Source organism: Nothoprocta perdicaria, unplaced genomic scaffold, assembly GCF_003342845.1.
Source record: "Nothoprocta perdicaria isolate Ctin4 unplaced genomic scaffold, notPer1 scaffold_560, whole genome shotgun sequence".
NCBI classification, from domain to species: Eukaryota; Metazoa; Chordata; class Aves; order Tinamiformes; family Tinamidae; genus Nothoprocta; species Nothoprocta perdicaria.
In genome coordinates this window covers 4,768-66,931 of record NW_020455822.1, presented here as the reverse complement: position 1 = coordinate 66,931, position 62,164 = coordinate 4,768, and the positions used below count along the sequence as shown (strand labels likewise).

At 39.2% G+C, this 62,164-nt stretch overlaps 1 protein-coding gene across 2 annotated transcripts; it reads left to right on the top strand.

Annotated features, from left to right (window-relative positions):
• The first annotated feature begins 2,221 nt into the window (after positions 1–2,221).
• SS18 (SS18, nBAF chromatin remodeling complex subunit) lies at positions 2,222–36,152 on the top strand. 2 transcript variants are annotated; one of them, XM_026048716.1, is made up of 10 exons: positions 2,222–2,298; positions 3,375–3,459; positions 15,098–15,251; positions 19,707–19,928; positions 25,941–26,108; positions 26,837–26,941; positions 29,023–29,115; positions 29,851–29,973; positions 32,715–32,848; positions 34,743–36,152. In XM_026048716.1, exons 1-10 carry the CDS (start codon positions 2,222–2,224, stop codon positions 34,767–34,769), a joined length of 1,188 nt encoding a protein of 395 aa, XP_025904501.1. In that variant the 3' UTR covers positions 34,770–36,152. The 2 variants fall into 2 exon arrangements, with proteins under 2 accessions (XP_025904501.1, XP_025904502.1); XM_026048717.1 differs by lacking the exon at positions 29,023–29,115.
• Positions 36,153–62,164: the final 26,012 nt, after the last annotated feature.

Sequence of the window (62,164 nt, the reverse complement as noted above, 5' to 3'; positions counted from 1 at the left end):
GCGGCGCGCTCACGCCGCGCGGGGCCGGGCCCGCAGCGCGGCGCCAACTCGCAGCCTCTGCGAACTGCAGCCTGGCGCCGCCCGGGCTGGGCTGAGATCCCGCGCGCTCGCGGCCCTGCGGGGCCTTTGGGGTGGCCGTGGCCCCCGGTGGCTGATGAGAGCTCCAGGGTGTCCCCGTCGGGGCAGGGGGGCCGGGGCCAGAGACCCGGCCGCGTTAAACAGCGCGGGCGCGTTGGGTTCCCGTGGCTTGACGCTAATGTGGTGCTGCAGACGTCCCGACAAGTTTCTGTAGTGTCCCTGAGGTGCTGGAAGCCTTGGGGTGACCTCGCCTGGCTGGAAACCCAGCTTCTGTCTTGCTTGCAGGTGCCTGCTGGTCTTTCGGGAAACCATTTTTTAATTTTCTTTTGTCAGCAACAGCTTGATGAAAATTGTGCAAAACAGTGTGAGCGGCCCGGATGAGGTTGTAGTTGTATTCAGCCTTGTTTTCTTCCTTAGCCTGGATTTTGGAGGGAAGGCGGAAGAGCTCTGGCTTGTCCGGTGCAGGGCGGGAGGAGGAGGACAAAGTCTCCGGACCTGCCTCTCCCTGTGTACAGCTGTCTTCTGCTAAAAGATGGGAAGCGTTCCGATGAGAGCCTTGATCCGAGGCTTGCACTTGTATTTGTCAGTATTTGCCTGCTCCTTTTTAYCTAACTTTTCAAGTGAAAATAGCCACTGTATTTCCCACAAAASAGGATATAAGCAAACATAAGGTGTCCGTGTGTGAACGTGTCTGCAGCCCCTTGGGTGTGTGGAGGTTCCACTCTGCCTGGTTCTGGAGCTGTCACGGTTGTTAAAAACGCTGCTCTTCCGTGTGTGTCCGTTGCTTATGGACATATTCCCAGCTCTAGCAGTTCTAGGCAAGGATAATTGCTCAGTGACCATTCTGGTCAATTCTGGTGCRTTAGTGTTTTCAAGTTAGGAACTCCTGTTCAGTTTGTTGGCTTGTTTGTTCATATGTATAGATGTGACACCTGAGGGGACCATAGGAGGCATTTGACCCTGTACCTTTTTCATAGTAAAGGTAGGTTATTTAGAAAAAACAAGCAAACAACCCTCCAAAGAAATACATTTTTTTCTTTCATGTTGGTTTTCTCTGGATTGGGGTTGATGTAACCGCAGTGTCTGTGCTTCCCTTTCAGAACCAAGAGCCTGCTGGTTAGTTTCAACCATGTCTGGAAGAAGGGAGATAAAATTAAGGGCCTACAAGTTTTGTGAAATTTGACAGCTGCGTTTTGCCCWGCTGAGGGCCAAGTGTGGGGGAAAAGTTGATGCAGAATTTTCCATTTGGCAATGAAGTTTTTTTTGTTTAGTTCAGTTAACTGGGGTAGTTTAACTGGTAGCTCAGATTAACCCTAGTTCTGCTGGGTCTTGTCTGCCCAGACTGCAGGAGGGTGATTAGGAGATATATATATATGTGTGTGTGTGTGTATGTGTATATGTGTATGTATATATGTGTGTGTGGGTGGGTTATGCAACTCTGAGAGACCAGAGTGTGTAACTTCTCCTGTATGGAGGATTTGGCAGGACTCTGAATGCATGATTTGTTGTTGTTGTTAAAAAGCAATGAGATTTGCAACTTCCATGGTTAAGATTTTCCTTTCCTTTCCCAGCCCTGAATGTTAATTCTCATRTTTTTCTATTTCTGAGCGGTTCTGAAGCAAAATACAATTGCACCAATTGTAGAGTATGTCAAATACATTTAGCTAGCAACACGTAGTTCAAATAACAGCCTAACTTTTCTGTGCATTCTGTACCTTTTTTTTCTGTGCAAGGGCAGTGTAGTTATTTCAGCTGTTATCTGTAGCCTTTCGGTACCTCTTACTAGTAAATATTTGAACACSTACAGGCTTTAGCAGGACAGAGAAAATTCAGGACATAAATTTTAAATAGGATTCTGAGCAGAAATCAAACAGGGAAACTGAAGATTTTGAAAACTTCATCGGAACTTGGTGTAGAACAGGTGTAGATATTTAAATAGAAAATCTTTAGATATGTAGCTACAGGAGTGACTTGAAACTCTTCAACTGAAAACTGAAGGGGAGGTTCAGTTTTATAAATAATTGGTTAAAATAGAGCTTTTTAAACACTTGTCTAAACAACTCTAAGAGGAGTCAAACTCATTTTCTGTTTCTTTCCGTAAAGGTCATGAAACTTATTCTAAACTTCTTCTTTGTTGTTTCAGATGTTGGATGAAAATAACCATCTTATTCAGTGTATAATGGACTATCAGAACAAAGGAAAGACATCCGAATGCTCTCAGTAAGACAATACTCCAAATCTACTGTGACTTGGGTGAATTTCTGTCTAGGCTGCAATTCTTTGTTTYCTCCATAGGAGAACGATGCTAGCATGAATACAAAAATGTTGCTGCAGATACGTCATTTATGACTTATTTTGTTTGCAGTGTGACTATCACTGCAAAGCTGCTATTAACTTGCAGAAGTCAAATTGCATGATGTTGCTTATGGGGACTGCATAACCAAAATGTGAAGAAATTTTGCATGTAGATTACAATTACTCTTTGGGAAGAGGTAGTTTATTTTACAAAACTTTGAAGATAGCGTGGTATAATACCAGCATAGCATAATATTTGGACAGATACTCAAATACTATACTGTGATAATATGCCAGATAAATCATCACAGTATAGTTATGGAGTCCCTTCCTAAGATGACTGGTGGTCGGGAGGGGAGTGTGTGGGGGGAAAAGGTAGGTATTTTTGTTGATGTTTTTATTGATATGAGTAGTGTGAAATGAGTTTGCATATAAGCTGATGTAGTAGATACACATCCATAATCTGCTCCTGCTTTGAAAGTTATTCTTGTAAATGYGGACTAGATATTCTAGGATGTGGTGCTAGAGCAGAAAAAGAAAAAGATCCTCCTGCAAATCCTCGGTGCTGTGACTTCTGCGAGAATTTTTGTGATGCTCTTGGTCACGACTCCTAAGAGTGTGGTGTCTTGCATCTAGGATCATACGAGGGAGGTGGCTTGTAGTGCTTGTGATAGAAACTGCACCAAACAGCCCCTCACGCTTAGGCAAGCGACGTGCCTCCTGGCGACAGGTAGCAAAATAGCTGAGAACAGTGTCACTCTGCTTCAGGTTTTCATACAGAGTTAGCTGTGAAAATTGTGGCTCTGTCTTCCCAACAGAGAAATTACCAGAAGTTGGCAAATAAGGAAGTGTTGGCAAAGACACAGGATTCCTAAACTTTTTCCTGTGTCTTTAGAACATGGCTTTACATAGGTAACTTTATTTACATGTGTAGAATTAAGTAAATTCTAATATCACTGTATTCATGGCTTTTTAATGTCTGTCTTTGTTCCCTTTGGTAGGTACCAACAGATGCTGCATACGAACTTGGTTTACTTGGCCACTATAGCTGACTCCAACCAGAACATGCAGTCGCTATTACCAGCAGTAAGTACAAAGCACTGTAAAACTAAGGAGTTGTTTTCTGTCAGAAAAGGTGTTAGAGGTACTGACACCAAACATTTAGCCTAAAATTTACTGTATGAGTACAAAGTAAAGTCATTTTTCATGCAGTGTTTGGAGTTTAGTAATCTCACTGCTTGTGTCCTCCTTGATCACAATCTGATTGGCTCAACTGCAAACTGATATTTTGGATTAAAAGTGCACAGTGCACAGGTTGTCTAGTCTGCCCCATAGGTAGTTCTTATCAGAAATCTCTATCTGCTTTTCTTACTCTATAACTGAGCCTCTTCAGAATCCTTTGCCCATTTGTATTATCAGAAAGCAGCCTCTTTAAGGTGGATAGCAAAGTGATAATACTTTAAAAGAAAACAAACAAAAAACCCCACAAGGTTGTCTGGTTACGCAGAGTCATCCTGAAGTACTGTGCAGCTTTACAAGTTAGTATTTGGGGGGATAGTGCTTGCTTTTTTTTTTTCTTTAATCTGCAGTTTCTCTGTCATCTTGAAGCCTTTTTTTTATAAAATATTGACCATTAATTTTTCCCTTTCCTTTGCTTATAGAGCAGTAAGGAAAGAGGCAACATGTTAAAATAGCTTGTTACCTGTTTGTATTATGTGTTAATTGGAAAGATTGGAGAATTATTATGGAAGGCTAAGAAGTTCTTTGATAAGACTTCTTGATGTAGCCTTGATTGATTTCTGTAAAATGAAACTAACAGAGTGTCTATAAAACAACCATTTCTGTATATTAGTTTTCACCAACTGAAATTGAATTTGTCTTTTGTCTCTGGAGGAATGTTCTGCARTCACTGCTACTAGTGAAGCCTCTTTTCAAGTTGGTACCTAGAGGGCTATAGAAACTGTGCTTCGTTATGTCCAGCCTCTGCCTCTCTGCGTAGAGGCTTCTCTTCTAACGCTGTCCTTGCAGCTTAGCTGAGGTGATGGTGGGGAACCTTTAAAAAGTTTGTGTGTATTTTCAACTAAAATATTTTTGAGGTTTAATTCATATCCTGGTTTTGTTGACCACTGGAAATGAATTTGACCTTATTCTAGTCACTGGTAGACAACTCTGTACGGTTGACTGTGATAGTATTCTCTCCTTAAGAGAAAACAAAGCTGGGGCCAAGAAGGGCTTCTGCAGATCAGGACTTAAGTGTATTTCRGATCTTGTATGTAAGGATGATTTTGCAGTAGTGAGTAAATGACACTTTTTTAAAAATAACTGTATCCCCTGATGGATTGGGGGAGGGGATGAGGAAAAAGTAATTTATTGGTTATTCTTCCTTCTAAAATGAAATATAAGAACAAATTTGGATGTTGAGTCATATTTAAGCATAGACACTCTGATCCACCAAGTCAAATCTTTGAAGATTTATCTGAAGTGTGCTAATTTAATCAGATAATCAAAATTAATTTGTTGTTTTCCAAGGAAATTGCTCAAGGGAATTTTTAGTTGTAGCCATAAACATGGGAAACTCTGAGCTATTGCCCTTSCAGTGTAAGATGGGATTGTTTCCAACTCTTTTTTTCCTTTGGTTTTCTGTTGGAGAACTGATGAGGCCTCAGCTCGTATTAGGTTTCACTGCACTGCTCTTGTGTGGCAGCTGTTGTACAGTCTTCCTAAGCGCAAGGCCACAGTTAAATATGGAACAAGATACTGTGTGTTTAAATGTCTACTGTAGTAAAATATACGCCAAGTTCATGATGTTGTTATTGCAATAGATTCCCACGTATATTAAGAGGGCTCTATATTGGCTAGCCTCTCTGACATTAAGAATATGTCTCATATAGTAATATCTAGAAGGTTATTCTGGTAAACTATACTACTTAAATCTATCTTGTGTACATCTGTCTTTTGCAAGTGTTTTATGGATGACAAGCTGAAGTAAAAATGAGGATTCTGGTCTTCAGGTAGCACTCATCTGAACAACAGAGCTAAGTGCTCAGGTGAAGGAATGTTTTTAATATCACCAAAAATGACTTGGATGTAACAGTACTTTGCTGTGTCCTTTCACAATAATCCTTAGGTTCAATAATTTGTATGTTGGGAGGATACTTGAGGTAGACTCTCTTACCCTGGCTAGGTACTGCCTCCTCCCTGCCTTTTGTATTGGATGTGKGTATTAAAAAGGAAATATTCAGCTTTGATGCCGCTGGTTGTGTCTTTCAGATTGGTCTATACTAGTAAAATGACAGTGCATCTTTTCTGAAATGAAATGCAACATTGCATGCAGGCAATAAGAAAAATTAGGCTAAACAGCTCGAATCAACTATATTGTGCACAGAAATGCTTCAGACAGGGGCCTGGACCCGAGCAGAAGGGGAGCAGGAAAAGTAAGCATTGCAGACTAGGTATAAAGAAAGACCTAGTTCAAAGCATCACTGTTGCAACAAGGCTTGTGTTTGTGTACGTTATAAATGTTCAGTATTAGGTTTTGACTCCTGTTAGAAGAGGCCTTCCATCACATCAGAAGACCAAAGAAGTGGGGAGAGAACTTGTAGCTCAGCTGGTCTCTTCTCAACCATCTTTTGTTCAGTATTGCTGAGAGTGGTACTGTGCTGGAGAATTTGGGATTTTTTTTTTTAGCTACATAAGGATGGTTTAAGTTGGTATGTGAAATTGATACAACTTACTGTGGCCTCTTACTGAATTTTGGCAGGATTCTCCTTCTTGAACAGCAGAGGAAATTAAGAGTCTATTTACCACCACTGGAGGGATTAAGCTGCCCAAAAAGGCCTTACGTAGCGAGGAGTCCAACACTTGAATTCTTTAGATTTCCATCTGTTCTGTTTCTGACACTGCAATCTGGGAAGCACTGGCAGTAAGCTCTTCTGCTTGAATTGTAGAGAGCAGAGATTCAGTCAAAGGTGGGTTCAGAGACTTGCTGGAGAACCCCTAAAATAATTGGTGGTTGTGTGTGAATTTCCAAATAAATGAAATCTAAAACAACAGAACAGGCCTCCTCTCTTCCTCTGAACATTATTTAGTTTTTATGTCATCCTAAGAAATTGGTGGCATTAAAAAGCCACCACACAACTTTGAGTGACAGTAGATTCTTTTTTTTTTCCCCCCCGCCTCTTTCCTCTGTGTTGTTACTATTTTGCTAAATGGCAATGATGGTTCTGTGGCTTTTTTTTTAAGTAATTTCTGAAAAACCACCTTTTCTTTCTCTTACTGATATAAGTTTCATTGTTTCTGTGGAGCACTTGATTTCAGTGTCTGTTTAAAGCAGCTGATGAAAATAGAAGTGCACAGTTGATACTCACTTTTACAACGTGCCAGTTTTCTACTGTTCTGTTAGAAAAACCAGTCTCTTCCAGTAGCAAGGCAAACTATGTCAAGTGACTTAAAACTCGTTTATCTCAGAGCTGTAGAAAAATTTGCACACTTTGTTAAATTGTTTTTGTTTCACAATATTGAAAAAATTAATAAAATACCAAAAAGTGAGGTGCTTTTTTCTTTGAGAGATTTCCTTCAAAACTAATGTGCTTTGCAGAAACTGTGGTGTCTTTCATGTATATCATCGCCAAACTAGTCACAAAATTGCCAGAAGGACTATAGCAGCATCCTTACCATTTATTTATAAATTTATTTTTATAACCTTATTTATAAAACACTTTGAATATAAAATTACGATGATTTTTAATATATAAATACCTAGTATTAACTATATTGAAATCTTAGTTGCTTCCATAGTATCTGCTAACTATGCTATCTGCACAGTAATGAAGTGGAATCATTGAACATGAGAACCAGAGCTTGGCTAATAAAGGAACTGCTTTTTAACTGCTTTTGTTAAGTGCTTCATAAAATCTTCAAAGATTGTAATTATTTACGAGTTAATATTTTGCACTAAGGGAGTTGGAGTTTGCTTGCACTGTGGGGTGGATATGAATCACAGAAGGAACTCCAGAACACATCAGCATTGAGACTTGCCTTTAAAAACACATTGTTTAAGGAAACAAACTTGTCTTTAAAAATCTGTTGTTTTTTTTCTGTGGTTTGTTTGTTTGTTTGCCTCTGGGGAAGGGTCACATTAGAATAGCTTGAAGAAAAGAATTATTTTTATGCTGCTTTTTGAATGAGGCAAGTGAAGCAACCCTACTTGATGTAGCTAAACTTTGTGTTCTTGTTCTTTAACTCTTTTTTTTTTTTTTAATACTACCTTTTTCATTTGCTGTGTTTGGTGTTTGTTTCGTAAGCAAGAGACACAAGGGGTAAGCCTCCTTGGATAATGCCTCTCACACGCCGTGTAACCAGTTTCCTTGCTAATGAGTAAGGAACCACGTGTCTRGGCTGCTGCTGCCATGCCACATTATTATTCTAAAATTCAACGTTATCCCTGTGTCACAGCAATCTTGGAGACTAAGCACTAACACAGTGGAAGATTTRCTGTATTAGGTTTGTTAGAGATGAGATGTAATACTTTATTGCTGTCAGCAGCCTGGTTCTTAGGTATGGCTGTAATAACTAAATATAAGAGCAAAGCACCATAGTTCACCTGTATAAGCTCTTACGGAGCAGTCTAGAGCTTCTGTATCAAGTAGTTGTCTTTTCTCCAAAGCTACAGGTGAGCTTTTCTGTGTTTATTTGTTGAGGCTTTGGAGACCATGTGACTTCTGGCCACTCAGTGAAAATCATTTTTTTTGTATCTTCATGATAAACTTACAACCAGCCACTGGTTTGGGTTTTTTTTTGGTTTGCTTTTTTAAATAATGGAATAAAATTAGTCATAAACCCATGAACCTGCAAAATTTCTCTTTGCAAGATGGATACTGTGTAAAATTGTCACCAATATGGGGTTTTTAGAAGATCTGAAGGCRTAACAACCAAGTTTCTTACAAGGTTAATAGGTTTCTCACCTATCACATTTCTTGAATCCCTGTATGTTGATGTGCCCATCTGGGGCCAATAGTCTTCCTGCTCTAGCAAGAGAATTGGATACGCTGCCTTTTTTAAAGAATTCTCAGACCAGGGACCCTCCTTTTACACTGGTGTGCCATGGTCTTAGACTAAAAGCTGCTTTTCAGAGTTTTTACTTTGCTCTGAAGAGTTTTCTAGTGCAGCTGAGCCAGTGCAAGCCTCATGGTGAGTGCTGGGGAAGGGGGTTTGTTCCAGGTCGGTTCTGTTTTGCTGCAGGGCTGTCAAAACAGCTGGATTGGGACAACTGAAAGGAGGGAGCTAGGAAGGGGAGAGGGGCTGGAGAGACCTGCTTGAATCAGTGCTTCCACTGAAAGACGTTCTCATCAAAACATATCGTGTTAAGATGTTAGCCTGTGTGGGGTGATTTGCACACACTATTAGCCTACTCAGCTTGGATTAAGAGACTCCSTAAGCCACTCTCCATGCACTGCTGATCTAGCATGTCCACATGGGGAGCTASTGCACTGTGCACAAAAACAACATTTCAGTGGCCCACTCACCCATTTCTGTGGCTCTTTCATAATTAGTCAAAGTAGCAGGCAATTTGGTTAAGGAGAATGCTCTAAAATGTAATCCTTTCATACCTGAAGGTGTGATTTGGCTCCAATCATGTGCAGTATCTGTAGAATAAATTTTGTCTTGTGTTGCTCTCGACAGCTTTTTTTCTGAGAGTGCCGCACCAGGCGGTCTTGCAGCACAGATGCAGTTTAAATGGATGCAAGTCCTTTTTCGAGCATGGTTCTGCTCTTCCCCCAGAAGAAGGTGTCTTAAAAGCTACAGAAGCAGGAGATGAGCAGCTGTGCAACAGAAGGCTCCTGCTTTGGGTTATCCTGACAGTAGCATCCTTAAAAAATGTCACCAAATTTGGAGATTGTCCAAGAGAGTTCCCCATAGAAAATATCCAAGGGCAGGAGCAAGTAATTTTAAAAACAAAACGAGCTGCTTTGTGGGGCAGGTATGGAGCATCTCTGAATTTGWCTGGTTTCTAGAGCTGTGTGTTCCCCAAATTAATGCCCACAGTCACTTTTTCTCATCTTTCACAATAAAAATTTTCTGAACTTATATTGGACTTCTTAACTAACAATTTAAGTCTGATCCAGTGATATCAAGAGTTAAGAATTGTATGTTAGTACATTTTAACTATCAGAAAAGCTCTTGCTTTGTGGGCATTAACAAGTGTTTTGGGGTTAATTTTTCTGTTTGTTAACATAGTATCAATGAATATTCAAACAGTGAAATACTTCTATACAATCTCTTATACAATTTGAAATAATTAAGGGCTCCAGCACGTACTTAGGACAAATGCTTTATTATTATGAAATACCTTAACATTTTGTTCAAATACTCTATCTGAGATCTTTTTGCTTTTCAAGGCATTAATATAAGTGGGAATTTCAGAAATGATTGTCATCCTAAATTTAGAATTCCTTGCTTCTGCTGTCACAACTGGTGCTTCCAGCAGTGAAAGCACAAATTACATGTGTAATCAAACTTCCCTTTTAGACATGATGGTAAATGCGTTTCTCAAAGAAATCTTCCTCCCTCTTCCAAATACTGTATATTCTGAGAATTTGTATAAGGTTCCCCCCCCCCCTTCTTTCTTTTAAAATACATTTATAGTACAGGAGTATTTCACTCCTTATAGAAGAAGACACAAAAAACAATTAAATTTCACCTTTTTAAGATCTCAGCCATATACTCCTTCCTTTAGGATCTGATTTCCCGCTCTGATACCTCGGTAAGGGCTCTGCAGGTGCCACCTATCAACAGACAACTGCTCTCTGAGCCTGGGACAAGGGCTGTGATGTTAGCAGTTGGTTGCAGGGCAGGATACCTTCTGGGACGGGATATTTTGCTTTGCAGAAAATTATATTTGAGAAATGAAAACAGGGATGATTAAATCCCAATTTTGAGCATTTCTCTACTTCTCGAAAGATCAGAAGTGCTTTTGTTGCATTGTGTGTAGCAAGAACTGCTACACAAATTGTAATGTACATTGTATATGTAATAGTATATTTAAAGTATTTTTGCTATTAAGATTGATTAGTAATAATGTGGTTTAATTCGTCTCTTACATTTTTGCTGCTTTAAGATTTTGATTACTGACTTGGTGTTCTACCTGGGTTTTTATAAACAAATCTTCTGACTTGCTATTGATGGCAAGCAAAAGGTARTAATTGAAATTAGAGCAGAGAAGAGATAATAGGTGAAAATTCCAGACACACAGCTCTACCATGATAAATTGTTTTTGTTTACGGTCATATTTCTGACCTATTACTTCAGGGGAGATCACTGAAAAAGTACGGTATGACTGTTCTCAGTCTGTACTTCCAAATGAAGTTATTAGAATTATTAGAATTTTGTTTGCTGAAAATTATCAGTTAAAATTTAAAGTTTTCTTTGAGATTTTTTTCCCTAGTACTACAGGTTATAACTACAGGTTATAACCTAAGTCATGACTTCAGTCTTTCCAGTTTAGCCTTCCRGAGTTAGGCAAAATAGATTTTATTTTTCTTTTCCTTTTTTCATGCTCTGATAAATTTTGAAGTCTCATAGTGACTGGGAATTACAGCTTGTGTACTTGAATAGAGCCAAAAATTAAAGGTTACCAAGTGAAGTTGTATTTAACTCTGAGTTTGCATTTAATTAATTTCGCTTTTTATTTATAGAATATTAAATATTTTCTATTTGATAATGGGAACAAAGTCAGCAGCGCTTCTAATTTCCATTCCATTTTATGACTCTYTCTGCAAGAAGAGGGAAGAAGGAGCTTTTCTGTTCTTCTGGGCACCCRAGTGCCTTTGGATGTAATCTCAGTCTTCATATTTAGATCAAGTGGGGAAGAATCTTTTTGGATCACTTTGCTTTTGGCAAAGGGATTTTTAGTGTATTGCTTTTGAATATTGTGTGGTCATTTTTTTTAATCTATTTATGCTCAATGCATATTACTGATGATAGCCAATTTCTGTAGCTTTTATGAAGAACAAGAAAGGTTGAATGACAAGAGGGTTTTTTGGTAATTAAAGAAGGTTTAAAAGAAATTCACCTCTAAAAGCCTGCATTAACTAATGAAAAACAAGCAAGTTGTCAGTTAATTTTTTTTTTCTGTCTGTGGCAGTAGAATAGTTCTGAAGAATTTCCCCTGACAGTAAATTCTATCAGCAAGAGGCATTGTTTTTTAATTGATCTCAGGTGGTTATTTGCTTATGATCCTACCATAAAGGCTTAAAACACGCTTTTAAATTGTCCTAATACATTGCATATTGCATATGTGTATGTATAATTATTCCTGAATTCTATTTAGCCCTTGTTCTACTGTCTTATGTTGATGAATTCCTCAAGTTTGGGTTTTTTTTTTTTTTCTTTTTCCTTGTGGTATCTTGTAGGTTTAATGTTATTCTTCAATTTATTGACTATATCCTTGAGTTATTTTGTTCAGGCATAAATTAGATTGTCTACGTTTGTATCATATATTAAGCTGTATTTCTGTCGTATCCTCTTACATTTGGTTCCTTTCTATTTAAACAAGTCTCTTGCAGCTTGGTTCATGTGAAAGGTGTTTGAGTTCTTGAGTCACTCGGTGCCTGTCCTTGGAGTCCTCCTGCTTGTGCTTTTTTGCATTTTTTTCCCCTTTTCCTTTGGTTTGTGTGTGTTGGGGGGGGTGACATTTTTACACTGAGCTGCCTGGGTTATGGTCACTTCCCTTTCCAGGGTAGTTGCAGTGACAGTGAAATTCTGAGGGGGACGAGTGTTCCGAATCCAGTGTAATTGCCTTGCATTAATTTGTATTGATGCCTGCCATCATTCTGCTCGTTCTTTCTTCTGTAGCTTTCAATTATTAACATTGTARMATTTTCATGTCATGGCATTTACTAATAACTATTTCTCATAAACTTTCATGTGTTATTTTGATCTTGGCATGATGTTATTGGATATTTCTTTCTTTTGGGCAGTTTCTGATCAATGAAACTGTGGCCCTGGATGAGGCTATTTTTGTTTGTTTTATTAAATATGCAGCTAAACATTTTACACATATTTTTCAAAAACTCGAATAGATTAGAAAGTTACAATGCCATTTATTTACACTTCATAAATTTGTCTTTATCTCTTAATGCTCTTAGAATTTTGTAATTCTCTAATTATTTTGTTCAGTTTCCTTGTAGCTTGGAGACCAGTGCTCTCAGATTTTTGATTCCTAGAATTCATTCCACTATTTTATTTATGGAAAGAGCTGCGATGTTTGTTACCTTCCAGCACCTCACTACTCTCATGGAGTAGTTTATTTTGAAGAAAAGTTGCATTTATTGGCAGCTTGGACCTTTATCTTGCCTTTCTTTCCACCACCCCCTGACCACCCCTGCAGGAATCTCAGGCATGTTTCCATATCCAATAGCAGCTCATGCTGGTATCTATAGCGTCTGTATCTATAGCGTTTAACCAATACATATTTAGAAAACTTTAAGAATAAATCAGAAATATTTATTTCTATATATTGAAATTTATTTCCATTGGAAAATAAAAAAAATGTCCAGAATGGTCACTGGAATTTTTTTTCGGGGTTTCTTCCCATGCCTAAGGGCTTGGGCATGTTCATAAATTTGGCAATTGTGCCTGCAAACCTAAGTACAACCGTACTNATTTTATTTTATTTTATTTTATTTTATTTTATTTTATTTTATTTTATTTTATTTTATTTTATTTTATTTTATTTTATTTTATTTTATTTTATTTTCTTCACAACATTTGTCATTATCAGCAGGTACTAACAGTGCATTTGTTAAAGACATGTAATTGATGTCTGACTAAGAAGCTCACCTTGATTCTGAAGAATGAACAGGGAAATAGTGTCATGGTTTGTTCATTGAAGTCTGGTTGTGTTTCTGTCCTGCCCTGTGCTGAAACAGGCCTGTTGTTGCCCTCCAAGCTCCAGCAGTTCCTCAAGTCAAGAGTTACTGATTTTTCAAGAAATACTCATTCAAAAAGAAAACGAGAAGTAGCCTCTTAGTTTTACTTTCATTTTGTTTCTCTGTGCATCGGTTTTAGACAATTTTCAGAGGCCAAAACAGAATTCTGGTAAACTTTTTGAAGGAACAGGACCTAACTGGAGCGGCCTTTCTGCTCTCTTGACTTCACTGGTGAGGAAAGATCAGGTGAAGTGGAGCTGTGTTCCACCCCAACACTGTTCAGAGAGAAGTGCCTTGTGCTCTCATCTATTTTTGYCTTCTCCCTGCTCTGTTACAGCATGAGGAAGAATCTTGTTTGCGATATGGCTCTGGCTCATGGTGAGGGCATTCTCCTCACTGCGGAGGAATGCAGGGAATTTAGGAAGCTGTGTCATCTCCTCCTCCCTGCTGCAGAGAAAGCCTTTCACCATGTTCTGGAGGAATTTTTTAAAATGCAGTGGGGAAAATGATACCTTCAAGTGGCCGTCTCTTTTTGAAGAGAGTGTTGAGAAAGTGGATTAGTGGCTGTAACATCACTGCTCACCTATTCACCCTGAGAGAAGTGAGCACATATATTAATGTCCTTGTTGCTTACATTGCCCTCTCCAAGGCAAAACGGATTYTGAAGGATTATTTTTTCCTATTCTGTCTTGCATATAGAAACTTGCTGATGAAGAGGTATAGTTAAAGGGGGGCTGAATTAGAGAACAACCTAGGATGTTTCCCCCATGCTTCTTTCCTTAAGGAGCAATGTTGTAAAATAGACACATCTCACGGAAAAAAGATTATGACTTTTAGAGAGGGTCTTCAAGGACCATAGACCTCGGCTTTTCCCATCACAGAGATTGTTTTTATTTCCTTGGAAGCTTTTGGCTAGGGTTTGCAAAGAGGTTAAGGACAGTCTCACAGGTGATCTTAATAAGAAAATGAAACTCCAGGCAGCCTCTGTGTCTCGTTACATTGCCCTGAGTAGAACCTAATAGTGAATTCCCCTTGTATTTGTTGTTTTTCTTGCTCTCCCTCTTTGAACTCTCAAGGTTATTCAGTTATTTTCCTCACAATTTCATTAGGAAATTTGCCAAAAACATCCTTTCTAGGCAGCTGTCTCTGGACCTTTGGAGGCCAGCACTAATGTGCTGCCAGTCTGTAGGGGGTGTTTGGCACAAAATTATCAACTGGGCGCTCGGTGCTTCAGCAGAGAGGCAAGAAGGGATCTCAGACACTCCTCCACACSCAGGTGCTCTGTGAGCACCGAGCGCTTTTTGTCGCTCTAAGAGCGTTGGGAGGCGCCTGCCTCTTGTACCTGCTTTGTCCCCCTGCAAGGTCTGTCGGCAGCAGCAAATTGTCAATGTGAGAGGGTTATAAGAGGAGTTCTTTTTGTTAAATGTTGCTCTGAAGGAGAGCTTTTCTGTGTACAGAGAGAGAATTAATTCTAGCAATCTTAAACTGGGTACAATTTGTTAATGAGACATTGATCAGTGTTTTCTGTTTTAAAGTAATGCTTGAAGGTGACATGACATTGCCCGTATGTAAAATTCATGTAAAATTGATAGAAATTTTGAATGCTTTGGCAGAATGAATAGTGAGAGGAGTTTAATGCATCGGGGGGGGGGGGGGGGGAAGAAAAAAAGCTTTTTGGTGTTTTCTTTTTCCTCCGCTGAGCAGTGCAGGCGCCTGCCGCACCTGTATACGCGTGCACGTATAATGTCTTTGTGAGACTAATGGCTCCTCTCGTGTGACCGCCCTGTCTCCCGCAGCCTCCCTCGCAGAACCTGCCCATGGGCCCGGGCGCGCTGGGCCAGAGCGGCGCCGCGGCGGCCCCGCGCACCCACAGCCTGCCCTCGGACGGCCTGGTGGCCGGCGGCCCTCCCGCGCCCCACATGCAGGGCCAGATGAACGGCCAGATGCCCGGTAAGTCGTTTCGTTCCCTCCTCGCGGCGTTGCCTGGCGACGGGAGCCACGCCGGGGCTCGGGGGACGCCGGGTGGTTGGTGACAAAACTGCTTCGAGTGCCCCCGAGGACGAGCACGACGTGACCTGTATTCGGTGCCTATCGGGCCGCCCCTGGGCTGCGGCGGAGCTGACGAGCAGCCTTCCTCTGATGAGCAGGACTGGCTAAATTTAGTCCGCTGGAAGCCGTGCGGTACAGCTGGCTTGGGAGGGCTTGTTGGAGAGCGGTGTTGGCCTGTGGCTGAGCAGATGCAAACCCTTCCCTGAAAAGATAATGGGAAAGCATCGTGGCTAAATAATTGGATGGCAATAAAATAAATATATCTTAAAGAGGACGTTTCAAGCTTGGATAAACTTTAAAAATAAAAAACTCTTACACATAAATCCATCCAGTTTCCGCTAATTTCCCATGTTCTTTATATTGGAGATATGTTGAGACGATAAGGGGTTTCTAAAGAAGTGGCCTCCAGATGATTGTTGAAGGTGTAAGTTTTAAGTCAGTTTTTTATACCACCCTGTTTTGTGATAAAAGTGCTTGAAAAGTCAAAAGAAACAAAACCATGAAGCAAGACGATAAAATTCCACATTGTGCCAGCCTGGCTTTGGAGTAACTGCTCCCTTCAGTAGTTGTAGCAGAGTGGAGGGAGCCCTGGAAAAACTTGCTGCTTTATGGAGAGGCTGCTTTCCAGCATTTCCCCTCGTAAAGCCATATTGCCTACCCCGTGTGAATTGGCTTGGAAGTTAAGATTGTGTTACTAGATTGCTTTTGTTAGGACCCCCTCACTTTTTTATATGGAAGAACTTACCATACAAAAGCTCCTCAAGGTCCTGATTCTTCCAAGAAAGAGAGCTGTTCTCAAAGATCTTTCAAAATGCACAAGAATGAGCATTTTAACATAGTAATATGTTACTATATAGTAACAATAGTAATAAACATAGTAAGTCACTCTGAAAAATTTTAAGTATAAAAGCAAGAAACTAACTGCTACAGTCTCTAATTTCCCTTCAAATCTTGATAAAATTGACCTGATAATATTAGTGGCAACTTTTCTGAGAAAAGGAGCTGAAGAGCTGCAGAGACTCCATGCAAGAAGCATAATAAGTGATCTCTGGAAGTTAGTTTCATCATGCTTTTGGTTGTGGTTGGCTTTGGGAAGTGAAAAGACCAATACAGGCTGCTCCCTGAGCAGAGGCTGAAGAGTCTCCTATCCGTGCAAGATCCATCATCTCCCATGGAGAATAGCACTGCCTCTCGTACATCAGTCTCTTTGACCTTCTAGTGTAATCATATTATTGTTATTATAATGATCTTTTCCAAGGAGAAGGATTACTGAGTCACAATGTGAGCATAATGACTTCATTGCAGAATCACAAGGGAGAAGAGCCATTGCTTAAACATACATATTTTGTAATTAGATAGAAGAAGAGAGCTCTTATGAAAAAATGTGAAAGGTAAATAGATTTGTTTGGGTATTCACCTAGACAGATATTTAAATACCATTTCCATCTAAGCTTTAATTTAGTCTTCCTTCCAACATATTCTCTTTTTTTTTTTTTTTTGCATGTCTATTCCTTCCTTACTCTGTTTAAGGTTGTCTCTGAGGATGTAAAGATAAACAGCTTAAGATGAGGGTATTTCTAATATTGGGAAGACATACTATAATCATTCCATAGTTACACTCTGGAGAAGGGAAAACAGAATCGTCTTGTTAAGGGGATAGCTAAAATATATATATATTTTTAAGTGTATGCTGGTTTGGCTGTACTTGCACTTTTTTGTACTTCATGGGTATATACCTGTAATCACTTATTCTGTGTATGCATTTGCTCTCTGTTTATAGGACCCTTACCATAAAAATATTTACTTGCTTTTTAATGGAAGCTAGACACAAAAATTAAAGTATCTGAAGAGACGATCTGTTCAGATGGAACCAAGTCACTAGTGTGTAAACTAAGAGAATTCTGTGAAAACAGCCTAGAGTTGACCTGTCTAGAAGAAATAAAATCCGGTTTTTAAAGACAGGTACCTCTATCCCCATGCCAGGGCAGGCAGCCACCACAGACCTTCTGAGCCTCTGGCAGAGTTGAGTCTGTGGCAGATTATGGCTTTAACCTGCAAAAGAGACTTGTTTGAAGGGTCGCCTTCATGGAGTTTGTGTAATTCCCAGTAGGGCTGGTCTTGGTGTGGAAGAGGATGAACTTGGCTGTACTTGTAATTGGTTATTATCTGCCTGATCTCTTCAGCCTGTTTTGTAGTAAGGCCCATGTAGAAAGTAAAAAGGTAAGGCCAAACCACAGGGTTTTCTCTTGGCACTAGTAACTGTCCTTCCAGGATAATAGGTGCTTATATATTATATATTAAAAAGGCAAAATTTGTGATTAAAAACTTTATATCATGTCAAACTTTCTCTTAATATTTTTAATTTGGAGGCTTTTCTTCATACATTAGAAGAAAATGCATCAGATTTTCCTGTCCTCGTTTCCTGCATTCTTACTAAAAAAAGTCCTGTTTTAACTCCCAGAACAGGCATGTATGACATTTCTGCGCTGTCGTTTTTTGCTTCCCTATTTTGTTTCTTTTATTGCTTTCTAGTACTAATCCTGTGTCTTCCTCTACCTTCTTAGGAAGCCATTGAGAAAGGAGTTCTCGCAGTCCTGTATTTTTCTAGCAACACAATCTGGAGTTTACTCCACCTTAGCTTTCCCTTAGCACATTTAAGATCTTACTGCTAGGGATGGTCCAATTTACTTCCCAATTAAGCCACCTTGTTTGCTCTTTTGGAGAGGTGACATTAAAGATATCTGTAGTTCCCTGTCATGATCATAATCCTGTTTACTGAGATTTTTTTTTCCTGTATTTGTGATGGATCTGCCTTTGTACAATTAAGCAATCTCTGCTTAATTTAATTTTACTTTTGTTCTGCAGCAACAATGAACTGCACATATGATATTTTTATTATCCTTTTCACTTGCCTCAATAAAATAAACTTATTTCAGCACATATTTTCAGCAAGGTATCCTGAAAAGGGACAGAGGAGCTTCCTTAAACATATTCTCTGTTTCTTTATGTTGGCCTTTATTGGCTGTGGTCCTTCACCATGGTCGTCTTTTCCTTCTGCATCTTTTTGTTTGCACGTGGGTTGAATTGCCTCTGTGCCCTTGTGCACAGCTCTTCTAGCCTAAATCCTTAGTTTTGCCTTCATTTGCTCCTAGGCTAGTGCAGTTATTTCTTTGGCCCCATCAATACTCAGAAGTCATTTTCACCTGAAGGCAGGTAGCCTTTTCTGCATGTGGAGATAAGTAACCAAGTCACCCTGTCTTCCTGAAATTCTGTTGGAATGGCCTTTTCTAGGTTCCTCTTCTAAGTTCTATTTCACAGCTCTTTGCATCTTATGTAACTAGACAAACGTGACATGTTTAGTCGTGCGGGTGCAGGCTGTATTTATCAACATGCCTGATCTACAGTGACCTGCTCTGTCACATACTCTAGTTTTTCATTTCTTTGTAAATTCTTCATTTGCTGTTTATCATATGCATAATCCTTGCTTTTGACTAGYATTTTGTGTTTGTGTGTGTGTGATACTTACATCTAATCTTACTGATTTTACTCACTGCTTGCTTCTCTGCCTAAAGTAATGGCCAAACTGCTGAGACAGCAGATGCTGGCAAGCTTGTRAAGTCTGTGCTTTTCACAATATCCATTGCTCTTTGGTGGCTGTCCTTCCTGTCATCCCTCCCACACCAACAATCAGTAAATACACTTGCAAAATGCTGCCTATAGATTTGATGGCCAAACATCATTAAATATGCCTTTAGCCATGTCTGTTCTCTATGTACTTGTACCATATCGATGTTAATACTACCTGACCTTTTTTTTTTAAAAAAATGAAGCTTTAGTTCAAAAAAGTGTCTAGTACGGTTTGTTTGAATACACACAAATGTTCCAGCTGGATTTTTTTTTAAACTCCTGAGAYGGCTATATTCTTTTCAAGTGGAGTTCAAGTTGGATTTCAGGGTATATTAAGCAAGTATGGAAAAGACTAGCTTCTCGTATGATGTGGGTATAAGATGGATCTTATTATAACGTATAGTTTTGTTTTAACAAATTCTCTGCAAGAGAATTTATTTCAGAGTAGAACTGAACTTTGACAGTTAACTGAATTTCCTGTGCCACGTGCTCTAGGTGTCCTTCCTTGAGCAGGAGGATGATTTCTAGAGGTCCCTTCCAACCTCAACCATGCTGTGATTTTAGTGTTTAACCGGGTCAGAGAATTACTAGCAAATACTTTGTGCTTTAGCTATGTTTAAAAGTAATGTATTTGTCTTTATTTAGTTTTGTGACTTATAATTGCCTGCTTTATGGTGCATAATGTAACACTGTTCCCCCCCGCCCTGTTTGCTGTTATTTTTTCCAAAGGCCCGAACCACATGCCTATGCAAGGACCTGGACCCAACCAGCTCAATATGACGAGCAGCTCCATGAACATGCCTGCCAGCAGCCACGGCTCCATGGGCGGCTACAGCCACTCGGTGCCCTCCTCGCAGAGCGTGCCCGTGCAGAATCAGATGACCATGAGCCAGGGGCAGCCCATGGGCAACTATGGTCCCAGACCAAACATGAACATGCAGCCAAACCAAGGTCAGTGAAGCGCTTGTTAACATCTCCAAAAGTGAAAGATGAAACACATCTCACATACARACATGCTTTGAAAAGGTTTTTCTTCTTTTCTGTATGTTTTTACTTCTAAAYATATTTCCCTCCGTTTTTAAAGTTCTCTATATCCATCCTCCTACCTGTCACTGACTCTGCCTGAAGACACTGAACTGTTTCCAGATACTGGTTGAAAATCTGGGGTTGGGTCAGTTTTCATGGGTCATAAATTTGAGCAGCTATTTATCTTTCTCAAATTTTACATTGCTAAGTGTTACTATTGTGCAAATTGATAAAATATATCTCTGCAGTTTCTTGGGTAAATAAAAAAATTAAAGCCAGGTAGCCCTCACATTTTTATGCCTAATTAGTCTTAGTTCTTTGTGGCCTGCTGTTTTAGCTCAGAATGTCTTTTAATGTTAAGAAACAAAAATCCATTCCAGGAAAAAATCTGTTACTCCCTGCTGTTTTTAGGAGATGTCCTTGTGCATATAGTAAAACGCAAAACTAATTTTCAATCTTGGGCATTTGCATAGTGTAAACACATGATGTATCCTGTTGACACTGTGGTCCTTACTGAAGTGCAAGGACATTGCAATATTAAAATATTGCGTTAGAGTCGCAACAGGCCAAATTATTAAATTGTATCTCTACTAACTATTGTTATAAATGTGTTTTATACACCAGCAAGCAGTATTTTCAGCTTCCTTGTTAAGACTGTTATTATACAGGATCCAAACATGCCACCCATTAGAAGAGATGCTGTAGGTTTTCTCTTAATGCTTGTGCCTTGGTTACAGTAAGCATTTTTGTTCGGTCTGTATGATTCTTATTAAAGACAGATTAGCTGAAGGATATGACTGGAGTTGATCTTTTAAAATCTTTTTGGATGCTGTAGGAGAAAACAGTCGTCCTCTTTAAGACTTCTTTTGTGGTCCTTATAAAAATAGCATTCTAGTGGCATGGATCTTATTATCACAACACACTCTCACTGAGACTAAAGCTCTATTTTGTTAGGTAGATATCAGTGGTCGTGAGGGCTRCTTTATTAGATCAGTTAGAGCTTTATAACAGACTAAAGAGTAGGGTAATAGGGTATCCAAAATGAGACAAGAAGCCAGGAGTTTCTGCAGTTTTCTTACTGATAGAGCGGCARTTCTTGAGACTCGCACATTCATGGTGTTAATGGTACCGTTCTTGAAATCTGGCAGTAAAGGAAAGAACAAGTGGGCACACAGCAGAGAAGTCATCGCAGCTGGGAATATTTTTATTTGTCTCTCCACATTGATACATTCATGTTCTGAGCAGTACRTCGTGGATTAAAATTTCTAAGGCTCTTTCTGAAGAGTCCTGTGCACATTCGGTTGAAGTTTCTAGTTGCAGAGTTAGCAGTAAATATGCAATAGTTTGTGTGAGGAAGCYGTCCGCTTAATTGCTCTACAGAAAACAACCTTGTATGATTGGTTTACAATGTAGGACTAGTGATTCTCCCATCTCAAAAATAGTTGATTATTCTTTCTGGTAATACTTCTCCGCTTTATTTGCAGTACTCTTTTCAAACTTGAAAATTGCTCATTGGAAATTAGGGAGAAAGGCACTTGAGAGGTTTCTGTTCTGAACAAATAATAGTACTGTAGTATCTTTGAGGAATAAAGGATAAAGCAGTATTTTAGACTAGAGTCTTTAGTATTTTCAGCTAGAGAACAAAATCTTTTTGAACAGTTTTATCACTGGAGCTGGTAGCATTGACTTGAGCATTGATTTAAGGTCACAGCTTTCTCATTTTACTAAATTTTGACCCTCTAGGCTGAGATTTCTCCATGTCAAATTTCTGGTTTATATTGATTTTTTTTTGTGGAATTTTCACAGAAATGTTTCTATAAATAGCTATAAATAGCTATAAATATCTTTATATAATATATATATAACCAAGTATTGCTGAAAAAGGGGTGAAAATTTATTCTTAAAAATATTTTAAATCTTATTCAGAAACATTATTACAYAGAGCAGTTGTGTAAATGCAGGAGTGTAGGTCCTGCTTACCTTATAGGAAGGCTTCAAAATTTGTTTGTTCTGCCAGCAAAACTGCATTTGCTTTTTCAGTGAAAATACTGCCCCATCTTGGTCAGATTTTAAATACGCTTGGGTATCTTTAAGATAGAAAATGTGCATCTGTTGGATATTGTGATCCCAAGACAGCAGGGSAGGGAATGACAGACAAGTCTATGGGAGGGCCAGAGAGAGCTGGAGAGGGAGCCTGGCCGAGCAGATGGACCCACCAAACCCAAACGCTGCAGGCTCCTCAGCTAAAGCAAAGGAATGAGGATGAGCAGATAGGAAGTGTGGCTGGTTGCAACCAAACAAAAAGGGGCTGAGCATATTGTGAAGTTTTAATGAGCAGGGTATGCSGCGACACAGCAACGAGACCAAAACTCTTGCACCTGATGTCAGGAATGACTGAGAGCAAGCTCTGATGCTTGGTGTCATAGGGTAATCCGTATGGAGAATGTGAGATCCTGCTGTCTTAGTTATAGCACTGGCTCAGGGTAACGTGGAATATTCTGAAAGGTAGGAKCTTAGCATCCCAGATTGGCTGTTAAAAGTTGGTAGCTGTTTTTGACCTTGATCTTTCCCAGCATGGAGTCCCKCTCTGTAGAGGAGTGAATCTGATAGTGAGATGATAATACCACCTGATTTCACAGGAGTGCTGGGAGAGCGTGTTCGTTATGAAGATTGGACATTTCAGTTATGAGTGGCGTGAGAAAACCTGTGAGTAAATTAGTAATTCTGGCTTCATAGCATTGTTTGAACAGGCATGACACCTCACACGGAACAACTGCAGTGAAACAAAATATTGGATAATTCTGCAGTGAGTTTCTGCTGTGCGCTGAATGAAGCCRGGATTAGTTGAGGAAAAAGCGTGTTATCATATAATAGAAGAAATGCCAAAACACCCAGAAGGGCTTGATCTAACTTTTAAGTGTTTTTGGCATAACTTTTCCTATGTGGTTTCTATCAAGTCTCTCACTATATACATTTTGAGTTAGATGGTGTTGAGAAGAAAGTAAATTACAATTTAAAAAAATATAACACATAGCAATGGAATCCATTGTTAGATTCACTTTCCCTTTGTAGTCTGTATTTACTACTAGTTTATATAATTCTAGCCAAGGAATGTCTTCAGTGAGAAGCAACATTTTCACTGTAGTGATTTCATGTAGTCAGTCCAGTTAAAATAAGAATTTGAGAACTGCACCAGCAGAGCGGTACCAGCAGCTCGCTCGGGAGCACCCCGCCTTATTTCCCTGCTTTTTGGGAGTTGTGACAGTTACTTCTGTCCCCTTTCAGTGCTCGTCGCAGTATCTGAATTTCCGTAAAGGAGGCRCAGCTAAGGAGCTGTTTTAAGCAGCTCTCATTTTCTGCAGCTCATTCACCCTCGGTGTGTGTCTGCTCTCGAGTTGTCACKTTGCCCTGGGGCCCACTTCTAGTTTGCATTTCTGTTTTGGTGCTCTCTTCTTAAATTGCTACAGATTACTGGATTTGTGAGATCCTGTAGTACTTGTATCCACACATCTTTATATTGCTTGTACTAGTCCTTCCTTTGAGATGCTCTGGAGGAGGAGGATTTTATTTAGTAGCTGTAGAAGACTCTTTGAACTGAGTAGCTGCTAAGAATTTTGTGTGCTCCTGATAATGGAACAAACTCTTTTTAATTAAAGGTAATTGATCAGTGAACTGTAGTTCCCTTTTCACCTCTTGACTGGCTTTTTTTACATGTTTGCTCACTCCCCAAGACTGATTCGGGTTTGACAGGGCATTTTTCCATTTAATGCCTACCAAAGGCACTGCATTTCTTTCAGGACCTGCARCACTTATGCTCAAAATCATTTTCCTTTATCCCAAGAATGCTCACAATATATCGACGGGTGAAGCCCCCTCCTGAAGGCTGCCTGGCTTTGCCTTGCCAGAGTTACTCAAGTTCCCTGAAAAGGCCGTAATCCATCTCTTCCTGCGTATTTACAGTAATAGCACAAGRTGATATTTTCTTGGGCTTAATATGGGCTCAATGCACATCAGATATTCTGTCCCCTTTGGAATAAATAGTCCCAGAAATTCACTAAAAGCTGATTGTTTCTAAAGGGAGTTTGTGAAAGCAGTGACCCTTCTCTTGTGCCCTTGATGTGAGCTTTCCRTGTGACATCTTATGTCCAAGTCTGGAAGAGACCGTCGCTTCCTTTGAATATGCTGTGATCTGATAGACGTTTGAAAACCTTTATTTTAACTAGGCTCAAAAATGCACGCTATGAATATTAGAAATCCTTAGATCATGAAAGAGTGACAGTTTTTGACTGCAGTTTTGTGAAGGGGGGTGTTGGTTGTTACAGTTCTTTGTCACACTAGCTGGTAATAGGGTGAATAAATGTAACCTTATTGTAGGCTTAATATTTCAAAAGCAAAGTTCCCTTGCCCCTCGAAGCTACTGCGTAAACTGGTTCTGTTGTGTGAGATGTTRGAGACCGTGATCCTTCTGTTGGGTGTCTGTCTGGTGCGAGGGAGGTGTGAGCAAACTGGAAATGAGCCAGCACGGTGCAGTGATGGAGGCAGCCAATTCTCATTGTGACTCTACAAAGCGTTAATGAAGATCTAATTTAAAAAGCAAACAGAAAACCTCTGCATTGCACTATGGGGACCCAACACATTTTATCACATTGTATTGTGACTAATATTAATATTGTTAATTAACAAGCTTTCTTGAGATCTAGGAACGTTACGGCAACAAGTTTTTGGTTTCTTGCAAAGCTGGTGAATCTCTCTCGGTACTTCCAAACAAAAAAGTGGTGAAATGGAATGATCTGAATTACTTACTTGCCCAGAAGATCAAAAAATGAAATAYGTTATAGTTAAGTGGAAAAATAATTGCAGTATCTCTGTTTAAACCATTTTATTCCTTTAAAATCAGAACATAGAAATTGTTGTGCGGACGAATGGGAGCAGGACTAGATCGTCTTTAGAGTGGCCAATATGGATCTTCAGAGGAAGATTAAGCATTACGGAACTACGGCCACTTCTCACTGAGAGATTCCACACAGGGGTTTAATGGGATTTAACTAACAGACTTTGAATTCATGCCGTTAATTAATTTGGCTTAAATTTCTTCAGTAGCTCTGTATAGGCAAGACCTGCGTGGCTAAGTATTCCTTTCCCCGTGTAAATCCATTGTCTGTATTGACTGTATCAGCTCATTTTCCACTCCTGGATTTTCTGCATAGTACTTCCTTCTTGTGCTCTAACAGTCAGTTATCGAAACAAAAATTAAAAGCAGCAATAGCAAAAGGGAGTTTTCAGTAGAAGAAATAAGTGACACATTCCTTTATTTCTTGGTATGGGGGCAAGGAACAGCTAGTTTGGTACTTTAATTCGCTACTTTTTTTTTTTTTGTGCAAGACTGATTGCCACTTAGCTGCTTTGCAAAAAGCCTAGGGTTTCAGCATTATGAAGTGTAAGATAGGCGTCAATTAGCTAGAAAAAAACTTTTTAACGAAGCTTGGCTCCTCCTCCCAACTCTTTGGTTTCGTTTTTGCATTCTGGAATATCTCACATGAAGTATTGCTACAGAGGACATGAGGAAGCTGCTGTCTGTTAAAAAGCAGTACTAACCTGATGTGCAATCAAATATATTCAGATGGCTCCATTGTAATTTTCATTGCTGAGTGGTGTCAGTAGCAGGTCTGTTACTGCTTTCACTAGTGAAGTTTGCTGTTTCTTCCAGTTCAGACTTACCCTGTTTTGTCTTGGTTAGAAAAGCATTGACAACACTTGTTCTTTCCAATGTGCCATCACTTTGCAGCTYGGTATGAAAGGTGGTTGTTTTGTTATGGGCAGCTTGGGGCTGTTCTGTGGTGGGCAGAGGGCACAGTCTCCTGTAGGAGCCTAAGAGAATGATTTAACCGTGGGTTGTGTGTTACAGAAGACATGCTCACTGTGTTTTCCTGTTTACAGGTCCAATGATGCACCAGCAGCCTCCCTCCCAGCAATATAACATGCCACAAGCAGGTGGCCAGCACTACCAGGGACAGCAGCCACCTATGGGAATGATGGGCCAAGTTAACCAAGGAAACCACATGATGGGTCAGAGACAGATCCCTCCATATAGGCCACCCCAGCAAGGTGGGAATTCACTTGCGTGTCCTTGTATCAGTTTTGAATTACCACCTCTAAAATTATTTTAAATCACTTCCTTGCTTACCTTAAATCTGGATTAAGTTATTTTGAGTCATAGTTGTAGAGTTTGTGGACTTTTTTCTGTTATCCTCTTAGGTCTGAATCTTGCAGCAACAGGATATTGATATTGCCATGAAACTTGAAGACAAATATTTCTTCTGTTTTGAGTCTTTCTGTCAGAAAGAATCTCAAACAATGCATCTCAGATATGCTGATGCAGAATCCTGTYTCTATGTGAAAATTATTGATAGGTATAGAAAAGGAGCAGAGTACCCGCGTGGTTCTGAATTTGCTCTTAAAAGAAAAGAAAAGAAAAAAGAGGGGGGATGGGGGAATTCCTCTGTTTATCTATTTTTTTGTCTTTGCAGACCTTTTAGAAGGGGAGTAATCTTATTTTTGCCTTGGTGCTTTTACATACAACTTTGTAAAATAAGCTSAGAAATGAAGTATGGTATCTGTGTGCTCAGATCGAGTGCAACCACAGTACTTTGTGTTGATATATGTGGGTGTAAGTGTGTATTTTAAGTAAACCAGATTACATATGTTGTCTGAAATGCAACAGTATGGGTGGGGAGTACATTTGAGAAATATTTCTCATACTGAAATGAGAAATTAGCAAGCTTTATAATAGAGAAAACAAGTTATTTACGTATTGACTGGTTGTGGTTTTTCAGGCCCACCACAGCAGTACTCAGGCCAGGAAGACTATTATGGGGACCAATACAGTCATGGTGGACAAGGTCCTCCAGAAGGCATGAACCAGCAATATTACCCTGATGGTAATCTCTCATAAATGTTAACTTTCCCATTTTCTATATCTGCCCAGTATTAATGTAGACATTACATTGCCCAGAAATAGGAAACGGGGCAAGAATAGTGATTATCATACCTCGCATTTGCAAAAACTTCCCRATTTGGAATTGTTATAGAGCTTAAATTGTTAATAATAGCTTAAATTGTTAATAATTAGTTAACTTTGCAACTTAAAGTATGTAATTTGTACTACCTTCACTTGTTGCTATAACATCAGTACCAGTATTTCGAAATGGAGATTCTGTAAATGGTTTGTCTAGAAGTATGGAGGGTTCATTATCGTATCTGGTAGAATTGTGCTGAATTCAAACAGTCATAATGATAATAAATAAGGGGGAGGGGATGGGAAAACTTGGCTTAAGGCATGTGTTTTTTTTTTAACTTAGCTTTTAGCTTTAATATAAGTCTCAAAAATATCTTATTGTTGATATGCGATTTAGCTTAATTAATGTTTTGCAAAGACACAAAATGCCTTTTTCCTCCTCCCTGCCCTGTGGAGTTGTTAATTGGGAATCCTGTTTAAAAGTCCCCCAGTACTTTCAAGAGAAGCCTTTGAATCACCCAGAAGGATTCTTCTGCCTCTTGGATGTAAAGTCCTGAAGGCTCCTGKATTGTGTTACAAGTTAGGAGAGTTGCAGTTAGTTCTTTGGAGTCTGACCACAGGCTCTTGGCTACTGTGATAAGTCTGTCTGCAACTCCGTGGTATCCTAGGAAGTTCAAAAAGGTAGCCAATAACGATTTAAAAATATATGCAAGGCTGTACACTTGCTAAATAAAAGGACACAAGCCAGTTGTTTTCATTTKAGCTGCTATTAAATGAGTTTTTAGGATGCTTAGGACCGTATCAAAAGATACTACATATAAGCTTACACATGCTGTTTTTGGATACGTTACATGCAATGCAAAGGTGTTTTACAAGTTGCCTTCAGTTAGTTACTGAGCTTTCATGTGGAACTCGTGTCACACATGTGACCTTTAAATGGCTACAGGTAATTTACTGCAGTAGGGGAGATTGGGCATTATTGACAGCTCTGGCAGCGTAGATGAATTTGCTAAGACTTCTTCCTTCCAAAGATATATTCCCTGTAACTGTCTCTATTATTGCTACACAGAATGTAAGAAGAACATATGAAACTTACGCTAACAGTTGTGTATCTATATTAGATTCAGTCAATGAAGTATGATGCACTTGCAGAACTAATTGTAAGGATCTTTTAGATATGTTTTCTTCTTTTAGTGTCATTTTATCCCAGTTTTTAACAAAGTTTCATCTTGTTTTCGTGATGAAGTTAGCAGTATGATATGTTTTGGTCATCTGCAGATATATTTATCTTAAAACAACCAACAGGTAGGGTGCTTGCTTCATGCATTGGTCTCTTTTTCAAAGGTGTCTGTAGTCTCTGGAAAGGAAGGTTCTCTTGTAATGATTTTCCTCATGGCTGGAATGTAAAACAGGAGTTTTCTTATGACTTCTAGGAATTGTGTTTGTAAGGAAAAGTCAACCTTGAGATTTTTTTTCTTGCTTCAGAGCAGAATTTAATATAGACATGTTCATAACTTCTTTTGAGCTTTATTTGTTATATTTCACACTGCTTTTAGCATATGGTTTTGAACTGGAGATCAGCAGAACAGGTGTTAGTCAAAGTATGATAATTGCTTTCTTTGTTCATTCTGATTTAATTCAGGTTATTTACATGTGAAAGGCCTAAATGCTTTCATTTTTTTTTGAGCGAAAGATAAAATACTTTTTATTTTTTCCCCTCAACAAGCATTACCAGGAGGTTAAGACCATCCTTTGCTGTGATGTTCCTAAAACTACTGCATTAAGCCTTTTTTTTTTTTCTTCCTATCACATGTTAAGTCAGTATGAAAAGAAATCATATGAATAAATCTTTGGCTAATACAATTGAAAATTCTTTTTCATGTATTTCCAGTTGAAAAAAGAAATTTTTTTTTTTTTTTCATTTTTCTGAAAGATGAAATATTTTTAGGGTTTTCACTCAGAGGCCATTAACGTTTCTTCCTGTCTCTTGTCGAATTGATGTAGGTCATAATGATTACGGTTATCAGCAACCGTCGTATCCTGAACAAGGCTACGATAGGCCTTATGAGGATTCCTCACAACATTACTACGAAGGAGGTATCTATATACCTTCACACACATACGCACATACATTCCCTTTCCTCCCCCACCTGCAGCGGGAACCGAAATTCTTGCACCACACGACTTATACCCATGCAAAGCTCTCGTAGAATACTAGTTGCTGGCTGCCTTGGAAACTGCAGGGACCGTGAAGCATTCAGAATAATTTCTTGCAAACACCTAAAACGTATAACCATGATTTGCCATGTCTAACAACAGTAAAATGACTAAAACACTATAGAGATTTTTATTTTTTTCCCTCAATGGAAGTTTTTGTTTAAACGTAAATTTGTTGGTTCGGTTGTTTACCTTCTTTTTGTGTGTCTATATATTTTGTATAATTATAGTGCCGTTAGGAAACAGCTTGCTGATCTTGTGTAGCTAGTCTGTGCTCTTGTAGCTGTCCTTAATTTTGTCTTTTTTATTTTATTTAGCATAGTCATGATCTTATGACTGTAACGTTCCAGTAAATGTAATGCTCATTTGGCAGAGATGCTGAAAATGCTGCAGTCAACTTTGCAAAATTGGCTTTAACTGCAGTTTGTTTGGCCGAATTCTTTCTGTTTGGTTTGAGTTTTCTTTGTTTCGTTCAGTTTTTGAGATCAGTATTTGCATTTTCATTTGTTCTTGTGTTGTTGGCTGTGCATCTTAGGAGGAAAAAAACATAAAGTAAATATCTTTAATTGTTTCCTTTCTTTCTTTCTTTCTTTCTTTCTTGCAATCATGTTACAGGAAACTCCCAGTATGGTCAGCAGCAAGATGCATATCAAGGACCACCGCAACAGCAGGGCTATCCACCACAACAGCAGCAATACCCAGGCCAACAAGGCTACCCAGGACAGCAGCAGGGTTATGGTAAGGACCTGAAGACACAGCCAGTAGTCATGGGAAAGAATGAGTAGTGAGATCCTCATATGTTATTCCAGCCTGGTTTTACTGAGTAGAAAGTCCAGCTTTATGCCAAAGAGCACTGTACCTTCAGTCTCAGTGGGCCAGGACAAGAAGGCGCAGAAGATGGCATCCTTTGGGAAGTGGATCTGGTTAGTTTGTGACAGGTTGATAGCATGACAAACTGGGGGATTTCTAGACGTTTTTTACATAGGAATCTGTAATTTAGAAGAGAGAGAGACTTTTATCTGTAGAWGAACATGGAATGACAAGGTACAAAGTTGGCATGGCAAAAAGTTGTTCTCACATCTTTGTCTCTTGTTTGTAGTTTGAAACTGCGACTCGCGTAAGCTAGTGTAAAGTTTCGTACAGTCTTTATGAATCATCTTAAAATTCCTGCACTGATCAATAAAGGAATTTACTAGAGAGCATTGTCAGTGCAGCTTTGGGAAGAGTTTGTCTTAGAAAGTACSTGCACTGGTAGTGAAAACTTCTAAAGCTCTTGTGTCATGTATGACACARTAGAAATCCTTTGCCACATATGAGGTGATATCATCCTTGGAYTCAAGGACAGTCTCCCTAACAGGAAGCTTCTAGTACTTGTATGTGTTTTTGGGGGTATTACTTCTTTAAAAAACAAATAAATAAAAAAGAGAGAGGGAGAGGTCACTAAAAAGTTTTCTTTGCTTGAATATTGTAACACTCTACATATGTATTGTAGAAGCAGCAGCCATTAAAAAGAAATCTCTGAAATCTGAAATCTAATTCCAAATATTTTAACACTTAGCTTTGTTACAGGTTTAAATGATAAGAATTCCTCTTTGTGGTTATGCAAGGAAATGCAAACAAACCTWGTTTGCCGTCCGCATAACTAGATTTGATGCAAAACTGGTATTTATGTTGAGGTAGAGTTAAACTTTTAAAGGATCCACTGAGATGTGACAAACTTTTTGAGGTTATGGATGAATTAGCAGTTGAAAATAATGTTCACTTATATTCCACTAAGTTTAACACAAGAACAGCATGAAGGTCCATCCAGCCCAGTATTCTGAATGTTGTAAACAAATGAAGTTTGTAATTTATCCAACATAAAACCAGTTCCCCAACCAGAAGGGAACAGTTGAAAACAAAATCACACTTCTTAGGGTGATTTTTCTTAGTGTATGCCTTACATGAGGCACTTAGGGACATGGTTTAGTGTTTGTTGTTGAAGGGTTTACAGTTGGACTCARTCTTAAAGGTGTTTTCCARCCATAATGATTATGCGATTCTGTGATGTAAAATTTGACTTACTCTGCTTAAGAGACAGAGGAAAGGGATCAAGAAATGCACTGGAGCTGCCAAAATTGGTACTCCTAGATAGCTTATTCTCTATTTCCTTTTTTTAAAGCAAAAATAGATATTAAAGTCCCAAATAAATACAAAGTCTATTTTATRAAATCTGTTAGTGACCGTTTATAGTTCTACTATGAAGAATCATTATAAAGAATTACTGTGAATAACTGAAAACGTTTTATTTGTCAGATGAACATGGCACTTTTTAGCATGTAGTATCCTTGATTTAGGATTTAATTGCTTAAAAATAGAAATAAAAATAAAGAATAAAAATAGATAAATCCGGTTCTCAGTCATTATTATCAGTCATCTAAGTTTTGTGCCGCTGCAGAAAGATGAAGCTGTGTAGTTCAAGGGGATTTGAGGCCTGAGAAGAAAGGTAGTAGCCTGTGGAGCTTTTCTCTTCCAGACCATCTTTCTGCATCTCTCATAGAGTCAAAATTTTCAAAAGTTACCAACCTAGGTTGCCTTAATATTCAGTTCCAGTAGCTATAACTCTAGTACTGAATTACATTATTGCAGTGCTGCAAAAGGCAGCCCTCGAGGTACCTGCTGCAAAGAGTCTGCTCGGGGTATCCCTGAAACAGGCAGCACCTTCCCTGGCTAAGGCACTCAGTTTGGGACACGTCCCGGTGGCAGCATGTGGCTTCCGATGGTCACCTGATGGGAAGGAAGAGTCCCTGAGAGTGGTGGCAGACAAGAGTTTGCATGGACAGGAGGGCTCTTCCCTTTTACTGCCTAAAAAGGCTGGAGCCAAAGTTCTTCTCTACCCTTCTCCTGGAAAGCTGGTATGACCAGTGTAGGAGCGAGTGGATGGCACCTTTTTTCACTCCACAGTAGCATTTCCTGGTTGTCACAGCTCCCATTTTATTCAGCAGCCTGCCATCCTATTTGTGATTGCCTGCCGTGGTGTGAGAAGGGGCTGCTAGGCTGTGCAGCACTGCTGGTCTCTTCTGAAGAACAAGTGCTAAACACAGCTGCCGTTTGGCTGTTCCTGCAGTAAAAAGGTTTCAACCTGGCGCAGCAGTATATGGCAGGAACCAGGTGCCTCCTTARTGCTGTGAAGTGATGGGTGCTCCTGCTGTAGCTCCTTGTCTTGTCCTCCCTGTCCCATGGCCTAGACCTAGTGTGTAGAAGTGTGTGCGTGGATAATGTGAAAATAAATAAATGAATAAAGAAGAGGTAAGTGATCAAGTTGAAGCTAAGGTGCGTTCAGTGATGGACCACAGGTCTGTTATGCATTTATAGGTAGACATGACCTTAATGCACAGTTGTGCTGTTTTTGAGCCCTCCTCAATTGTAAAATTCACTTCGTTTACCACTGCTTCTTTATAACTCTTTTAACCAAATTTTGTTTCTTCTGTGATTTCCAGGCCCTTCCCAGAGTGGCCCGGGACCCCAGTATCCCAATTACCCACAAGGACAGGGCCAGCAGTATGGGGGATACAGGCCCACGCAGCCTGGGCCCCCACAGCCACCACAGCAGAGGCCTTACGGATATGACCAGGTATGCCTGCCGTGGATCAGGATCCTGCTTCTTATATCTTCATCTGGTTATTTTGGTTGTTGCAGGCATTTAAACTCGTAAATTTGAGAGCACAGTCTCTCTGCTSTGTATATGCAATTCGTGTGCTTGTGTTCCCATGTGGGTTGTCAAAAAATACAAAATACTCATCTGGAGGAATAATTAGTCCTTTTTTGAGTTTGTAGAGTTTAATGCAGTTTGGCAAAGCAAGGGCCTGCAAACCCTATTTTTGAACCTTAGTGACCATTGTTAAAGTGGAGACACCTAAATCTCACRTAGGATCGTTTTACTTTCTGCTTTGCATTAGAAATTTTTGAATTTTCTACAAAAACAAATGCAGTAATGCTCGTCCCCAGCAGCAGAAATACCTGATGTGAGCAACTAAAGTCCTTCTGTTTTAGGACTGTGTTGGGGAGGACTCCTGTAAAATTACCTTCTCATGAAAGCATGAAGCAAAGGTTTTTACTCTTGTAGAAGTTTAACTAAACTTGAAAGTCTAATCTTAGCAGTATAAATAGTTCAGGAACATCACTGCAGTGCTTGACATTACTAAAATTGACATAACTAAATATATACTATGATCCAGTTGAAGTTCTGGTGTTGCAAAAAAAATGTGATAGGTCAGTAAAGRTTTAGTTGAAGTTTTAACAAGAACTTATCCTTACAATTATACAGTTATCAGTATTTCCAGAGGAGATTAGTTTGCTTCCTTTCTGCAGAATTTAGAAAGACGATGAAGAAGGAACAAATTAGAAATGCAATTATTTCTCCTAATTATTAAAAAGGAAATGTATTCAAGCTCTGAACTAATATCTTATGGAAAGGAAAAGCTATAGGAAAATGCTTTGCTTGTRGCAAATGTAGAGTGAAAGAATGTCAGTTTGCTGAGTTTCACATTCCTTTGTGACAGAAATGTGTATCTCTGTGTAGGTATGTTCTAGTCCTCCAGTTTGTGCAATCTRAGTTCCTTTGGGAAATTCAATTATGGAAGGCCTTCCCACTCTTTCATACTAGCCAATCCCATAGGAACTGCACTGCTTAAATACTCATCTGGCAGCTGTTCTGAAACTCTTCTTCCCAACTGATCAGTGTATTACAAAGGAAAATAAAAGTGACATTGCAACATAAAAATGGCATTTAAAGCGTTGCCTTACTGTGATGGTATTTACATGAAATGTTAACAGGAAAAAAAAAAAAAAGGAATTTGAAGAATGTTTGCTTTATGGTGCACTAACTAAAGTTCAYGGTAAGTCTGTAGCATTGAGGCTTTCGCCTCTCTCCTTTTCAGTAAATCACCCTGGACATCTCTGTCAAAGGAAGTAGAAGATATCAGCAAGGGGAATAATTCTGTGCATCAGATCTAGGGAATAAATGATTCCTGTAGGATAAGTTGGTTAATTATGTTTAGCATAATGTTAGCATAATTCAAAACCTTGRTTGTTGAGGAACTTGCATCCATCTCTTCTGTGATGCTTAATATATGAATACTTAGGTGTATCTGAAAGCAATTTAGTTTTCTAAACTACTTAGAATTCAGGTGTGTCATTCACCGTGTCATTTTAAGTACAGCTAGATATTCAGGTGTGAAGTAATTATCATCTTTTATTTTTGTTGTTATTCTGCAAATTTCACAGTTGTATGTCTTTGAATAAAGCAAATAATTCTGGTAAGGTCCTGGTTTTAAATCCATGTCATTGTTTCGATGACTTGTACATTAAAACATATTTAGTGAAATGAAACTGTGCTGTTCAAAWCAGTTTGCCACTTACTGTCGTATATTTACACCATTTAACATGACGTTTTTATTGATCTTTTGATTTCATCTTTTAATGCAAGAAAGCTATCTCTAATCCCATATTTTGGATTTCCTTTTTAGGGTCAGTACGGAAATTATCAACAGTGAAAAAGTATTCACATTCCGGTAGGCATCACCTTTTAGCAGCCATATTGTTTCCTCAGCACTGTGGACATCTTCCTGAGATGAGAACTTCCCAATCCATCTAGTTTTTGGAAAAATCGTGTGGATAAATGGCTGTCTCATGGTATGCAGTCTTCATGGGTTAATTGCAAAAGACTGTAGTTCCTCAGAAACTGATTTCCCATCTCTACTCTAGATGGCAATATTGGACAGAAAATATGTGACATAACAATTTGCAGTGAGCTGAGAACTGTGTCTCAAATAGACTGTTACAGACGGAAAGGTGCGAACAGCTTTGTATGTTTATGAAGGTTATGGGGAATTTAATATTTTTTCCACAGATTTTTTTTGTAGGGGGAAAGGGGAAATGCACACTTTTTACAACAGCAATATTTTGTATATTATGTTTTTCATGTGGTGAATATGCAAGACAGTACACTACTCGCTGGGCAGGATAGGAAATCTGCTGTTAAAATGGGTAGGGGCATGAGGAAAGCTTGATTGTGCAAGTCCTCGAAATGGTGTACAGTAAAGATAACAGTGGAGAAAAAGACAAAGAGCATCATACATCACTGATAGGTCCATGTACAAAGAAAAAGAGTCCCAGTTATCTAAATGGGAGCATAATTAAGGACAGTATAATATAGTCTTGTGCAAAGATTAATTTTTTAAGCGTTACATTTTTTCTGAGTGAAGCATTTTTGTAAAAAAAAAAAATAAAAAATAAAATGTTTCTAATATAGTTTGACATTTTCCTGCAACATTTTTGGGGTAACAAGATATTTGGGTTGTATCTCTTGCCTATGTTTTGTCACAGCTTCACAGCAAGCAAGTTGTAATTGCCTCCTAATAATTGCAATAACACAGAAAATGACAGGGGTGAGTTTTACTTGGCTTAAATGTGCAAAGAACTCCGAAAAGATTATCGAGAACAAGACTCTGTTATGTAAGTGTATTTTAACCTTTAGCTGAATAATTTGTATGTATCAAAATAGCCTAGAAGATTTTGTAAAACCTATCTAAGCTMTCCTAACTGGGAGTTAATATCTTTAGAGAGGGGGCATTTTGTGTGTGGTGTCCATTTCTMCTACTGGTTAGTATGAGACCAAGGGATGTTTTTGAACATCACACCTAAGACCTGTTGGWGAGATAAATGCCAAATTTTATTTTGAACTGCATTATTGCTTATAGTGTTGCATGTGAGATAGACGCAGCACCTTGATCAGTAGCATAGTAAACAAAAATTGGGTTTGAGACTGTCCTGCAACTGCATATTAGATAAATGAAGGGATATTCTGTTGTGCAGGGATAGATGCATACAAGAATTCCTGGCAATTTTTATAAAGGATGCAACTTAAAATTAGCCCAGGAGTAAAATCCAACTTTTTCAGTTGGCAATCATGTTTAAATAGGAGAAAAAAAAAAAGGCATTTGTAGTCCACGTATGACCTTATACACAGAAAACAAGATTTTCAATTTGTTCATCATTGTTAAAGGGAAAACAATTTTCTATTACTTAAAATTGTTTGATGGAAAATACACATCAAGGATTGAAGAGATACGGTATGAGGAACATTATTATGAATGAAATGCTTGTAGGTTCTGTGCCAATTTTCCACCACTGTGTACTTCATTGCTATTTAAAACTGTACTCCATCAATTCTAACGGAAGAATAAATTATTTGTGATTTTAATTTTCTCATTTGTTTCTTTAAATTAGATCTCTATCACTCTGATGTCTCATCTGGAGACTCTGCTGTGGGCTTTTATTATATAGAAGTTGGGCCAGGATAACCGAACTGTATTTACAATCTAGGACTTGATCAAAATTCTCTTGCCATAGCCAACTTAATTAGAATTAACCGTTCGGTAATCAGCATGTTGTGTAGGTTGTTTGTTATGAAATTCTTCCTGAAATTGAAGGTCCATGAGGCTATAATCAAGATGACTGAATTAGATAAATGAGTTGAGGAGGCAAAAATGTGTTGAACCCAACCTGGTGTAGATACGTTATCTCATTTGAAACAARCTCAGCTGACATTAAGAAATAATTTGTCTTGCCAGCCCATCTTCTGTTGTCTTATTCTCCTTTTTAATGGAAACTAAAATTGCAATTTTAATAAGCAGAATTTCCTCCAGGGTTTCCCTCCTAGAGACTACTGCATTTGCAAGGTTTAATTGTTTTATAACGGTCCTGTTTTGTAAAAGTTTTTAATTGGTGGTGACAAAAATTGCCCTATTCCTCTGATACTTAGAGGCGATACTTAGAGAAGAGAGGCGATCGCTCTACCTAAAAATGAGTGTTTCCACTAAAACTCTGTATTAAGAAACATCAGCTTTCTCTCAACAAAAAACAAGTGAGAATGCATAATAGGAGCGAGGTGATGAAACAGCAACATGCAAGGTTTGCTTTAACAAGGATCCTTTATTAAATAAATCAAACCAACGGGAAACTAGTAGAAAAAGTGCTGCACTTTGCCTGTAGAATGTCAAGTGCAGAACGCAGAAAATAAGAGGGCTGGGAAATGGGYGGAAACCTATACAGCAAATCAAATATGTGAACAGAAATGCTACAAATGTCCGAAAAGTAAAGAGAGAGTAAATGAATATAGATTTTATTGTTTGGTTTTGCTTTTTTTCCCCACTTCTCATAGTGTTGCAGTTTTTGCCATCACAATTTGCTTTTTCATTCCTCTTTTTCAGATGTTTTTATTCCCTCTTCTGCTCTGGGAATGACTCATGGTAGGGAGAAGGTGGCTCATTGAAGTGGYGTTGACTTCACAGTGTTCTAACAAAAACAAGCAAACATGCTGCATAAAGCAGAAAGAACTTTTGTTTTTCTTGCAAATAGTCTCACTTACGTTTTCCTACCCAAGTTTACTTTTCCCTTTCTCTTTTAAAGTTTTTTTAAATGATATTCCTAAAGAAGAGGGACAAGGACAATGGTATAAAATATTGTACTTTACAGTACATGTCATGGAGGATGTTGAGAAAATACTTTCCTGTGATTTAAATATATATATATATCAGATTTTAGTTCCAAAAAAGAAGGGAGTATTTAAATTTACAAATTGAAGAGAAAGTGTTACATCAGAAAAGTCAGGTGGAATTTAGCCAGAATCCCTGAAGAAAATTTAAAAAATGAGTAGCTGATTTTTCTTCATGGGCAATAGCTGTTGTAGCATAAAATAGGATCATCCTCTATAGAAGATATTCATTGAGGTTGGTTTCACAGAGTATTCTAGAGAGATTAAATAACTCTCTGAATTAACTTACATTTATTATTATTTTTTATACTATATATGCTTATATCTCTCTGCCCCAAAAAGAACTGTTGCCAAAATCTACCTTCCACATTTACTAGATTTTGTTTGTTTTAGTTCTTAAGTCTGATGGAATTGATCTGTATTTATATATTCAGAAAGCTTTAAATTGAGAAGCTGCTGTTGTAAAACTGGACCAGATGAACTGCCAAACACTGGAAAATAGATGAGATCACAGAGAGAACAGCATTTCAGTGTTTCACAGTAAATGTTAAATATCAGAAATGATGATGCTTGATGATCAAAAATGCCACGGCTTCTGTATTGGGATCCCTGATTAACATAGAGACCGGTAGCATTCTTGTCTCTCCTGTATCAAAAAGCACAGGTGAGGAAAAGGTAAGTGGATATTGAATGATAGGAAAGAACGAAGACTGAGTAAAAGTTGGCCAGATAGTTACTGTTTGATTCAAAAATGATAGCGAGTAAAACGGATGTACATAGTATAGAGTACAACTTGAGCAAGGATGCAGACAACTTTTGTTTATGATGAGCAGCAATACATTTAAATTGATATTAGGAAATGCTTTTTATGAAATGCATAACTGCAAACTTGATCCACAGGATAGTATTGAGCCAGAGGCTTAGTAGGATTAAAAAATGAATTTTATATATATACATTTTATATATWTATGTATATATACACGTGCACACATGTATACGTGCACACACATGTATCAGAACATGTACAGATGCATCTGATCAGATAAAACAGATTATTTTGAAAGAATATAAGACCTCAAGCTTCACAGCAGACATGCAAAGCAGCACACTAGAAGTTGGAAGAAATTCCTGTTGGTGTCTTATAGACAGGAAATGAAGGAAGAATTTAGATTTATTTTTGTTGCCTTTAATATTAGACCCTTGCTCTGAAAACGCAGCAGCAGGCTGTTGGATTACATTGCAGAACCAAACGAAATGAAGATCTGAACTTGTGTGGACAATCATCTGTTTGGAAAATGATTTTTTTCCCCTCTGATGATGAAGTGAAACATCAAAATAAGGTCAATAGTGAGATGCCTGTGATGTATTTACTAGTGTGCATTATTACTTATCCAAGTAAATGTATTTATACGTTAAACAGTTATTACATAGCTTCTAAATCTGGCTTTTGTGTGTGTGTGTGAAATCACTAATAGATCCAAAACGGGCCCTGTTCTATTTTTGCTTCTGATCACAGACATCACTGAAACACTGTCTTSTTGTCTGTTTGTTTGTTTCTGTTTGAGGTCAGGAGCCGGCTGAGGATTCGTGTTGCTGTCACCCTACCTGGCTAATTGCTCAGCTCCTTTTCCGCCTCCCTTTGGGAGTGAAGCCTCCCTTTTGAGAGGGAGTAAGTGGAGCAGTTTCAGCTGCCTTGTGCCAGGGTGGGCTCACTGCTCTCCGTGGATCACACCTGTCCTAAAGGCCCGACCTCTGCCTCTCCAGTGCCTGTCTATGATTCAAGCTTGCAAGATGCTGTGCGCTTGCACTCCGTTCCTAGCTGCTTCCCAGCTGTTCCCCATGACATATTTTTCAACAAAACTAATTTAGCWGAATGCATGGTTTCCCATGCCTGGTATCTGATGATTTTATTAGTGTTTGTTTGTTTTTTCTTTGCTCATTCTTCTATAAAGGGTTTTGTTTGTTTGTTTGTTTGTTACTATTTTTCACTTGATCGTAAATGAAGGTAGTTCAGTGTGCCAATGGTTTTGCATATTTACTTGCAGGTTTTGCTCTAAAAGGGTTGTGGAGGTGGAGAAGTAGTTCCTAAAATGTCCGAAGCTCTTTGTTTGTGAATTCTTCAGAACACTACATCGTGCTCATTTGACCTGACATATTTTAAGACATATTTCATGAAATTAAGCTACATCAGTGCTAATGCCTATTTTTTGTTTGCAAATTTTAAATCAAGTGAAGAGTTTTCAGTCTGCAGTATTATGTCGCCTTCACATTTGCTGGTCCGCAGCCCTGTGGCTTCAGAAACGTGCCCCCCACTCCTTTTTTTTCTATAGAGCTATGGTATTAGCAAGTGTCACCCTTCTTAGAGTGTCTATCTAAATACTGATTATGGCTTTAGTTTTTAAGATACTTTATTGTCAAGTTGGTATGATGTTAATCTCAAAGGTTATTGATCTCTCTTTTTTTTTCTTTTTTTTGTTTGGTTTTGTTTTTTCCCCTCCTACCATTTTGAGGCTAGCTGTTTTTTTGTTTGGTTTTGTTTTGTTTTATGTGAGCACCAGGATAGCTATGTCTGTATTTGTTGCAAAGGCTGTTTTCTCAGCTGAGATTTAAGAAAAAAAAAAGAAAAAAAATTAAAATGCCTTGTACCAGGAGAAGCCATATTTAAAAGCTTACTGTTCAAGAAAGGGCATGAAAGTGTTTAATTTCTTAGGATGAGAGAGCATTCCCATCTAAATGTGACAAAGAACTAATCAACCTGATGCTGATTTCAGATTTGTCACCCGCTCTAGTATCCATCTGCACTCAGGGAAGGTAAGAGCACAGCAAAACTGAGGCAAGCCTGTGGGCACATGCTGTGTCCGCCAAGTTGCTCACTGATATTTGTAGGACTGCACGTGGGTGCCTGGTGGCCACAGGGGAATCTGTAACTCCTACAAATAGCTCACGTGCATGACCACATGTCTAGTGGAGTCTGATGTTTGTGGGTGCTTGGTATCAACGTTGCTGTGCCATGTAAGGRCAACACTGCTCCTTCATTACCTCAGCAGCCTCAGTTCTTGCTTTGTGGCCTGTATTATCTGTCCTTTGACTTTGAATGTCTCTGATTTTCCAGCTTTCTAACATCAAAAAAGGGAAGCAGAAAATGACTGTGCTAAAGAAGGAGTAACAAACGTGGAGATAAATGAATTGGGCTACTTATTTAGTTTTTTGCTTGTTGGTAATTTGTAGTTTAAAATATGGTAGACTTGAGATCTATGGGACAAGCACATTAGCAGAGACCTCCTAACTATGCTTTCCTACTCTGTAATCATTGTTTAATGACAGCAAGTCATCATCTGAATGAGAACATGTTGGTACATCTGCACTACCCATTCACATCAGTTAATTTGAAATAAGTTAATGTGTCTCCTTTTGCTGAGCTGCTTACACTTCCACTAAGGGTTTTACAGAGGGATGCTGCAGGGTCTCATGCTGGCTGATGTATATTTGACTGTGTTTCTGCAACACATTGGTTCACTAACGCCTTAAGTTGTAGGCTGCCACATTTTACTATGATATCAGTCATGCAGACAATTCATATATTAAGGCAAAAAGTGGAGAAGCTAGCTCATTTTTGGCTCTATTTGTGGAACCGTGCTGCTCATCTCTCCTGTTTTTTTCAGCTATAATAGCTCAACTTTTGACTCTCTCTCTCTTTGAGAAAGGTGCAGGCAAGATCCTCTGTGGAGCCTGATGCAGGTGGAAGGGTAGAATAGCTACTGGAGACACTTGAGGATGTCTATTGTAAACTGATAGGAGTCTCTATGAAGCTATGCAGGTAGACAGAAAATAATTTCCAATTTCTTCTTTGGTCTGTGTTTGAAGGAACCTTCTACATTGTTATGAGGAAGCTGATTTGGGACTTGAGAGACAAGTATAAATTAGCAGATTTCCATCTTCCTCATGATTTAGAAACAGGACTTTTGATGGAAGATCTCTTTAGGGAACTGTTCCTTGAGCTTCAAAAAAAGCACCTTCCACGCACCATTAAATGTGAGGATGTTCATTGTCTTGTAAAGGTTTTCTTCTCAGTGGCTAGTGAGAAGAGGGAAAATCCACTGTAAGGAACGTGGCTATTAAAGCCTGTCTCTACAAAAGGATTTTATTTAAGGAACTTTGCAAGGTCTTCTGGAACTTTGCCTGTAAGTTCCTAAGGTCCAATAATTTACCCATCCTAGATCACCTGTGGCTACATTAACAAGAAGAGTTACTATTCCATCCTCATGCAAGGCTTCATGAACTTTCAGGTATATTGTCCACCTTCATTTACCCAGCCTCTCCTGGTCCCTCTCCTTTTTTCTGCCCATGTTCTACAAGTCAAACTTTTCAAAACATGAGAGACTGATACTCCCTTTTCTCCTGGGTCCAAGGATGTGTGTCCAAGCAGTGGAGGTCCCTAAGTCCACTGTGGTTAGTGCTGTTAGCATCCTCTGGCATGAGACCCTGTGTAGACAAGCATGCAAGGTATAAAAGGGTCCATTTATTACTGCAGCACACTTACTATACATTGAATCTGAGTGCTTCTGAAGCATTAAATAGATGTTTGAGTAAAGGGAGGACTTAGTAAGCTGTAAGGAGGATGAGGTAGTGAGGCTTGGAGACAAAGTTAAGGGCTTCAGGAGATCTTCAAAGAGAAGAGAGATAACTCAGTTCTGTAGTAAGGGCCCGTGCCAAAACAACTTGATACTTCACAGTGACTTAGATGGCCAATAGCATACTCAGGAGTCATCAAGCAGGATGATAGGGTAATTCAGATTGGAAGGAACTTCAGGAAGCCTTTAGTCCAACCTTCTGCACCATGCAGGGTCAACTGTGAGATTGAATTCTTGGGATTTTTTTCCAATCAGATCTTGAAAAACTCCAAGGATGGAAACTGCACAACCTCTCTGGGCAACCTGTCTCCCTGCCCAAAGTTTTGTGAAACTGGGTGAAAAAGTTTCCTCTTTATTGTCTTGAAACATCCCTCTCTGAATTGACTAAATTTTGTCAAGTGTGGTTGAAATTTGTCTGGTAGTTCAACTAAAGGTGGGCAGGCAGGCACACACACATGATTTCCATGGGAAGCCAGCAAGCAGTTAACTTCCATAAAGAAGACTTCTATAATCACCAAGGATGAAGAGGTAACATGGGAGAAAAGGTCTAAAGAAAAAAGATGTTCATGAGTGCAGGCAAATCCTTAAAGAAAATATGCTATGGCTAGAAGTACAAATTCCTAACATGGAGGATCAAGAACTCATCAGTGCCTTCAAACAAAAGACCAAGTGCATTGTTAGGCTAAACTTAAACAAATACTGCTATTTGTTGAAATGAAATCAAGACTAGCCACAAGAGATATAGGTAGAAAGAGAAAAGGAAAAGATGGTTTAATGCTCCACAGCGAACAAAAGCTATAGGAAATGGACTGAGGAGCATTTGAATTTAGGGTACTGTTCCTAAACACGGGTAGAGATAATCAGTTACACAAATGCATGATAGAAAATAATTCATTACGTTACATATAACTTTCCTATAGCTATAGCAAATGATTAGATTGTTACCCCTATCTTAGCATCAAGGAACTAGGAAAATAACAGCTATAATGATGATACAGTCTAGATTTGTTATCTTAGGGCCTTTATCAGACCCATTTACAGCAGGGAGAAAGAYAATGGGCGCATTAGAAGTAGTCTCTTGGTGGGGAGAATTATCCCCACTTGACTACTGTCAATATGTGAGTATGGAAAGATGATAGGAGKTCGATCTCGGAGGGGAATAACATGCATTGGTTGTATTTATCAAGCCAAGTAAGCTGACCACAAGATCCCTAATAGTATATTGGCTCATTATAATGAGAAACATATATTAGCTCTAACAGAGATTGCACCTTTTCTTTTAATCCCCACCACCGCTGAGGGAGTCATGAACTTGATCAAAGTGTGTGATAGGGAGGGGAGTAAATACACTGACTAATGGAGAACCTTCAGAATGAGAAGGAGTTCTGGCCTGTGGAAGATGGCTCCATCAGTTGCTCATTACCTCCCCTCTCAGTTCCTCCAAACTTTAGGGAATTGGGGTGCAAGAAAAGAGCTGGAAGAACAAAGCCAGAATYTTTTTAACTGCTCCTGTCCCTCCCAATTGTAGACTCTGGCCAGTCTGGAGGAATAAATTTGGTATGTAGCCCATACTGCAATAACGGGACACGACAGTGGTTGAAGAAATACGTCGTCAAGTACATTTCCAAATACCTCTCTCAGTCTGAGTGTGACCACAGCTGGTAGGAAACAGACTGGCATTGAACCATACCTACTGCTCGCCGGTTTGTAGACACAAGCAAGTACTTCTGAGGTGTGCTGAAAAAATATTTTAGTTCTGTATGTGGCTGTTGCCTTGCTAGTAAGCCCAGGGATTTGGAAGGAAGTGTTGTGTGAGGTGATATGCTAGGAGAGGAACAAATTATGCATATTTTGGCACTTCCTGGAGCATCTGAGACCACAGGAACAGAACAATCATGTCTATGTTATCTACAAATCCCTAMATTTTTTTAGGGAAAATACTTCAGACGCTCCTTAAGGGCTTAAGAGCAGAATCCAAAAGACTGTTACTCTCTTCAGCAACAGTAGCTTTACTAAGCCTAAGTACTTCAATTTCAGCATCCCACTCTCCAGCAGGTTGTTGAAGCCCCATAGAAAAGTTGAGTACTTCAATTCCTGCCAGTTACAGCTCAGTCCTCATTCCCACATAAACACAACCATTTTGCAAACATGATCTGATATTAATTACCCTCCTGGCACCAAAAGTCAGGATTTCCTGATGCAGCCCGCTAATGTAAAATGCATTAGTGAAAATGCTGGCTCCAAGGGGTTAGATTCTCTAAATAAACATAGCAAAGTTCTTCTTTATTCACGACTCCCAGGCTATTCTAAAAGACCGATTTCTCAAAAAAAAAAAAAAAGAGAGAGAGATGAAAATCATCCCTGGGTTTTTAATAGGTTATAAATGCTTTTTTTTTTTTCCTCCTCTTATTCAGTTGCAGGAACTGAATGTCAAGTTGTAGGTCAATGATATCTGACTCTCTTCTTGCCTTAGAATAAAGCACATCCAGGCTGTTTTCTGCGATCATGTACTTCATGTTGGCTCTTTAATGGCAGGGGGCTTGGGATTAACAGGACACTTTGGCAAATTCCAGCAACACTTGAATTTGTGGACTGAAAAAAAAAAGTTATTAAAATCTAGGGAAGAACACTAGGTCAAAAATATCTTAATTTCTAGAGCTTTTATTTAGAATGACTTTTCATCCACTGAACATGGGCAGGAAGAATAAAACAAAGACAGGCTGCACTGCAGGAGAAACACGCAGCTCAGGTCAAACATGGCTACAAAGCCAGTGATTTTCATCTGAGACAATGGAAATAATTAGAAATACCAACTTAAGACTCTACCACCTTCTGTAGTGCAACAGTATGTTGCCTTCTCAGTTGTGTAGAGAACAGCATCAGGAATTTTGTTCTGGCTTAGAAGAAAAATAAAAATACATAAATATTTTAAGAAAAAAATCATATATCTATAAAGTGAGAAGCCCTTCACGGCATGGTCCCATGCAGTGGGATCTGGATGTGGTTGCCCAAAGATGCTTCTCAGTAAGCTGTAGCTCAGTGGTACAGCTGGGGCTGTGCTGGTGGTTTGCAGGGCAAGAGCTGCCCAACGTCACGGCTGCCCGCAGGGGACAGCCTCGCTACAAGAAAGGACTGTGTAGGACAGGACAGAAGAGGCAATGAGGATTAAACTTGGCCTCCAGCTCGTCCGTACCTGCGACTGGCCACACAACATGAGCTCCTCGGAAGTCCCCTGCTGTAAAATTCCCACAATCAAAGACAGCTTTAAAAGCCCTGTGGGAGATGCTATTGCCTGGGAGTCAGAGACCAAGAAGTCCTAAGCTAACTTGGAATCACCAGCTTTGCTGCTCCCAGTGCCTGGGGTTATAGAGCGGGTCTTCAGATGRAAGACCCAAGATGTACATGCTTATTGTACATCACTTTTGCTGTTTGCATTTCACTACCTTTCCATCCTTAGAGATCAGGGGAAAGGTGTGCGTCAAAGTCCTGTAGTGCTAGTTCAGCCTTTTAATAAGGTGTAATGAGCCTGGAACGGTAGTAAGCTTTTTAATACATAAATGGCAAGTACTTTATAACTAGATTGTCGAAATGATATGTACTCAGTCCTTTTCCCATTTCAGAGTGTCTAAAAATATATGGCCTGTTATGATAATATCAGATACCAATACAAACATCTCATTCCCACCTGATTTGAAACACAAATGCTTGTTTAATATTATTCCACTACAAATAAACCAATTTTGTATCTGAAATGCTGTGCCCAGCAAGTACCATAAAATCTCTTAGATTATGGTTCTGTCACATCTACAAGAAGGGCTGAAACCTGCAATAGGTTGAAAGAAAATTGAATTACAATTTCGACAGAATACTTATCCAGAATGAATTTTGTTTGAATCATCTAATGAGGCATACTTAATTTTTGGAAAACTACAATGTTTCTTAGAACAGTTTTCAAATCTTAATTCCGAGGGTGAATGCATTTTTTTGTGTATACAGTTTGCGTATGCCATGTTTTATGTTGATTACAAATGTAGCTTGCTTGACTCTAGCTGAAACAAAAATCCGTTCTGTCATGGTATTCTGGCTTTGATTTATCTGTTTGTTAGTTGAATCATGTCCTAGAAAGTGCTTTGCTTTTGTCTTGCACACTTCTGGAGGGAAGAGTCAAATGATAGCTTCAATCTACTCCGAAGTTTTTTCTTAATCTGAGAAAAAGTTTGCTGTACAAGTTCTCTACCAGGGTCAAGATCTAGGGGGTAGAGRATTCTAAAATTTCTAAACTAAATACCTCTTTTCTACCCGGAGTTTTCAGAATTCATTCTTTGTCGTGCAGGTCTGAAAGGTTAAAAATAACTGTACCTCCTGAGACTTCTCCCTGGGCTATGTTCTTCCCTGGGATTCTGCAAGCTTTTTCCACCCAAACTGGGTCAACCTTAGAGCCTAATTTTAAAATCTCTGGGATCCAAGGCTTTATAAAAATCAATGAGAACTTTCCCATTATATAATCCCAGCAGTCCCATATGATATGCTCTGGCCCGATTCTGCTGAAGCTTGATTTTAGATATTGAAATGACGATTATTAGTTTAAAAGAGATGTGAGCTCCTTGTGGAGAATTTTTGGGAATTTTCTTTATATCTAGAGTTTTTCCTCTGTCTCTTTCTTTCCTTTACGTTAGAGCTGAATTGAGAATGTTTTGTGCTTGAACTTAGAAAACTGTCTTTAAAATCAAAGGTTAAAATCATATACTTTCTTACTTGGACTGTGATTGTACTTGTCATCTCTTTCATTCTCTGAAAAAGTAATTATGAGAATTGGTAATGGAGATGGTACCATAAGTACCTGTACAGATGTTGTTTTTCTAGGCCACAGTTGTTCATGAAGCTAGCCTGAAGTTCTGGGAAGAACCCAACCAATATTAAATAATATTTAATAACCACTATTATCAGATAAAAGAAAAAACTAATCTTTTTTTTTTTTTTTTTGGCTTCCTGTGATATCCATTCATTCCTAGACTTAGGCCAGGAATTACAGGAAGATTCTTTTCCGTCTGTGTTTATGGAGAACCCAGCACAGAGACAGCCTGATGCTGTCAGGCATTAGAAGATGCTCCTACAAAACGAATTAAAAGTGTCGTGGGGATTTGGAAAAGACATAAACAATTATTCAAGATTCAGCTTGATCAAGTAAATCACTAAATCAAAATTGTTAACGATACCTGTGACAGGCTACTTGATGACAGTGCATGGTTTGGAATATTATTGTAAACAATTTGACAACTATTTTGGATAATGAACAAAGTAATAAAAATTCAACGTCTGTTCCCAGATAATTTGTGAAAAGGAAAAAGGAGTAAATTTATCAAATATATTGTTTCTGCAAATAGTTCACCTTGTGATTTCAGAGGGGAAATACGTAGGAAGAGAAAATGAGCTCGACAAAGCAAACATTGGTTTATATGTCAATATCCCTGTAAATGCCAATGGCAGGAGGGAAATACAGTTAATACGATATGGGGAAAAAATCGTTTCTCAAACGAAGATTTTGTTGTGACTCTCCTGAACCTCACCAGCTCTTCACCGACAACCAGTATGAAGGGTTGCACGCTGCCACCTCGCGAGCTGAGCTGCATGCCGTGTACCAGAGCCCCAGCTGTGCAGCTTGACTAACTGCTCCCGGCTCTTGCACGCTTTCAGTCACCATCCAGCACCATATATTTCCTTTTACTCTGTGTTTATCTGCTGCAAATTACTGTTTGGGAAACAAACAGGCTGGCTTCTGAATTCCAGGGGAACAGCAGCCTGGCTCAGAGCAGATTTCCTTATGACTTTTTAAGGACAACATTAATAACATTTATAGCGATCTTAATCATTCCCTTTGACAGAAGCAACGATAGAAGCRGGAAGCTCCTTCCAAGAGATTGACTCTGCCTTGTTTGTGACTTCCACCTTAATTAGGAAGCCAGAGGCATATGTCTGAAATCTACCTGGGATGGAGCTGGACAGGTTTAGAAGCCCCAGGACATACATCATTTCCAAATTTAAGTATCCTAGACCCTTGCCAAGGTGCAGCTACGTCTGGATGACCTGCTGTCATATCCTTTCCTCAGTGGCATTAAGTTTCACAGCAATCCCCCTCCCTTCCTCCCACGGTTTCCATTTCAGTTATGCGAATCGTGCTTCTCCKAGCACTTGGATTCACAGGTGGAGGGGAACAGCTGCTCCAAAGAGTTAAAATAATTTATTTTGTTTCTGATTGGAGTTGTTGTGATTTTTATGGGTTATTTTTAGGCTGATCAGGCTTAGGAAAGGGAACAGATAAAGCCAGAGTTGAGTTTAGAATGGGAAGCAAAGCCARAGGAATATGGAAAACCTGTGTGCTCTCAGACCCCCTTGGGACCAGAGGCTGCATAAACACCAGCTTAAACTCAGAAAAGCAAAGTGGTCAAGCATGTGTGTGCATGTGCARAGGCCCCACCAGCACCCATTTATTTTCCCTTCTCATCTTCCCATGGCACAGACTTCCCTCCTAGCTCTTGTGGGAAAAAAACAGCCTGTGAAGCCTCYCCAGGTCCTATCTTCTCTTGGAGGMGGGCGCCTGGGCTAGTTCTGCTGGTGCGGACAGCAGTGGTGATGCTCAGAGCCCAGAGCAATCCCCCTGCAGAATCTGTCCTTGCTGAGCAATAAAGGTCTGTGAACTCGTGATGAGGCTGAAGTGTGTGCATAAGTGGAGCCCTAAAATGACCCTTGGTCATAGGGAGCTGCCAGGGTTGTATAAGTGAGCACAGGTCCCCATCGGAGCCGGGAGCTGCTCCGCTGGGCTGTCCTTGCAACCTGGCTGTCTGTGTGCAGGTAACAGGGCTGCTCGGGAGGTGTGGGAGCGACCTGCAGGGTGCTCCTCTGAGATCTGTGGCCAGCCCTCACATCTCCGTATCTTATTCCAGAAAATAAAATTTGGTGCAGCCAACGTGCTAGTGGGATGGAAACCCCCSAAAAAAAGGATTTACCCTTTACCAGACACTGGGATCCCAGTTGAGAATGAGGTTGCAACTGGAGAATACACTGAAACTTCGCAAACTCCCTAGATGATCTTTCCCATGAAAGCCCTAAGACCAAGCAACATCTGCCTGAGAGTCTTATCTTCCTTCTTTCTGCAGGGTAATTTTCCGGTCTTGGCAATAAAGTTCTGGGAACATGTATTTATGGTTTGAATATCCTAATGTKCAGAGAGACAGGTAAACACGGTAAATGTGGTCTCCACAGCCTGTTGCAAGGCAGTGAAAGTAGCACCCCTAGTGGGTAGGTGTTGCCCAAGCTCAGGTTTAGCTGGGGTGCCCACACGTCGGCAACTTTTGTCCTCTGACGCTCTTGGAAGGTCATTTGCCAAGGCTGAGTGATAAATGCCTGTGGTCTTCAACTCATTTTGGGGAGACAGATGTTATCTGCCATTGAGTCCACGCAATGGCAAGATACCCTATGACAGGGAGTGACAGTACTTGACAACAGACTGTGGGCTGATTATAACATACTGTTATAATCATTGAAGGTCTATGCAATAAATGACTCGTAGTATGTATTTAAATCTCAACTGTCTGCAGAAAATACCAGCATAAAGTACTTTCTTCATTATTTTGGAGTGTGTGCATTCAAACAGARCACAGAACATGAAGGAGTCTAAAGTTATTTTCAAGCCCATGCAAAGTCTCAAACATATTTTAATACACAAAGAAACCTGGCTTTCAAATGGCTATAAAATCTAGACAAATTCCTGAGTTTAAAGATAGTGATACTAGCCTGTGCTAGTGAGTTGAGGATCATATCCTCTTAGCTGGATTTCAGACTTGCTCCTTGGTTTGGAGAGAAACAAAAGCAAAGAGTCGGGAAAGCTGTTACTGGAGGGATTGRTTTCTGCTTGTGTAGGTTACACAAGTCTTGCCCTGACTGCTCTTGTTCTCCAGGAGGCTAAGTGGTTATCTTAAATGTGAGGGAGTCTCTTCAGGTACAGCAGCCAGTCAGGCAATAACAAGGATCCAGTGAGGATCTTAAAACACAAGCAAAAAATCCCAAAGAAATCCAGTTCTCGTCCACCMATAGATAGACAAAATTACCTAGAGGACTTGATTTGCAGCAACACTATTTGCAATACTAGCATTTTTTCCTCAGGGAAGAATGAATTTCCTTCTAGAGACTTTATTTGCTGTCTGCACTTTACTTTCCTTCACACTGTCTGAATTTACTTTTCATGAGGACTGATGAGCATCATATTCATACAAACACCAAATAGACAGTGCAAAGGAAATCTGACAAGTCTAATTCTCCTGAAGGATAAGTGCTACATCTCACTTACTTGGGGGTGAACTATAAATTTTGGTAGCCTGAGATATTAATTTCCAGTTTAAAATGTGGCACAGAGATTCAGGAGGCTACGTGCTACTGGAAATCAGTGAGTGACTAACTCCYTTCATGCTAGGGTAAGCTTAGCCTTTCCATACCATACTCAAGCCCATAATTCTTCTGACATTTTAAAGATTGTTTTCAAGAGGTTCTTGAGCCCATGCAAAGCTCAAGCAAAACTCACCTCTTTGCAAGAGGATATTTATCCTCTTTCTTGGTCCTGCCATGAAATTGGACATCTCCTCCTACTAATGAATGCCTCTGCCTCTGGGCTTGTTCATCTCAGRTGATCAAAGATTGTGAGCTACATTCTCTCATGAGAATCAGTGAAAGAAGACTGTCCCCYTTATCAATTGAGCCTAAAAAAATGTGTTTACAAAGAAATCCTTTTGATTTTTTAAAAAAATTCTCTACTTTTGTACACCAGCTATTAGTTGAAAAAGTCAACATTTAATGCATCTAGAAATGAATGCCTCTTCTTGCCTGCTTGAGGTTCTAATTCCCCTCTGCACAAGTCAAAGAAAGGGGAAATCCATGCTATACAGCTGTCTGAACTTTACMCTCTAACTTATCTTCATCTCTCCCCAATACTCGTTCATGCATTAAGGCTCTAAAATGAAGATGATCAATAGCTAAGGAATATGAGGTACRTTCTTTCTGCAGCCCCTGTGAAATTATTTTTCAATACATATTTATGTGAACTGCAAAGCTCTTTAAATGTAAAAATGTTGTTACTGTGTCAACCATCTTGCTAACTGCTGGAAAACCCCTAACCTAAGCAGAGCTTTTTATAACTCAGCACATTAATTATATTTAGAATCCTTAATTATCTCTTTTCCAGAGTCAACTCTAATAAGTTCCAAACATTTAAAAATAATTTTAAATAATTCTGCTTTTTTTGCATATTTTCAATCAACTGCACAAATATCTAAATTAGCTTGTGATTATAAAACATTTAGCTTGCTTTAAAAAAAAAAAAACATGATTTAATTGTCCAATGCAACACTTTCTTTTTTAATTTCCCTTATCCTTTCCTTTCACTACCCGTGGACATGTTTCTGCATGCATCAGACATGGCCCTGCCTTCCTCCTCTGCCTGTACCATCGCACTCCTCCTTTGCATTTCTTTGCCTTGCACTGGCTGCCCAGGCACCGTTCCTGTGCCCCTTTCCAGGTGTCCATGGACATGCGAGTCCTSGGAAGGCTGATGCAGGTATGAGACAGTCACCCTATGGTCCCACCACCCCAAGTACCTTGGGGGAGCTTTTTGGTACCCTCAGCAGCATCAACAAGCCTTTCAGTAGCCACAGGCACTGGGTCTTGGCCCGGGGGTTGCTCAAAAACAGCATCTTACCCTTAGGAACATTTGACTGCCTGCAAAACATTTCCAACACCAAAGAACCACAGGTAGATGAAAAATACAAAGAAACTGCAAATGACGTTAAGAATAGCACACAGCAATGTGCTTATGACTCAGTCATAGACATATAATGGCTCCTTTAGTCGTGCAWGCTGCAGTTGGCCATTCTGAGTTGTTTACCAAAGAGATATCCTTTTTAATCAAGATTTCTTCACCCAGTGAAGATTTCGTCCAGTAGAAAATTACTATGGTAGAAAAATAACATCCCACTTTCATTACAAAAATAGTTTAATATGTCTGACTTGCATTGGTACTCAATAATATTTTACTTGCATTTAAGCTGTTGTATTTTTTTTTTCTCTTTGATGGAAGGCAGGCGGAGGATTGTCAAAGTAGGAGGCAAGTGTAAAGAAGACTAAGAGCTTATAGGGGAACTTTTCAACCAGAAGGGAAGGGAATGCTAGAGCAAAATGATGACATTAGACATTTTAATTTAAAACTTCTTTTTTCTTTAGGTCTGCTGGTGGATAAAGCAGCTGTCCAAATACCATGATTCCGTTTATATTTTCTGTCTCCCTAGGAGAAACTGCATATAGGGTCTGTTTAAGCATAGCAGCATAAGCTTCCCACCACTGATGACTCCCTATATAGAAGAAAAAAACAGAGATAGTATTGAGAAACAGGATCAAAAACGGACTAGAGAGAATTAGTTTCTGAAGTACTACTGGATTATTTTAAATTTAAATTTAGTTAAATTCTTAGATAATTTATTAAAATGAGGACCATATTCGTACCTACCTCTCCTATTTGTGCTTGTTCAGTGTACAGATTTAATGGGGTTTCCTGGTCTGGCAGGCAAGAGGAGTCACCACTGAATGTGAGCTCTGCTATAGTCTGTTGTGCAGCCTCAGGCAGGTCACTTAGCCTCACCTGGCAGATGGGACCCTTATTGCCTGTTCACCTTTGCAAGGCACTTGACAACTTTGGGTGAAAAAACATTGCTTTTGTTGGGAGATTGTTCTGCACTGCTTCTGTGGCAAAAAAAAAAAAAAAAAAAAAAAAAAGAAAGAAAAAGAAGGCGATAATAAAACAGGGAATGAGTTTGCCCTTGGGGTAGTCAAAAATGAGATGAACATTTGAAGATAGTTGAAAAAATATTTTCTGGCAGATCATCTCATGTGAAAGAAGGAAAGGGGAAGCAAAGGGGAAATATGCCTAACAGGAATAGAAGAGGGATTTGTGTCTCGAGGCTTCTTTTTCTGTGCTAGGACTTCTGTGAGGCAAGTTTCCACCCTCTTACCATCCTTTAAATTGCACTGTACTGGGGATTTCTTGCTGTTATTTGAGTGAAGTGAAGACTCTCTCAAGGATACAACTGAACAAACTCTCTCTAAAACTGACAGACCAGAAAGCTGCGATGGCTCCAGTGAACGGTGAGCCTGAAGCAACGCTGAAGAGAACCAAGAGCCAGGGAAGGGAGGAAATTGAACCAAGCAGGCAGCCAGGTGAGAAGAAAGCAAAACCTCTCAAATATTGTCTCAGTGTCTGTCTCCTGCTCTATCAAAATGGCTACATACAGCTGGGAAATCAAGATATGCTGGAAAACTCAGGCTGGATCCTTTGGTGGAAGAGGCTAGCAGTGATACAGAAGCGGTTGCTGCAGRCCTTGTGATAACCCTAAGATACTTTCTACAGAAAGGCCCGAGGATGAGACAAGCACGTAGTCTAGAAAAAATGTATTATTTAGTCTTTGTTAGTAGAAATGTACAGTGTGCTAACAACCCCTGTGTCCTCTTCAGTGCTATGAGAAAAATGAATAACCTATTGCAGCTGGGTAAATAGCAGGACAAAAGAGTTAACTTTCTTGATATCACCACACAAAGTATCTCAGTCATAGCTGGGCATGGATCCCATATTCAGGATCATACTCTTGTTAATCTGTATGTCAAATATAAAGAAAAACCTTTGATCATAAATAAAGAATATTTAATTCACACATACACAGATTGATTACAAGGCATGCAGACCGTCCTTTGTCTGTCAGGCCATTGCACCCTAGGTCCATCAAGATGAGGAACCCCAAAAGGTCAGCACATGGATCTTCCACTATGTGCAAAAGACATTGTTAAAAACACGATTATATTGTGTCTCAGAGTTGCCTTGGTAGATGGCCCCTAMATGCACAAGAAGGGGAGGGCATGATTTCTTTCAGCCTTTAACATTGCTGTTACTCAAGTTTGCCTGGTGTGTATGATGATGTGAATGTTGCTTTCTGGGTTTGGTATTGCTTTCTGTCTGTTTTCACAGAATTACAGAATATTCAAGGTTGGAAGGGACCTCTAGAGATCATCTAGTCCAACCTTCCTRCTCAAGCAGGCACACCTASAGCATGTGGCACAGGGTGGCATCCAGGTGGGTTTTGGAGACCTCCAGAGAAGGAGACTCCAYAACCTCCCTGGGCAGCCTGTTCCACTGCTCTGTCACCCTCACAGGAAAGAAGTTCCTCCTCGCCTGGAGATGGAACTTCCTGTGCTCCAGCTTATGGCCATTACCCCTCGTCCTATCACTGGCCACCAATGAAAACAGCTTGTCCCCTTCCTCCCTGCATTCTCCCTTCCTGAACTTATACATGTTAATCATATCCCCTCTGAGCCTTCTCTTGAACTCATTCTCCAATATATTAACAGCAAGTAGAGAGTTAGAGCAACCCACTACCTCCCTGTTCACCTTAGTGTCTCTCTGCTTTCCTTTTTTTTATTTTGTTTTGTTTGTGTTTGTTTTGTTTGTGTTTGTTTTCTTTTCTCTCATTCCTATAAAATGATTTTACCAGTGGGACTACGTTTTAAGTTGTGTTATAAACCTGATGCTCATTTTCCCTATCCCAAAGTGATTTGCACTGCATAGCAGCTATAGATAAAACTCAAAGGATAGATGTGAACTGAACAGCTCAGATGAGATGGACACCACTAAGAAATACATTATTAAGTAAAATGACATTTGGTTTGTAGCTCTGAGACCAACCACTTTTGACATTCAAGGGAGCAAAGCTATGGGCTGCCTTAAAAGCCTCTGCACATCGATAGCTTTTCTGTTGCTAGGAGGAAGGGTTTTGAAGTGGGAAGAGAAACAGAGATCCTCTAGTCAACAGAAGGATCCTCATGTAGGGGTCAAGAGGGAGCAGAACTCAGAAAGAGAAAAGATTCAGCTGACCACAGTGCACTATTCTCTCTTCACTTTAATACCTGCACCTAATGATGTGATTTAAAGCTAAACCTAGACAATATCAGGAGTTTTTTTTTTCTTATGGTGACATCCCATGCAGGAGGAATCTCCTGAGTTCTTTCTTGAAAACAGAAAGATGAAAAAACTTGCCTTGGAGAAATTTCCTCTGGATTTGAGCTTGGTAGTGTATTGTTTACTCAAATGATTTATGGACTGGAGATTAGTGAAGTCATAGCAACACATAAATTGCGAAGTGAAAATAAAACCCTGTGTACTCTTACTGAACATAATCAAGGAGACAGCTGACAAATAGGATTTTTTTTCTCCTTATGCAGAGGCATTGTATGAGACAAAGCAGATTCTTGCCTTTCAAAGCTATTTCAGCAGTGTTTTGCATGCCAGTAACTGGTGTGATTTACCTGACTTCGCCAAATAACTGAATATTCTGTATCCTGTCATACGCTATACAGTATAACCCATAGAGATTTATTTATTTCCAAAGAAATGGACATGTCCTTCTGGGAGAGGGCTGGAAAGAAACTAATTCCTAGGCCTGTTGTAGACCTACTGTCAAGTCACACAGCGTGAGACTTTTCTTTCCTGGGTACCACTAGCAAAGAGCCAGAGTCTGGGCCAGACAAGGTCCCCTGGCACCTCTGACATGGATGGGTCTGTGGCCTTCACCAAGGGGCAGCAAAATTCAGGGCAAGATGAATCGCGTCTTGTAGTTATCTTTCCAGGTGACTCCTTAGAGAGCACATAGGACCACCTTTTAGAAACAGGCTTAGGTCCTCACTTTTCCCCTCTGAAACTTACTTTTCTAACTGCAAAAGCAGCATAATTGATACAACTGTGTGTTGATGTGCTGCTCTACGGCAATAAAATGATACGGTATCTCTTCCCGCTAAGGAGAAATGGGGCAGAATGAGAGCGTCTGCATAAACTGGTTACTAAATGCTTGTGGATTTCTTTTCTATATCCTTTCMTATCTTATATCTATATATAGGCTGCCAGGTCCTGCAACCTCTTTTGTTMCTCTGCTGTATCAACTGCATGGTATTTTTTTCAGATTGAAGTTACTATTACAGTGCAGCTAGTAATTCACTATATAAAGACCAAGTTTGAAATCTAATCTCCGGAGCAGTGTGGCAGGGAGATGGCACCTAGTTGGCTATTTTGCCATATTCATGAGTAGCCCTCTGAGAGCACAGTGAGGCTCTGGAATCACTTAAGGTGGAATTATTTATTCACTCATATCCACTGGCAAACTGGTAGCTTTCCTTTTATGTAAATCCTACTCGGTCAAGGTAGGTAAACAGAGAGAAGGAAGAGTGTCTGTGGGCCTGGAAACTGGAAGAAGAATAGATAACTCCATCTATGAAAGCTGCCAAACTGGAGTCTGGTGTGAGATCAGGGGAGGTGCATGTCAAGACTAGTGAAAAGAGCAATTTGTTGAAATGGCAATTTAGATGCAGAAAGATCAATCCAAGAACCTAGCTGAAAATATATATCAATATCTTGCTGGTGTTTCTGCAAGAACGCCATGTAGTGGAGTAAAATCACTTGGAAAGTAAAGATAATGTTTTTTATCAAACCAGGGCCTACAAAGAATTTTGAGTCAGTCAAATACTATGTGACTTGGGGGTTGGTGACAGCCTCAAAGTCAAGGATCCCACTGAGAAGTGGTCGGGAGGCTGTCAAAGACAAAACAAATATCCTCGTGTGGTTGCAGGCAGTGGATAACTGAAATGATGKTTGTCTGATAGGAAGAAGACAAAAGGTCCCAGAAAACTGTATGAAAAAAAATGGGCTGGCTACCCTGTGCCTTAAAAAAAAACAGGAAATCGTCAAGGAGAAACAGCTTTCTGAAAAGCTTCCTCTGCTGGGTGAAGCTCCATTTGGACTAGTAGGTCTTCTTGTACAAGACTGTTGTGATGGCGGATTATCCAAGACCTAAAAATCAGCGTTATCTGGAAGATGTTTTTTCCCCCGATTGGATACAACATTTCTGACCACCTTGGACTATTTGCTGCTGAAGGTGATGTGTATAAGCAGTATTAGTATCAGTGTCCCGTTCAGGTTACTGGGGGTTCATATCCTATCATATATAATTTACCCGTCTCAAACTGTGATTGTTTTCGTCTAACTACCTCTCTTTAGTTGAGGGTTGTCAGGATGACTCAAAGAAGTGACATTACCTTTATCCAGTTCTTATTGTATCAAGAAGGAATAAAATCTTCTTTTTTTTTAACTCAGTGCTGATGCTGTGGAATGCTGCCAAACCCCTGGAAAGCCTCCAAATCTGTACATTTCTCCTGCCCATTAAAAGCTAATAGAGTAATACCAAAACAGAAAGCACTGTTGACAAAAACATATTTTCCCCACAATTTAAGATCCCAATTTACATGTAAAATAAACATTGAATACAGAATTAATTTCATTTTCTACATTTGCTGAAAGTGTATAATAGGAATAACACCTCTTTTAAAGTAAACTAGAAAAAGAAAGACTTTCATGCACTGAATAAAGATCTCAGCTCACAATTTTGTCTTCTTGGGCACATAGCACTAGTTTAGTTCCTAATTTCCTCTCAAGTGACTTAATGGTACTGTATTGCTTAATTATAGCAGTTGCAAACTCCTTCCTCTAAGAAATATCACTGGGACTCAAACATCTGCAAGATTTTGAAGGAAGAAGATACCATATAAAATACCAATTTTTGTATTATTTTGTGTTTATTAGGCTGTCACACATACCATAGCTAATAAACAGATGGAACAATGTAGCATTAAAAAAACCCACAATGTTAATGAAATATAAGATATTGAGTCACATGTTTTCTCTGCTTGGAAGACAGAAAGCTACAGAAGGGGAGGAACATTTTGCAAGTAGCATTAGCTTCTTAAAAGCAAAATACAGGCAGACCAGTGATCCTTATGTATCTACCAGGTCACCCTAGCCCACCCCTCCCTTAGCTGGAGACCACTGGTTCTGGCTGCTTATTGTTATTTTTTCATGCCTTCTTTTAAATGTCTTAAGTGATATGACTGTCATTTTCCTTGGAGAGACTTTCATGGCCTATTAGATCTCACCATTGGGAAGCTTTTCCCCAACTTCTCAGTGCAACTTTTCTTTTTTTGCCGTTCCCGTTACTCTTAGTTATATCCTTTTTATTATCTTTAATATTAATTTTCCCTCCTCCCATCCCTTAGCTTTGCAAGTGAATGTTTGCATGTGGTGGAAGTAGTTATCTCATAGAAATGTCCTGAGGTACAAAGGAATCTAGTTTTTCAGAGAAGAGTACATGGTGAAGGCATCAGCACTCAAAACAGTCTAATACCTRTTCTAGTATTTTTGGCAATACTATTTATGGTACAACCCTGGTACGAAGCCAAAAATAACAGCCGCCACCAGTGAGAAATATTGGTCCCAGCAATAGTTTAAATGCAGTCTGATGTGAAGCCAAAACTTTTTGCGGTTGCACTGTGCTAATTGGGAGTGAGTTCACTAGCATCAACAGACAAACTCCACACCTACAGCAGAGCAAAAAGGCAGAATTCTCCCCAGCACAAAACTGGTTTTGTTGAGAGACAGACAGAGATCTCTATAAGGAAAATAGCATTGGCCTGATCAAGGTCTCTATGAAAGCTGAAATCTTAAAACATGTTGAGTAGGAAGGAAGTTCAACATAGTTTAATGTAGTGACTATTTCCATAGAAAAACCTACAGGCACTGGGCACCTACATCCAGTGCTTTTGTCTCACTTTGTCCCTAGCTACCCTAAAAAGGGCCCATGAGACTGAGAAAAGTCAGGATGGGAGTACAAGTCTAGGGTATGGCTAAACTGCACTTTATTACATCACCTTCTCAGRAAATGGTGTTTAAAAAGAATTTGGGAATGCCTAGTCTATTATTAATGGAAGAAAGCAAAGAAACATAAAGATACAGAAGATTAAATTCAACCTGATGGAGCTCCAGTGGACTAAGTATGCCCACAGGAAATTGTCTTTCAGTATCTGAAAAACTTAGTCCATGAGAACTAACTGCCTAGATGGCAGGTAGTCACTATAAGCATAGTGTTTTTTTCTAGCTTCATTATGAAGGATGTTAAGCATTGAGCTTAAGAATTTTCCGTTCTTTTGGAAAGTGATCAAATGGATCACAGTTAAAAAAYTGTTTCCCCAGTTTTGATCTCATTTTGGAATAGTACAATGAGAAAATCATGAAAGAATAATACCAGTCTCGATGGCAATAGAGAAAAAACTTAGCCCAAGACATTTCCAGACCTTTGTCTCTTCTCTCGATGTGTCTTGTTGTTAAATTGTTAAAACCTAACAGGTAGTGTTTCCCTTCCCCATCATCTTCCCCAAGCTCAGTGCTTAAGTGGTCCTATTTTGAAAGATGGCTTYGTGTTTCCAAGGAGTGGGTATGCAATTGCAGGGAGGGCAACGAGAGGTCAGGCAATGCCAGTCAACTGGGAGGTCGAGTTATTTATTTTCTTTCTTCCTAGAGAAAATACTTACCTCTCAGCAATCATATTTCTTGTGGGAAAGGAACAGCATTTGAATGGAGAGTGGGGAAAAGAATTTATGCATACAGATTCTATTAATTGTAAGCTTGGGTTGTGGGGATAAAAATCTGCTAGACTACGTTAAAAATGCATCCTGCAGTAAATTACGAAGCAATGTAATTCTCCCCATTTAAAATGCAAAAATGAAATAAATAAAGAAAGAAATATCCATAAATAGCAGATGACATTATAACCCCCAGTCGGCCTTCTGCTTTGCCAAAACTGTCAGCTAGATGTAAGGAGCCTGTTGCTCCCGGTACCTCAGCTGTTGGTCTTGTTGCCTCCTCTCTTCTCTCCAAAGATTTCCTCTGGAACAGCAAACTGCTAGCATAAGAAATATTGAATAACTGTCTTCTGAAAAACAGTTTCAATTCCCTTTCACTTCTTAATAAAAACCACTATGGTGAGGCACTTGTATACTGCACTTTACATTTTTTAATGAAGACCCCTAAACGTTCTCATAATTATTTAGAATTTTGCTGTTCCTGTAAGGAACTTAAGATTAATCTGCTCCCACAAGAAAGTACTCTTATATATGCATTATTAATGAACTCTTTAATAAAATTTCAACAGCTTGCTGTTGCCTGTGTCCTTTAGACATCCTGGATGATATTCTTGGTGACTTTGAAATAATTTGGAGAAAGCTTTGTTTTACAGGCTCCCAATTAAAATATTATGTGGCAACGAGAACCGCAAGAATACCTAGGAGAGGTTTTTGGTTGAATCCCCTTCACTCACTGGAAAAGCCCATTTTGGTCAATTTGACCAAAGCAATTCAAGAACTCATCTGTGATTCAATATTTTAGTGTATTGGATAAAAAAAAAAAAAAAAAAAAAAGAGAAATATCTTGAAGTGGCATTTCCAAAGGTTCAGGGTGCTGAGCCTGAACACCTCACTGCGAGCTGTGACCGATGGGGCTGCAGGGATGAAGGCTGCGGAGAGGCAGATGAGGCCACAGACCATGTCTGCCTCTCGCTCCCTCCACACAGGCACTAATCTGGGTTTTTCTTTTCTCTCCAGCTGTTCACTTTTATGAAACTTCTTGGAACTTAATATCTTTGAGACTTCTATTCCTCTCTCAAATTTGTCTGAAGCTGGCTAATGGTTTGGAGACTTATTAGGGGAGGACTGACTGACAGACAGCGTGACTTCCTCCCCAAACCAGACTGAAAGCTATGAACTGGTGGGAAAGACTGTGCCACTTTCTTTGATATGGACTTTATATGTATCACTTGGATCCCTGCCCTATTTAATATACACCTTTTGAGTATGGACTTTTATTACACAGTCAGATTAGCTGCTCATAAATCTGCAGCCGGCAGCCTGCCTTCTAGCTGCTGTGAAAACATTGTCCCTGATAGATAAGAAGGGCATTTTCTAGAGGCTAATAAGTCAAATTTCCACCAACTTTCAGCAGAGATCTTTTAGACAGATTTGAGTAAGCGGTGCTTTTTTTTTTTTTTTTTCTTTTTTTTTCCTTTTAGTGGACTCTTTAGCAAGAGAATTTCTCCAAAATACTCCTATTATTTTTTAAATTATGAGAAGAGGGTATTATTTGCTTCTAGGCCTTTTACAGAAATCCTCTGAGTAATTTTTATTAACCCTTTCCTAAACGCAAATGTGCCCTGGAACAGGGAAAAAGGAGATTAAAACCACTGTAAGTATAATGAAATTATAAATAAGATTTTGATTTTTTCCTAATACTTGCTTTGTAAAGATAAGAATAAATGTCATTTTTTTTTGTGAAAATCATCTTGGCTGACCAAAGCGCAAAGCAAGTGGCTTTATCAGCTTTTGATTTAGATACTGAATAACAAATAAAGATTTTCTTCTAACTTCTTTTGAGTATTTGAGTTATAGTAAAAAGATGCTATGAAAAAAAAAAAAAGCATTTAAATGGTCTTACTTGAAATACCTTCCCCTCTTACTTGCTAAACTTTAGTTACTGTGATGCTGTTAAAACTCCTGAAAAGTTAGAATGGACATGGTTTAATCTTTAGGACACAAAACAAGAATCATTTGCTACTCCATCTCAATAATGGATTATAGGAATAGCATTTCTAGGCTTTTGTTGTGCACCATAAAAGAAAAAATACATATAGATTTAAAAAGCTGTGTTCTCTTCTCCTGCTTTCGGGTCATTTTTCACGATGCCTACTGCTAACGCTCCAACTATAAATACATAGTAAGTACTCAGWATGCACAGTCAGTGCTTTTT

Excerpts from the sequence above, each read along its gene's own strand:
- SS18 (XM_026048716.1), top strand. The coding sequence starts at position 2,222 with ATGTTGGATGAAAATAACCATCTTATTCAGTGTATAATGGACTATCAG. Across the intron at positions 3,460-15,097 it reads TGCAGTCGCTATTACCAGCA|CCTCCCTCGCAGAACCTGCC; the intron begins GTAAGTACAAAG and ends TGTCTCCCGCAG. Across the intron at positions 29,974-32,714 it reads AGGACAGCAGCAGGGTTATG|GCCCTTCCCAGAGTGGCCCG; the intron begins GTAAGGACCTGA and ends TGTGATTTCCAG.